The 71,621-nt window shown below is 40.3% G+C and overlaps 2 protein-coding genes across 2 annotated transcripts in view; both read left to right on the forward strand.

Annotated features, from left to right (window-relative positions):
- Positions 1-3,569: 3,569 nt before the first annotated feature.
- On the forward strand, positions 3,570-42,932 carry PTPN5 (protein tyrosine phosphatase non-receptor type 5). The gene is made up of 12 exons (XM_074148909.1): positions 3,570-3,743; positions 4,644-4,763; positions 6,618-6,701; positions 12,244-12,482; positions 15,777-15,966; positions 19,029-19,113; positions 23,898-23,977; positions 24,471-24,608; positions 27,910-28,020; positions 32,833-32,993; positions 36,984-37,097; positions 40,825-42,932. Exons 1-12 carry the CDS (start codon positions 3,582-3,584, stop codon positions 40,916-40,918), a joined length of 1,578 nt encoding a protein of 525 aa, XP_074005010.1. The 5' UTR covers positions 3,570-3,581; the 3' UTR covers positions 40,919-42,932.
- A 9,311-nt stretch (positions 42,933-52,243) lies between these two features.
- IGSF22 (immunoglobulin superfamily member 22) overlaps positions 52,244-71,621 on the forward strand; it is a 23,884-nt gene continuing 4,506 nt past the window's right edge. The window contains 27 exon segments of the mRNA XM_074148745.1: positions 52,244-52,286; positions 52,688-52,819; positions 53,540-53,608; positions 54,668-54,748; positions 56,339-56,348; positions 56,350-56,531; positions 56,950-56,993; positions 56,996-57,178; positions 57,180-57,240; positions 59,001-59,026; positions 59,654-59,795; positions 61,019-61,175; positions 61,250-61,319; positions 61,321-61,447; positions 61,450-61,485; positions 62,448-62,563; positions 62,566-62,623; positions 63,686-63,722; positions 63,724-63,786; positions 63,788-63,807; positions 65,713-65,865; positions 65,868-65,939; positions 66,843-66,993; positions 67,445-67,523; positions 68,512-68,666; positions 69,547-69,759; positions 69,761-69,854. Coding sequence (XP_074004846.1) covers positions 52,244-52,286; positions 52,688-52,819; positions 53,540-53,608; positions 54,668-54,748; positions 56,339-56,348; positions 56,350-56,531; positions 56,950-56,993; positions 56,996-57,178; positions 57,180-57,240; positions 59,001-59,026; positions 59,654-59,795; positions 61,019-61,175; positions 61,250-61,319; positions 61,321-61,447; positions 61,450-61,485; positions 62,448-62,563; positions 62,566-62,623; positions 63,686-63,722; positions 63,724-63,786; positions 63,788-63,807; positions 65,713-65,865; positions 65,868-65,939; positions 66,843-66,993; positions 67,445-67,523; positions 68,512-68,666; positions 69,547-69,759; positions 69,761-69,854 — 2,574 coding nt within the window.

Genomic DNA, 71,621 nt, shown 5'->3' on the forward strand with positions numbered 1-71,621 from the left:
TCTTTTTTCATCTCAAAAATACATCATTAAATTAAGTCTGCCAACAAAGCTGTGTCGATTCCTTGAGCATTAGCACCCATGCACAAGAGGGGACACAAGTTCCTTTTAAAGCACTAACTTCAGTAGGAAATACAACCAGGATATGTGGTCCTGGAGGGTTACTTCTTGCTTTTTTATTCTCTGAAGCTCTAAGTATGAATCACTTGAGTTACAGAGCTGCTGATGCCTCACCCGCAGCAGCATTCAATTGGATCATGGCGTGTTTGTTACTGCAAGGCATTGTTGACTTACTTATCATTACTAGAGTGCCTTTTAGTGTTTCGGTTAAGTCTGGTACTCTAAGTGCACGCTTTTCTGTGAGTTTATACAGGTATTCCTTTCTCGTTCTTCTGCCCTTTATGTGCCCACATATGAAGTTAGAAAAAGAAAGAGATGGAGACACAGGGGTTTTAAAATGGGCAGAGCTGGAATCCTGGGTTCCTAGGTCTGTACACCACCATCTCTACCTTGTACAGGGAAAATAATTGAAAGAAGCAGTCTATTGTCCTTCACATAGGGCAGTCATAAGAAGGAGAATGTATCCTACAATTGTACAGCTGTTGCTAGACAACACTGGAATACCAGGAATTGGGCTTCTGGGCTGTGGAGAGGCATAGATCCCCATGGTTACAGACACACAGCGATCCCCTAACTTTGTGACGTCTTTGTTCCAGAAGGCGTGTGGTTATGTGGCCTTCACGTTGCCCTGTTAGAATCAGGGTTCTGTTTCCAACCTAAACAGAAGAGACCTTGTAAAAATCTCAGGCTGTTATGAAACAAAGAAAATCTGTTTACCTGCTGCATAAGGCAGGGGAATGAGCTTTCAGTCAGTTAAAAAATGGTCTTCTGATATATGAAATATTATGACATAAAAAATAATTGAAAGCTGAGCTTGAAATCTGCATTCCCTGGCTCCTTGTTCTGGTTGTCTTCCCAAAGATATCCCAAAAATACACTGCTCGGTGTATTTTATCTTGAGCTTTGGGGAGGGGTATCTAATAAAGGAAATAATTAGGATTTGGAGAAACAGTGAATAACTTCATTAGTCATTCTTAGGAACAGAGGTGCATTATTTAATGCAGATAAAGGCAAAGTAGGATTTAAAATATGGTTAATGAAAATGGAAGGTTAGAGACTTTAGGAGCAAACCATAATATGTGAATAATTTTTTTTTTAAGGTTTATATCTCAGTCACAGGTGCATGTCTTTTTGTGTGGATAGCAACAATAATTTCTGATGTCAAGATTCTCTCCCTGCTAAATTTCAAATTCCTATTGCAAAACACAGTGCATAAACTTCCTGCAAAAATAATAGAAAAAGATGGGCAAACATTAACAAGCATTTTCCCCTCAGTTGTTTTCTGTATCCAGTGAGACATGAAGCAGTTTGGAAGCTTGAAAATTTGAAATTAAACCAAAGATCAGCATTGAAAGTATTTAGGCAGGCTTAACTGAGGCTGCTTAATGTGGCTGCTGTGTTGTCCTCTTAGAGAACTTTGGGTCCAGTTCTATGCAGCATGGTATCAGAAGTCAGGTGTTAATCGTATGGTCAGTGTTCCTGGGCACCAAGGACTGCATCTGGACTCTGTGTTTCCTGGGGCATGTTGTCATGAGCTGCAGACTACCAGATGGAGCCTGAAGGACAGAGAGGTAGAGCTCCCGTGATCTCTTGAGCTATATTCTAGAAACTGTCTGCTTTTCTTTGAAAAGTGCTATTTTCAAGCGGTTGTCTTCTAGCATTAAAGACATGTAGATGAAAGCGAAGGAAGTTTTACCACAGTGAGAAATACAGGCTGGCATTAACACTTCTGGTTTTACCTTTTTAGTTCCGTATTTTTCCATGTTTTACTGACCTGTATTTAATATGAAATTTTGACAGTGTTTATGAAAATTACTGTACTGAGTCCCTCCTGGGAAATAGTTAATTTCAGCATATACCTATGGTATGACATACATGTATGTATGTATGTCTGGGTGCACATTCTCTGTCCTTCCTGAGAAATACCTGTGTAAAGACAATGACAACAGCTACATATAACCAGTTATACTCAGCATATCCTGCTGAGGCTACCACCCATCATAAACTGACTGGAGATATTTTGAAAATGAGAAACCAGTAACCTGAGCTCCTGGGGAAGTACCTGGTAGTACCTTGCAGGTTCTCTTTCTTGTGTTACTTCTGGTTCTCCCCAGTCATTTACACAATGATGACACTCTTGTTGCTGGGCAGCTGTTGGAATGGAGAACCTTGTAGAGGAAGTTATCAGCATTTCCCAAACACCTTATTCTCTGGTGAAGGGATGGATGTCCTAAAGTCTGTTTCAGTGAGGGGAGGGCTAACAGTCACTGAGTGGGAATAAGCATCTCATGTTCATGTCCGCTGTCACATTTTTGTATTTTAGAAATCAAAAAGGGGTATTTTCATTAATTCTTACTGTACCAATAGCCAGACCCTGAACTGATACATGAATCATATGTTTCATTTGCCTAATTAAAGCTGTGGCTAGTTTATGGATGTTGTTTGACTTAGAGTTACTATAGTGAGACATTTAGAGAAATTTCACTGAATTTTTAGAGTTGGAAGGGGCCATAGAGATCATGTAGTCCAACTCCCCTGCTGAAGCAGGATGTCTAATCAAAGGAATGCAATGTCTAATCAAAGGAATGTTTTGTAGAAACTTGACCTCAACAAACCATGGAAGTGCCAATGATGTGGTCTTTCCCTGGGGCAAAGATGACTGGCTTAGGCTTAAGGCTATGGTGTTGTACCTAGGGCATCCTTGGGGCTTTTCTCATGTAGAAAGATGTAAATCAGTAGTATTTACATCAAACAGGTCTGATCTTTCACTCCTTTTAGTTTGTAAATTAATTTATATCTACACAGACTGTGTTCAAAGTACTGTTACTGAGGGACTAGCCACTCCAGTGATATTTCCACTGAATGGAATAGCGTTACAACATTATTAAATAGCTCTTGAGTATGAATTCATCCAAGAAGTAGGTTATTAGAATAAAGTCTATTTTATTAGTGCCTTAGGACACTCAGCCAAAATCCAGAGCCCTCGAGCACTATTCAGACACATAACATGAAACAGTCTCTACTTCAGAAATTTATAATCAAATTAGAGAAAGCAGACAAAAAGAGGAAATAGAGAAATTGAGGCAGGGAGGGACAAAATGGGTTCTCTGCTACCATGTAGCTAGGAAGTGTGGAGCTAGGAAATAGCACAGATGGTTCCTTTTAAAAAGTAAAAACGAAACGGTGCAGTGATGTAAATGAGAATTTATTAACAACACAGCCCAGAATCTGCACCTCCGGAAAGAAAGGGAAAATAATTTATCCACCCACACTCACTTTTTTCTGACGAAGGCAGGTGAATACAGCTGCTCTATTAGAGTGTGACGCTCACAATCCTGAGCCGCGCTTACTGATGCAGAACTGAGAGGTAACCATCGTCTCTAGGAAAACAATAGCCCTTGCAGGCTCTGTGGTGGCTGCAGGGTTACATACTATTCATTCCCTGCCTTTCCAATCCAGCTGTTATGGAGTCAATGGATGAAGCTGAAGGACAACAAGGACAGCTGAACAGGAAGCAGCAGTCCCTGAAAAACTTCCAGAAAACAACACTGCTTGGTTGGGCTGCCCGGTGGAATGGATTAATGCCTGGAGACAGCATGTATCTGTTTGTCCTCTCCCAGATACTGGTAAGGCAGCTTGTTGTCACTTTGGAATGCTGGGACCCTTCTTTTAAGCTTTGTTGGCTTGGAAGGTTTCCTCCTCATTCACTGTAGATGTAGCAATGGGCATAGCTGCAGTCCATTTCTGCAGCAAACTCTCAAAGCCCTGCTTAGCAAATAGCCCCTGCCTTTTGATGTCCCGGACTCCCATGCTATTCCGTGCCCCTCTGCAAATGCCTTCTTTGCCAAATGACCCATCTCCCAACACATCCATCTTCTTCTCTAGCTAGTAGTAATGGGGTAACAAGATAACCATCTTTTTAAAAAGTGGGTTGGAAGGTGTGTCCTTTAAAGTTGCAGTGTGCCCTTCATGGCTGGGAATGAAGGTATAACTCTCTGAGAGGGGATTAAAAATAGCATCGTTGCTCGTGTAGTTTTATGTTAACTGTGGTGTATGCAGCATATGTTTGTGTGTATCTGTTTATAGGGATACCTATGTGAACATGGCTATTTGTGAGAGCTTTGCATAGTATAAGATAGGCCTTAATAGTCTTTTTTATAACATACAAAGTTCATTGGAATACCAGTTTTCATCTAAAAGTAGTAATGCTGAAAGTTCAGAAGTCAGAGGCATCTGTTGCTCTTCAATGTACAGGCTACCCTGGGCAGTCCTCTTGCTAGCATAGATCAGAGTAAGCTTGTTTAACTTAGTGATATGCATCTAGTTAATGGTAGCTGAGCATTAGCGTTCAGTCTTTTTATTCCTGTTAAGCTGCAGCCTAGAAAATACCTGACTTCTTAAAGCAAAAATGATGATCAACGTGAAATCAATGAGAACTAAATTAGTTAATTATGCAGTCTTGAAATGAAAATGAATGTTTGTGTAATGAGAGATGCTCATTATGTATTTTCTGATTGATTACACAGCTTCTCTGCATGATGCTGTGGTACAGCACTTACGGGACCATCCCAGCAGCTCAGAATGCCTTTGACCTGCTGTCTTACTTGCTTACCCCATTTAAACAGTTTTTGTCAGACCAAGGGGAGGTAAGTCCCTGTAGTCCTCTCTGATTATATAGTTGATGTCAGTAGACTTGGGTGGTGCTTCTAATATCTCTTCTGATTAAAAGTATAATACACATGTACTTCCTATAATGTAGTGACTGATGCATTGTGTGTATGTCCGGAAACAGTGAAAAGAGTTTTCTGAAAACAGATGCATATTTTATCTTCAAGACACAGGGCTGAATTTTTGGCTATGATGTTAGATCAGCACAGCAGATTTTTCATAATGTGCAAATGATTACAAATGAAACAAAGCAATAAGAAATCAGCCCTCTAAGGTTTAGCCCACAGTAAAGGGAGAGCTGGAACTTAATTTATTAGGATGGATAGAATCTTAAATTCTGGAAGAATGGATCAACCCACATAAAGGGTAAAAACTGCAAGATACTCAATCGCAAAATTTTATTTTTGTTGAGTGTTTAGAGCATATCTATGTGCAGTAGAAGTATTTCAGGTGTACTAGATGTACAGCTGAAATTATATCTACAAAGATACCCCAGTAAAATTGCGTAACTTCTCACCATGACATAATGACACGTATACCAGTATGATTCATCTGATAAATTACTGGGGTAATTATACCCAGTGCAGATTTCTCTAGTGTGGACAGAACCTTAATTAAATGGTAAGCAGCTACTTTCATAAATCAGGCAAAATATATTTGCTATCAGAATGTTTAGATTCATTGTACATAATCTTTGTAGCAGAGGCTGTGCTGTACAAATAGGAAATCTGACTCAGTGCTTCTTGTGGCTGAAGTACAGTGGAGACTGTTTCCTGTGTTCGCTTAAAAATGTTTGAGCTGCATGCCACCTGCTCATTTGTTTATTTGAAAGAAGCACTTTTTCTTTGCCCTTTCTTAGTTGGGTTTATTATACACAATCAGAGCTCTTCAAAGAGCATTGCCTGTATCTTATTTGCAGCGGGTCAATCATTAACAAATTGTTCCTTACAGAAAATCTGCGATTTATAGGATTTTGACTTTAAGTGTTTGGCGTGGAGGAAACTGATTCCTAGAATGCACCACAAGAACACCCCGAGTATGACTCTGTGCAGATGTTCATGCATATCTTTGAGGACTGTTTATTATAGTACTATTTGCAGTGCAAATTTAGACTTGAAAACAGTAAAGGCAAAGAAATCTTCTGACATTTAAATAAGCAAATGAAAGCTCTTAACTGTGAGTTTCTCTTTAGCTGTACTGGTGATTCAGAAACAGAGTAAAATTCCTTGCCCACTGAAGTCCATAAGAATTGTATTTTGTACCTACTACTGAGAATAGGCTGGACTCTAAACTGCTTAAACATGACTAAGACATCAGAGGGAATTTCACTGCCAGTGCTGTGAATGAACTTGACACTATTTCAAAGAACGTGTAGAAAACGTAGAAAAGTCCTCTGTGGCTAGGTTTCATGTAAGCACCCACAAACACGGGGACAGTACTAAACTTTCCTAAAAGCTCTTTGCAACAGTATAAAATTACATTGGCTGTGGGAATGAAACATGGATCCAGGCTGCAAAATTGAATCATGGATCCAGATCTCAATTTTGGCAATGCATGAGGGTAGGAAGCAGATTTCCTGTTTGCCTTCACAGTGAAACCCAGTTTTGGGGATTCTGAGATGCTCGGGCTTAGAGATGGTTTCAATTTCAGTCTTCTCCAAAGCCTGGCATTTTTCTGCTGGTGGTGGTGGCTTTTCCATGGACAAGAATATGGTATAAATAAATCTACATGGGAAATCCAAGAATGAATGAGTTTGCCAGGAACATGCATTCAGATGCTATATGGTGCCCCTAAATACTTTATGAATCCTTGTCAATTCTGTTGTTTCACAGGACCTGACTAGAATCGGGAGCATTGTGGTATCATACATCCTGCTGTCTTTAGCTTCTCTAGGACTGTTATTTGTAGGATCTCTGGTAAGTTATGATACTGTGCAAATTGTATTCATGCCCTTTTTCAGTCAGTTTTTATAAGATGTCCGATTTACCTGAAGTTGTTGATGTTACGCCCAAGTTGATTGTAAAGCAACATGTTTGGGGCTATTTCTATGTAATTATCTCTTTGCTTTACATAGAGGAATCACAACTACACTTATCCTTACTCAATTTCTTGATGAATTGGGGATTACACTGATGGTTTTTATTCCTTCCATCCACAGATGGGCATGCTACTTTCATTTAAGTAGAAGGGTTATGGTCCAGTAACAGGATTGTCTAATATTGCTGCCTTATGAATTACCTGCAGAGCATCCATTGACTTAAGTAGCAGAAATAGCTGGTCCAGAGCACCAGTGTACTAGTGAATGTAATGCCTTTATAGATGTAGGCCAAGGCCCCAGCTGCAGAACAAGAGCAGCGGCATGACTACAATTCATCTAGTTAGCTCTCAGCTGTTTGGAACCAGGAGGAGCGTATTGTCTCTCCATTGGTTGTGTAATTGGCACAAAGGTGTGTCTAGATGGGAAAGCTAGGGAGAATTCTTTCTTTTTAGGTACCTCTAACTGAACAAGACTTTTCATACCTTTGTATACTGTTCTGTTAGTGGGAATGCAGTTACTGAAAATGCAGGTGGAACATCACCTCCTGTCCTTGCAGCAGTACACCTTCAGGCAGTTCAGAAAGCTGAAACTGTACCATGTATGTGTCTTTTGAGAGATACACAGTATAACGAATAGAATCACGGGACTGATGGTGGGAAAGGACTACTGGAAATGGCTAATCTGACATCCTGCTTGAAGCAAGGCTGTTGCCAACCCTCAATGAGGTCAGCCATGCGTTTTTGTACAGAGGTTTTGAAAATCTCCAGGGAAGGAGATGTATCATCTCTCACGGTACCTATGCCATGACTGCACAGTGCTCTTGGGGAAGAATTTTTTCCTAATGTCAGACCCAAATTTCCCAAAGCTGAATTTCTGCAATTTGTGGCCATTCTCCCTTGTGGTATCAGCTGCCTCTACTAGAAAGAGTTTGGCTGCATCATCTCTGGAGCTGCCCTTCAAGTAGTTGCAGTCTGCTGCAACCCCAGCCTCCTCTTTACCAGGCTGAACAAGCCCACTTCCTTCCACCATTTTCAAAGATCATGTTCTCCAGACCCCTGACCTCCTTTGTAGCCCTCCACTGGGCCCACTCCAGTTTTTCTTATCTGTCTTAAACTGGAGGGACTAAAATTGGACACAGTATTCAAGGTGCTGCTGCATCAGTGTCAAGGAGAGGGGAATAATACCCCCTTTGATTTGCTGGCCGCACTTGTTGGTAGAAAGTTTGTCATAGTATATACCATGGTTAAGTTCAGTCAGAGGCAGCATGGTGGCAAAATCTTCTGTTTAATGTATCGGGTGAATGTGATTTTTAGAACTAGTCACAGGGCAAAGTAATTTTTGTTAATGCCTCTATTATTGTGATTATTGATGTAGGCAAGGTAGTTAGCTGGCCTTATGCAATTTTCTGCTTTTTTGATGCTGCTGTTCCTTATCCAGATGAATTTTTCTCTTAAAAAATAAACGTTGGGTGATTTTTTAATTGCAAATATTAAAGAACAAAAATGAGACATCTGAGAATTGTGATAAACTGTGAATTCCAGGTAATTTTGCAGCAAAACATTCTGAGCTAGAAATCAAAATAGCAGGGGTGTGATTTCTCTGTATATCCAACCTAGTTGTTGCTGGATGGAAACATTTTATTGCTGACCCATTCTTAGCACAGCAAGTAACTTTAAATGAGAGCTCTCTGTGGCCAGAAATTCTGATATCAGTTTGAACTGCTTTGCATGTGTAGTAACTTCTTGCAAGTGAACACTTACACCAGTGTAGATGAGGGTGGACTTGGCCCATTTTTAAGTGTTGGTCAAAACTTTTGTACAGAAAACAGTGTTATAACAGTTTCCATATAGTGAAGCTTGCTCTCTTTTGTATTTCTGTGGTCTGTGCTAACAGTTTCCTAGCTAGAGTGGAGGCATGAATATCTCTGTGACAGTCTGTTCTCTGGACAAGTTGCAGAGAACCAGAACGTAAGAAATGTCCTGTGAGGTCAGGCCAATGGTCCATCTTGCCCAATATCTTCTCTTTAACAGTGGCATTAGGGAGGACAGGTTGTTTAGAGAGAGCATATGAGCCTTGTCCCTTCCTGCCTACCTGTTACCTTACCCTCAGACATAGAATGGTTTGAGTTGGAAGGGACCTTTAAACCCTCCCTGCAATGAGCAGGGGCATCTTCAACTAGAGAAGTTGCTCAGAGCCCTGTCTAACCTGGCCATGACTGTTTCCAGGGGTGGGGCACCTACATCTCTGGGCAACTGTTCCAGTGTTTCACCACTCTCAGCATAGGACATTTCTTCCTTATAACACATCTGAATCTACCCTTTTTCAGTTTACAGCCATTACCCTCTGTCTTATCACTACAGGCCCCACTAAAAAGTCTGTCCCCATCTTTCTTATAAAGGCCTCTTAAAGTATTGAAAGGCTGCAATTAAGTCTTCCTGGAGTCTTCTCTTCTCCATGCTGAACAATCCCAACTCTCTCAGCCTGTCCTCATAGGAGAGGCGCTCCAGCCCTCTGATCATCTTTGTGGCCCTCCTCTGGACTCACTCCAATAGGTCCATGTCTTTCTTGTACTGAGTACTCCAGACCTGGACACAGTACTCCAGGTGGGATCTCACGAGAGGGGAGCAGAGGGGCAGAATCACCTCCCACGACCTTGCTGGCCGTGCTTCTTTTGATGCAGCCCAGGTCTAGCTGCTTTGCAATTTGAATACATCTGCTTCTATCAGTATTTAGGGAATAAGGTGTAAAATAGTAGTCAGCAGAACGCTGAAAATAACGTAGTGATGGAGCTAAGCAGGGTTTCTAGAATAGTGGACAACAGATGGTTGCATGAAGACAGTTTTCTTCATTTTCCCTCTTTCTCAGCTGAGTGATATTTTTTTAATTTATTTTTTTTTTCCCACGGGTTTTAAGTGATGTGCTGCTAGAAGGCGTCTTTTCCATTAAGGAGTGCCTTTATGATGAAGTCTTTCTTTCCCAAATATACCGTTCTGTCTTTATAGATGGTCCTGATAGATTAGTCGCACTCTGATGGTAAATACTGAAAAGCAGCTTATGCAGATTTTTTTTTTTAATTCAGCAACTGTAGTAACTTACAGTAATGATTTCATAGTTCCCTGGGGAAGGGAGAAAATGTGTCTTTTTATACAGGTACTTTGTTGCTTTAATGTAGAGCAATAACTGCTGGGCCACCTAATGAGGCTGAGGAGTGGTGGTCAAGCGGATTCTCAGAAGTGACACCAAGAGAGCCCCTGTCTGGTCTGTGCACTTGCTAGAGTCCAGCTCGTTCCTGTATCAGGGGAAGTTGTGACTCTAATAATTGTAGAGCAAATTTTTCAGGAGAGTAGATCTCAGCTAAGCTTTGAGTCTCTTTTCAGAGAATATCCAGGTACCAGAATGTGTTGGGAGGTTAGCAATCACAGTGAAAATAAAAGGGTGGATAGAGCACTTGAGGCTTGTATTACTGATGCTGTCTGTTTTCTGCTTCATATAATGGTGTTTTAAGATTCAAGCAGCTGCAGAGAACCAGCATAGAGCTGTCTAGTCCTCCTGAACAGGTTTTCAGAGCTGACTATTTTTCCATTATTTAGTTTAACCCCATCACTTTTAAGTATAACTTAATTTCTTCCAATGTCTTGGGCAGCTCTTTATTTATCACTTCTTTCAGTCTAAAGAAAAGCTGCTTTGTTTCTAGGGTGAACTTTTTGTTCCTTTGGATTTACAGTGTGTTAAATCACCTGTAAAATCAATCCTGTGTCACCATACCAGCTCTAGAATCTGCAATACATAATTGGTACCAAGATCTTCAACTTGGCCCTTAGCACAAGTGTTGATTTTACTTCAGCAGTACAAAGTTGCTGAGCACATACTTTACACTATGAACTGCTCAGCTATTACAGTTGCAGTATGTGAAAGAACCATGGCTCGTACTGTGGGACTGCCAGGCTCCAGCAGTCATCTCGGGGAATGAAAATAGAATCAGATCTTCAACCTTCTTGCTTGTCATCCAGCAGCTCAAGCATGTAGGACAGACTAGAGTCAGATTAGGCCCCACATTTGCATAAAATAAGTCTGGTAATCATGTTCCTATGTTTACTTTTGTAATTACTGTGTACTCTGATTAACTGAAACAAAAAAAACACTTTTTGTGAAGTAACTGTAAAATTAATATTGCTGCTTTCTGAGAGTCTAACATTTGCTAAAGCTGACTATGGACAGAAATTAAATCTTGCTTCACTTTCATTCTTTCTCAGAGAAATGAGAGTACATAAGGACACACAGGCACAAGAAAAGAGCAGTTCAAAATCCTCTACAAGCTAATGTGCTTTAGTAGCATACGAAGAGAAATTTTTTAATGGCAAGTTTTCTAAATTCAGCTGCCCATTTAAAAGCCATATAAGGAAAGGACAGAAGAGACTTTACTTTGGAAAATAGGACCTGTTCTTCTTAGTCTCAAAAGGATGCATGGCAGTGCAATATAGTTTGTATAACATTTAGACTGAGTGATACTGGTCGTAGTTTAATTCTAGAGGGATGAAGTTGGCCTAAGGTTCCAGATCCTGGAATTCAGAGATGAACTTGACATTTTTAACTGAGACCTGTGTATAGGATTAAACAGTCTACTGATACAATCTCCAAATTATCTAGTCTGCCACAGCATCCATGCAAACCAATATGATACAGTAATTTTTTAGATTCATGCCATATCAAGCCCTTCATTAGTTTATAATATAAACTTAATTGCGTTTATGTCCTAGAACTTCACGAGATCCTTTATTTAATGTCTATACCATGTTTAAATCAGATAATTAGATTACAAAACAGGCTTTGCCACTGGCCAGAAACTGAAATGGGCATTCTGAACCTCAAAACCAGGTGCATCAAAATCAAGGCCTCTTTTAGAAATGATTCATTTATACATGAATTCAGGTTACAGTGCCAGATTATCAAAGATGTGCACTTCAGGAAAATTATGTTTATTTTTCTTAACCAGCTATATCTAAATTTTAGATTAAAAACCATTAAGTCAGGAGAGGTATGATTTGTAGAATAGTATAGTAGTTTCTTATTTTGTAAACAAGTCTAGGGATGGTAAGAAACTGAACAAAAGGACAGTGATATCATGTTGGCTTGCATATGACGGTCACAAGCACATTCCGCTTCCGCTGTATCCCTGAGTTAAGCCTGGCCAGCTCTGTGGAAACCTCTGTGGCTGAAAGCAGGTTTGAATGGGTAGATGTGAATCCTTGTAACATGCACCACAAAGCTACTCCTGCATGGAACATTCCTGTCCTCTTCAGTCCTCTCCGATTCTAATACATTATAGCCAGCTGGGATGCTGCCCTGAAGACCCACCCCCTAGGCTGTGTGGAAGGGCTGGCAAAAAGCAGAAAGCTTTTTTAAATGTTTGTTTCCTCCAGTTTTGGCATCTACTCAGAGCCCGTCCAGAGCCCCCCTTTCCACTACAAGAGGACAGACGCCAATCTGTGAGCCGGCAGCCTTCATTCACGTACTCAGAGTGGACAGAGGATAAAAATGAGGATGACTTCCTAGATTTGGATCCCGTACCGGAGACTCCGGTCTTTGACTGCGTAATGGACATTAAAGCGGAGACAGATCCAGCTACTCTAACGGTTAAATCCGTGGGCTTGCAAGAAAGGTAGGGTAGATGTCATTAAGAGGGGAAAGTTTGGTCCCAGATTTTGTGGATATAGGAGCTCTGTGCTTAGTAGGAAGCTTTATTGCCTTCATGAATGTCACTTTAAAACGTGGTTTTAAAACCAAGCACCTGCTTTATTTCCTGTCTTGTTTTCAGTCCAGTTATAAATATAAGCACATTAGCCAAAAACCATACAGTTTCTAGATGGCTGTCAACAAGTGTAACTCAAAAGTGTAATTTCTTTCCTTTGAAATACCCATTTGTATTTGATCATTCTCTTGCCATTCCCCAAGATGGCAACTGCATAGCATGAAATCCACTATAGGGCAGTGAAAGCTTTTACCTCTGAAAGAGGTGGATCTTGTTAATTTTTTTCTGTCACTTGTGCTGGAGGATTAGTCCTTTCTCCAAAAGCAAACCATAGGACAAATGGTAATCTGCAATAATTCACAGATAAATTAATTAGTCCAAAAGTAAATGAATTCCTTTGAAATTAACCAAGTAATGAAACTTTGGGGTTAGCTGTGTTCATTCCTTCAACCAGCAGGGACAATGAAGCTCCTCAGAGAGATTCACAGCTGGGAAAAGGCATTTTAAGATAAAAGGAAGATAGGAATGATGTAGTATTGATTTGTTTCATTCCTCCATCTTCACTCATACATCTCACAAAAATGTCACCTGTAATGGAAGAGCTTTGAAAGGCCCATCAGTGGGTGAATTCCAGAATGTGTGAGCTGGCACAGTTCACCAGAGTTACTGAGCATTCAGTTGGACTGAACTATCCTTATACTTTCATCTGTAAGATTATTTTATTTCACTTTGCGAGTGTGTCTCTGTGTGTGGGTGAATGGATGAGTGAAAATAAGCACACCATACTTGGCATCCTCATCTCTGAGGCTGAGCTTGGTTTAAGGTTCCTGTCCTTTGTTCTGTGGACCACAGGAAGCCAGAGTTTATATTGTGGGCAGCCTGCATCTTTTTCTGTTTTGTGTTCTTTCAGTTGTCTTGGTGAAAGAAAACAAAGATCTTGAGGATAGGAATTTCATTAAGAAATTATGCAAAGGTGATGATGTTATGAATAAGAATGAGGTTACTGAAGGGCCCAACATAGCAAAATATCACATTTCTTTATTTCCAGATTTTCAAGCTTAATTGGAGTTCTAACCATAGTTAATTCTTATATCTAAAACTTAAAGGGCAGAACTTAGATTTTTAAAAAGTATGATGCTGAGATTCCAAAGTGCCTCATGACACAGTAAAAGGTAATGTTACAGAAGCAGCTTTTAATTTCCACTGTGAGCCTAGAATTTTTTTTCTCACTTTATTCTTGATTACAACATTTGTCCTAAAATGTCCTACCTTTTATCATTATATTCTTCTACTTTAAATATGAGACTGCAGTAACCTCTGGGGCTTGTCCCTGAACCTGCTGCTACCAGTGAGTTTTGCCATTGTTTTTCATTATGGGCAAGATTGGGCTTCAAATGCATCACCATCCCTGATTTCATTTCATCTCTCTGATTTTAAAGACGCTGACATTTCTTCTCAGGTGACCGCTAGCCTGCAGGAAAGGTACTCACTGTTTCAAGACAATTGGGGAGTATCAGTTGATTCAAGTAACAAATTACAATTTAAAAACTATCAAAGAAATAGAGATGGGAAAAAGAAAGCAATTACTTGAAGTGCTCACACTATGTAGAATGTGTACACTTAAGATGTAAAAGAAACTTGTTTTCAACCTACATGTGTGCTTGAGAAGCCAGACATCATTTCAGGTTTGAGCTGTGCTCTCACAGATTTTGTTTACATCAAGCATTGGTCACTCCTTTGTTTGGTGTTGTGTTGAATTATCTACCTACCCTTCTTTCGCATCCATTCTGCTTCTCCATCTTATTTCCCTCTCATTCTTTAACCACCTACGCCATTAGAAGACTAGTCACTAGCTAAATTCAAACAGCACTGAATATTACTCTTAAGAAGAAACAATCTAATTTCCTCATGCTGAAGAACTATTAATATCTCTAGGTATATAGCCTCTTCTACATTAAAAGAACCAAAAGCATTTGTTATCAAATGCATCTATTTCTGGGAAGGAATGTGGTAGCGATCTAACAGCACACAGGGTAGGGTCAACATCTTTTGAAAGGTGTCACTAAAGATTCACTGTCTACCAGTAGTGGTCACATTTCATCAAAAATTCATTCCCCATGACCGTGAAGCATAGCAGGATGCTGGCTGCACATTCTTTTGGAGAAACTCCTGAATTCAGAAAAGGGCTGTGATCCAGATAACTTCTACTGTCTTCTTTGTGAGCTAGTCATTCCTGTATGTTTGCATGGTTTTTCAATAGCTCCTGCAAACACTTCCCAACTAGATTTTGCCAGTTAAGAGTCATCAAAAATAGGTTTACCCTGTGGATGTATAGAACAATACATCTAGTAACAATCATATTGTATAATTTTATTATTGAAGATAATTAAATGTAGATTCACTGATGGCATTTGAATCTTACTTCTGTCTGTGATATGTGAGGTTGACAGAAGCTCAGGAATGCTTTAAAACTGCATTCAATTAACAATGCAGACATTTTGGCTTTTTCATTTTATTGTGTGGCTAACTTAAATAAAAGCCACTAAAAATTCTGCACTTAACAGCATCTCTGTTTTTAATGTAACTTTTAAAATGTTGGGACATTCATTTTACCCTTCTTGTGATGTACTGTTGTGGAAAGAAAGCTTTCAGACAGAAAAGTTATTTGCTGTAATGGTTTGCATCTCATGTTTTTATTTATGTTGACTTGGTAATGTTTATCCCAAGATCTTACCCCACTGATGTTGTCTGTGCTACTGATAAATGGTTACTCAGTAGGATCTGGCCTGACGAAAATTGAGACCAATATTTTCACCTGTGGTGTCTAAAATGTCAATCCATATTCAGATATCAAAAAATATGATATTATTTACACAAGTATGAGAACTTTCCTGCAATTGCCTGCTCAGCACATTTGATAAGCAAGTTGCTTGTGTTTAGGCGACAAAGTATACGGTTACCTCACTACAGACACATTTTGAAAGTGCTGGCCTACATATTCAAGTGTACAAAATCATCTTCTGGTCTTGTCTACACAAGAAGCATCACCCATTGTTCGCAGTCAGTGACCAAAATGTACACAGCAGAACCAGCTGGGTGCTTTTCTAAATTGCTGTTTATCTGTCATTGGGACTGTACCCGTTGCTGACAATGATGGGTCAGTCTGTTCTGCTGTAAGCAAACTCTGATTGCTCTGCTTTGCAGGAGAGGTTCAAATGTTTCACTCACACTGGATATGTGTACCCCAGGCTGTTCTGAGCAAGGTTTTGGCTATGTCATGTCACCACGGGAACAGTCAGCTCAAGAATACCTCCAGACAGCATCAAACATCCTCACTGAAGAGGAACTGCACAAGAAAGCACTGGATCCTTTCATACTCCAGGCAGAGTTCTTTGTGAGTATCTGACCTCTGTCTTCTAGAAGCATCAGAAGAATAAGATGTTATCTCTCCTCTATAAACCTTGCTATTATTTTCTGAAAGTCTAAAGTTAGTACATACAAACTCCACTTCCATCAGTGAAACATTTAATGCAATTCCGAAATTCGTCATCCCTTGAAATGACAATGTCTGAAAGCTTTCAGTGATATTGTTATTTAAAAACCAGAGAATTGATTCTGGCAACAAAAAAAAAAAAAATCTCTATTTTCACAACTTTTTTTTTTTTTTCCTGTTGGCATGCTACTTTAACAAAAAAATTGAAGTTTTTCAGTAGAGTACAGAAGAAAAGCCAAGTTTTCTATACACATAACTTCTTTAAATGTGCCTGGAGTTGCCCTAGGGATTAAATTAGTCCAAGTACATGCTCTTTGCTGTTGAATGCTTGGCACGGAGCTACTTTCCAAGCCTGAATGTTCTCCAGATAACCAAAGCAGGCTATGTCACTCAGCAAGAACCATAGAAAGTATGTCTTACTGGGTTTTTTTCTGTGCAAAAATTATTTACTAGTTGCAAGCTGCTCTATCAGTTGCTTTTAGGATTCTGAAATACGTTTCTTTGGCTCACTGTAACCAGTGTTGCTTTGGGAGAAAGAATTCTTTGCCTCATTTGGGGAAAAAATACACACACACAGCTGAAGCAAGAAGTTGAAAATTTGATTTCTAAGTAGTTTAGGATAAAGGCCAGATACATTTTGGTGTAGTGAGTACACTGGCTTTTTAGATCTTTGCATTCTATGAGTCTCTTCCCTAGGTGCTTGAGTGTCCTTGTGATAGACATTGTCATGTTTATTATACCTGACAAAAAAAATACACAAAATGCTGCAGTGGCTAGGAGTATTATGTCTCCTAGGCAGGGTTGTAAATTCCTGCAAAAGATGAGAGGTAACCAGGGTTACAGAGGTAACAGTCTTTGCATGCTGGGGTATTTTAGAGTACATGATCAAGAGCTACTGAAGTTAATGCTGCCAATTCATATATCCTTTAAGCATGGAATCTCAGCAGAGCAGGAGGAAGATGATGTTTTGTAGCATAACAATCCTTTCAGCCTGTCCTCCTTATGACTTGCAGGGGTCTGAAAGGGCAGGTTAATACTTTGAGTATCACTTGCTATACCTCCTCATGCAGTTTCAGGAGTTGGGTTTTCTCCCACTTTACAAGTGCAGGGGGAGATGAAATTGTCTGGACTTCTGTTTTGAAACAGACCACCAGATATCTGTGGTTCTTCTTTCACTTAGCACTGTACAAGTTGAAGAAAAGCAGCTTTTGTGTAGGCAAGCCCTGATTCTTTTAAGGGAAAGCATCTATTGCTGTTCTAGGGAGGAAATGTTCACTTAACGAGTGTCTGAATTGACTGCTGAACAAGTCCACATACAGTTTCATCAGTCTCTGAGGTGCACTGTAGCATTCAAGCAAAGAAAATGATGTTAGAAGTAGGAAAAAATATGCTTCGTTTCTCTGAGAGACTTTGAATTAGTTTTCCTGGTGTTCAGAAAAATCATTCAACAGCCAAACTATCCCAAGTCATTTTCATTCTTTAATGAAAACTGAAAAAGCGTAGATAAAAATGCTGTGTAATCAGAATGTCATTTCTGTAATTAAAAATTTTAATCTAGTTTTTTTTTATGGAACGGTTATCACCAGCTGGTTTTGCATCACATATTTTCAGTCTGTCCAACCTACTAGGTTTTCAAAGTCCAGATCCACGATGAAGCAAGCAGCTGTGTTTCATTTTGGAAGAAAAGTCAGAGGGGATGTCACTTGCAGAGCTAAGTCCTGAAATTCTTACAAGACCTAAAAGTTTTGACTCAGGCGGAAGTCCTGTAGATTTCACCAAGACTTTGCTTGAGCAGTAAACGACTAAGTCCCAAAGACAGACCATGGAGCTTGGTTCAAGAAGAGTTTTAGGTGACTAAATACCAAGTAACAGTTGAAGAAAACATGAAGGTTTCATTCCTATGCAGTTCGTCAAATTGATAGGAAATTACTTCAACAAAATGTTTTTATCATTAATTGCCTCGGGTTAAGCCAAACAGTACACTCAGTGCTGTGTAAGAGACAGAATACAGATAGTCAGTCTTCTAAAGCTCCAGAATTTAACATAGTCCATAACTGCTCGTTTTAATTTCTTCCCAGAGTGAGGCTTGTCTTACTCAACCCTGACTCCTGTTAGCAGTATGTCTAGTACTGGCCTCTCAAATCCAGTGTGCAGCAGCTGGGATGATCAGCTGTGCTCCCAAGCTCCCATGAGCTCTTCCTCTCCTGAGCCTGGTTGACACATCCCATCTCATCACATGCCTACCGACTCCAGTCGGTAGAAGGTTCCTATTTGTTCCTGCATGGCATTGGCCACTTACTTGCAGGAGATGAGTAGTGGAGAATAGGAATGTTCTCCATCTTTGTGTGGTGTTTGGGTCAGTAGTGTAGAGAGCAGGTAATCCCTGAACATTTCTTTGCTGTCCTTGCCCATGGAGCTGTAAAGGGTGGTGAGCAAAGAGTGACACTTCCTCAGCTCCATAGAGTCAGATCAATACACCAGCCTGTCATCATGTAGGTTATAACTGGTTGCTGGTGAGAGTCACTAACAAATTATTTCCTTCCACCTTCAGAGAGGAAGGAGGAGTGTGAGTCAGAAAGGATGGTGTCTGAGGTCCATCGCTTTTGGAGCTGAGTATCTTACGTACCACCTTTTGCTTAGTTCTGTGCCTACACTTGCAATTCAGTTCTAATAATATTAGGAGCTAACATAATGCCATCGCACATGTTACTCAATGAATTAGTCACTACGAGCATTTTCATATTAAGGATTTCAGAAAAGAAAGCCAGTGACAGTAAAAGGAAACATCAATCATATTCCAGTGGGAAATTGCTGGAAGTACTGTACCATATGTCTCAGTTGACTTCATCACTTTGCTTCCCTCACAGGCAGGACGTGATGGGATTGGATTTTTTATTCCTCTTGTGAATCTAATAATACTACCTACTGTGTTTTGTGTTGGTTGTTTTGGTTTTTTTAAACAGGAAATTCCAATGAACTTTGTGGATCCAAAGGAATATGATATTCCAGGCTTAGTGCGTAAGAATCGCTACAAAACAATTCTCCCAAGTAAGTTTCCTTCTTTTTAAGTCACTGAGGCAGGGTATTTTATTCCCCATGCTTGAAGGGCTTTGCACTTTCCTTTCCAGAATGTGTCAAATGTGTTGTCACTACCATGTATTGTCCACAGGCCATATTTATGAGGCAGCAACATTGCTTCAAAGCATGAATGAAATTTCAAAAGAAGTACAGAGTATGAAGGACCTAAGATTCACTGAACATCAGCAGCACTTAGGTTTTTAAGTCATTAGAATTGCATCTTTTGGTGCTGATTAAAAATTCTGCCCAAGAACTTGGTGTGTTTATTCAGATGTTACTTAGTGGTTTCTTTGATTAAACACTTTAGAAGGACTAAATTCTAGCAATGTCGTTTTCCCAACTAATGCTTTTCTCAGAATCATGTCTCAAATGCGAACTGAGAATATTGGGAGCTGACCTGATGGCATTAAGATGATACAGAAAATAAAAATCTTTTTCTTTTCTATTACACTATTTTTATTTGTAGCCAGGAGTAGGAGTTTTGAGAAACATTTTGGTACAGGTTTTTACAAGTGTCATTGTTTTCCCCTATGTTGTACTTAAAGTTACTTTGAAAAGTGGTACAATTAGATGTCATGCCTCTTTTTTAGTCTTTGGAAAATGCCACCACTGGCCACAGTAGCTCTATTTGCAAAACCCAAAAGGTTCAGTGTCAGTTTGGCAAAGATAAGTGCAGAGAAGTCCAAAAAAATGTCCTTAGCTCTACCTATCATTTTAGTCAATGAACCTGGATTGGAAATGATTCCAGAAGAGATTTTTTTATCTAGATTTACCACTCCAGCAGCTGCAGCCAATGATCCAATGTGTGCAACCTTTCTGATGACTTTGTACTTCACCTTAGACCAGAAGTGTGAAAACATTCAGCCACGTTTCAAAATTTCTATGCTAATGACTGAGGTGAATCATTCAAGTATTAATTCACTGGTTTTGCTGGACAGGGAAGATTGCCCAAGTAGTGATAAGTAGTGATTTCAGATGCCCAGACTGCTAGATTTTAGTGATCTGTATTTTCTGAATTTGTTATCTAATGTGTACTTTGAGAACTGGATCCATTTTAAATATCTCATATTGGATGTTTTAACTGAAACATCAGAATTGCTGTGTGGTGGGTTGACTCTGGCTGGGTGCCAGGTGCCCATCAAAGCTGCTCTATCCCTTCCCCTCCTGAACTGGATGGAGGATAGAAAATATAACAAAGGGCTTGTGGATTGAGATAAGGACAGGGAGAGATTGGTCATTCAGCAATTATCGTCACTGGCAAAACAGACTTGACTTGGGGAAATTAATTTTATTTATTGCCAATTAGAAGTCAGAGTAAGGTAATGAGAAATAAAAACCAAATCTTTAAAACACCTTCCCCCCACCCCTCCCTTCTTCCTGGGCACAACTACGCTCCTGATTTCTCTACCTCCTTCCTCCCTGAGCGGCGCAGGGGGATGAGGAATGGGGGTTGTGGTCAGTTCTTCACATGCTGATGATCTTAAGGATCTTTTCCAACCTAAATCATTCCATGATTCTATGCCTCCAAGGATTAACAAGCTTATTCCAAGCTCATTGCATTCTGGATATTTTTTCTGAATGAATTCTAGAAGTAGTGACCTCTGTACAACTTTGTCCCTGGCTGTGGCCAAAGGATGTCTTGATATTGCTGAGGAAAGTAGAGGGCTGACTGTTCACTTTTATCCAACTACGTCCGTTTTGAAGGGCTTGGTGCTGGCAGTAAAGAGGCTAGCAAGGAGAGCTAAACATCCCCTTTGTGCTTCAAAGCTGAGGATCCCAGTAAGCTATCCATGCACAAAGTAGGAGAGGGAACTGGAGGCAACATGAGGGAGAGTCCAGTGCTTTTCAGGCTTTGAGCATCCACTGACTCTTTCGTTTCTGAGCTGACCGAATGTAGCCAACACTGCCTTGAAGTATCTACCTTGCATTCTTCCAAGTTCTAGCTGCAGAAAGCAGTAATGGCAGGAATTGCTGAACAAGCTGCAACAGAGCAGACACAGACAACTGATTATTATAGGGAACAGCAAATGCTTAATAGACAAACTGGAGTCAAACCCAAAATCTGAATTTAAAAAGTAACTAAAATTCCCTTACCAGCTTACGTTGCCAGAAGCCATCTAGGCAGTTATCATTAAAAGGTAAGCAGTCACTTTAACATAATGGTCAGTTACTTACAACCCTAGAGTTGATTGTAGTAAGTGAGAGACAGGATAATAGTCTGTAATTCATCTCATTTGGGTTTTTTTTGGTAGTAGCTTCTTTTTGAAGATTCTTCAATTTTACTGTTAGTAGTAAAATGGCTTAGAAAGTGGCTTTTTGATGGCAGAAGGGTGTTTTGGGGAAAATGCCAAGCTGAGGACATTGATTTGGATATTTCATAACTATGAATTTGTTTGTTTGCAGACAGTCCTTTTCTGGGGGTGAGTCCTATGGCATTTCCTGGAAAATGATAACTTTCTCTAAGATGTTTGGAGGTGCTTTTTGAATATACAGAAAAGGATGTTTTTGCTATAGAATTCCAGAGATGGCAAGAATTTATTTGAATACAATGTATATCAATCTTATTGAATTCTTTTCTCAAGCGTAACATCTGGACAGCCTTGTTAAATTTCTACATAGCTCTATTGCTTTTACACCATTTTAAGTTATGAAAAATACACAAGTTTAGCAAGTTCCTCTAAAATGTCAGACATGGTATCAACACAAAATGACCATAAAAGAGACTGGAAAAAATAGCTGGTGTATCATTTGATTTCTTAGAGATACAGACTACTACTGCTTTTTTAAAGGCTTGATGTCTTCCTGAATCTGGCCTGTGCACTGATTTTGTCCTGGGAGAAATATTTTCATTAAGAGTAGGATTTGATTTTGCTTAAATGCCTCTCTATTAAAAATTTCAAATTCATACTGCAAACTCTTGTATTAAAGTCTTGTTATTTTTATTTTATTTTTTAAAGGAGGAGTTATTCCTGTTTATATATTTCTAAGAGATGCAATTCAGTTTTGGTTAGGCTTTCTGCAAACCAGTGCATGTTCTTGTATTAACAGTGCATTGATAGGCCTTTCTTAAGGTTGGAACTGTTGGCTAACATACTACCTTAACAAATGTAAATACTACATTAACAGAAAAATCACAAGCCAAGTATTATAATTCAAAGTAAAAGTGTATTCTAAATATGTTTTAATATTTGTGGATGGAGCAATAAAAAAGTCCACAGTGAAAAGTAACTAGAACTCCGCTGTAGTTGAAGAATACTAAACGAAGTCTGTGCTTAAAAGTCTGTGGCACCTGTTGATAGAGGTCTTCATATCCGTTTTATTTCTCCCTGAAGACCCACCACAAAATAGATAACATAGTATTATTGCTATTATTAGTAAGGAAAAATCATGTAGTTGGTACTCAGACTTCAGCAGACTCTGTGAACGACTGTGTAAAACCCAGGCAAAGGGAGTTCATGCAAGGGGTCTAACTACCCAGTCCAGTAACATTTGAATAAACATGTGGCAACCAATGTTACCTTTCTAACGGTATGACATGTTATCAGAAATTACTGATTTAAAAGCATATTTTTTCTCTTGTCCCACCATCTCCCCAGCACTAGAGATATGAACAAGTTGAGCAGGAGAGAACTGTATTAGAGAAGAATTCGCTGGTTTCAGTACTTCTGTGCTATAAAACAATATCTTTGTTAATATCTTTGCTTTGTATATTGTGATTATATTATCACATGATAGATAACATGAATCCATTCTGAGGACACCTTTTCATGCTGTGTCTGTGTTTGCAGTACTGTAGAAATTACAGTGTGCTTAGTCCTTTCTGCTTTACCCAATATCACACTAGTTATGCGTATTTTTTTTATTTTGTTCTGGTTTCTAAGCAGACTGGATTTTTTTATGAAGAAGTAATCTGTGGTTTGTTTTTAATATTCTCCTGGTGATATACGGTGTTGCTCTTTGCTGAGACCTCTGTCAGGAGGATGTTTCTTGTCAATGATAACAGACTGTGTAGCGCTAGTGAAAGTGGATGAACGTGGGCCTGTGTCAATTTACATTGAAATCAGTGGAACAGCTCCCATTGACTTCAGTGGGAATTGGACTGAACTTCTCAGGTGGAATAATGTTTTCATTTGTCTTATTAAAAAAAGTAATGCTTTATAAACAGCTCCAGTGAGGGAGACACAAGTACTGAAGAGGCTTATGCAAAGTACAAGAGACTGTTAACATTCTTTAATTTCTCTTTAACCATTATATTTGTTAATAGCACATCTTGGAGTTGAGTCCATTGCAAGACAAAACAGGGAAATAGTTATTGTCATCTGGCATATTGTCATCTGCCTGTGTGCAAGGAATGTGTGTTTACGGTTTGGGAGAAAAGCTGTTTGCTGTCATTTCACAAACAATATTCTAATGTCTTACAAGCCAGAATGAGTCTGTTGACCTAACAAACTGAAAAATAATTTCCTGGAGCAGAAAACTGCCTTTCCAGAGTCACCTTGGGACACTGAGTCTGCAACAGGAACAATTAACCAGGCTTCAGAGAGTGGATGAAACTATCAGAAACCCAAATTACCCCAAACACCCTTTCCCTTTTTATGGTAACGTTTTGACATGGAAGCTCTCTAAGGCCGCTCACATCTGTTGTGATGGCCATGAATGCATGTAAATGTCTCGCTGTACAAAATGATCTTGTGTCTCTCTTTCTCTCCTCTGAGCAACTGATAAACTATTACTTACCTCTTTACACCTTTCAGATCCTCACAGCAGAGTGTGCCTTACCTCAGCTGATCAGGACGACCCCCTTAGCTCTTACATCAATGCTAACTACATCAGGGTAAGAGCTCAATAGTCCAATGTGTCTGTGTAGCCTCTATCAGCCACTGTTAATGTAAATAGAACTGCAACATCCACTGGCTTTTAAAGGCATTCTAGATGAACCAATTGCTCTTCTCTCCTGCTTATATTAACTGGAAACCAAATCTGAATGCAACTGTACAGGTTGAGACCAGACAAAAACACATTTCTGCACTTCTTGATGCAAATTGCTTGTCAGCTGGCCTGACTGAGGCACTGGATAATAAGCCTGAATAAGGCTCTTGACCTAGCGAGAGTCACCTCAAGGCTGTTGGACACTCATTGCTGGAATTACGTGAGTCTATATTGTGCCTTTGCTCCATGTACACATGTGCAGGAGCAAGACAGAGAGGAGAACTGATGCCATGGAGTCACCATTCCAACCAGTGGTAGCTCTCTGTTTTAAAGACTGAACCTTCAAGGTTGTGGTGGTCATCCCTGTTAAAATTGATCTCTTGTTGTTTTGTTGGCAGGGCTATGGAGGAGAGGAAAAGGTATATATTGCTACTCAGGGACCGATAGTTAATACTGTCAGTGATTTCTGGAGAATGGTGTGGCAGGAGCGTTCTCCCATCATTGTCATGATTACCAATATAGAAGAGATGAATGAGGTAATGGTGTTACATATAGTCTGTATTTTTATCTGTACTCTAGCAGATATTTTTGGCATAGATGCTAAACCAGTGAACAGAAGTTGGTTCAGTGGCCTGAGCAATCAGAGCCAGCATTAAATTCTTCAGGCTCAGAAAAGATGTGAGCTTCTCTTTCAGATCAGTTTAATGTAAGTCTTCTTTTGCTATCTGACTTAGCCTACTGCTGGTTTTGCCATTTTTCCTCTCCCAGCTGACCTGAAACCTCTCCAAAGCCAGCTCTATTTGGAGACAGTCTTTCAAGTTCTCTCTAAAGGAATCAAAAAACAATAGTACCCCATAACTACTAAGGTTGAATATCTTTAATCAACAGAGTTGGTGCTGCTTTATCTTGCATTTATTTTGATTCAGTGTCTATATCCACAGTTAATTGAGGCTGTCCCTGAATTATGAAAGATGCTAGTTACAATAATGAACAACTAAAGCTGACTTGGATATGGAGGACCTTTTCCTGAATGCTTTTGAATTATTGAAATTAAGATGTTGAAATTTTCTATTCACCCCCTACTTCCAGAAATTAAACTGTGATGGTGTTTCTGCTAATCCACCTAATGTGATTTCTGTTTGCAGTTTAAAATACTGCTGCCCTCCAGCTGTTCATTACTTACATGCTGAAATATTTGCCCCACAGCAGACTTGCAAGAACCATGTGCCTGGGCTTCAGTTCACAGACAGGTAGCTGAGCTTATGTCTGCTGTTATTGACAGTGCAAGACGTGAGAAAGTGGTCTGGGCATGTGTTGGGCTCTGCATCCCCCCTCACCACTGGCAGCAAGGTGTGATGGAGAGATCCAATAGGTGTTTCTTAAGCTGCAGCAGCAGTATTTGTCAAAGCTTGTCTCTGAGAACCCATTAGTGATTTAGGTGAGAGAGTTTCCTTTGGAGAAGAGGCTTTACAGACACTTAGAAGGCCAAGAATGAGTGTACTTCTGTCATACACACGGAGTTATAATGGCTTAACTGCTAGCAGGAAGCTTAGTCCTGTAATTATGCATGTGCACAGACCTTTAGCTTTCCCCAGTTGTGAAGTAAATAAATTTAACTTTGGATTTTAGTGAAAAAAGACATGAACAAGACAGTCGCAGAATTATCATGCTTTGCAAGTTAAAAATGGTCAGTTATTACAGCTGGCTGATTGGATGCATACTGTCAAGGCATTGGTGATGCAAAGTAAAAGTATGTTGCTTATCTAAATGTTTTGTTTGCACGAACATTTTAAACCATCTGAGAGGCAGCACTGAAGTAATAACTTGCTCATTGATCAGAGTTGCCAGTTCATGGCAAATAAGGTACTAAAATGTCATGGCATAATCTACCAGAATCATTTAAGGACTTTGAGGTTTAAAGATGATGCAGAGGAAACACTAGTCCTGAATGACTTTATCTGCTGATCAGTTCTTCCACTATAGTTTTCACAGCAAGAATGTATGACAGGAATGTAAAATAACCTTTATGTCTGAATTTCCTCCTATCCACACCGACCAAGTATTTCACCTGTCATATCAGTTTTGGGAAGCAGTGCACTGTAGTGCTGATGCACTATATAACTGGAGCTTGCTACAGCCTATATACCGTAATAGAGCTGCTGAGTCTTTTCTGATACCTTTTGTGTCAAAAATTAAATGGTGTCAGGAATCTCAGCCATAAATATAGGGTAAGTCCTTTCATGTAAATGTCTACCATATTCATTCCCTTTCTTCCATAACATATATTAATATATGAATAACAGGACTCGGAAGTACCTAGATTCAAACCCAAAACCTTTGTTCAACAATGATGCTAGTTACAGAGGCTTTGCATTCCTCCTCAGTGCAATGACTTTGCTAATGTGAGTATTAAAAGCTCTGTATCTCAGCCCTCTGTCACATCTAATCTGAACTGACAGACAGCCCACAGAAATGAGTGGGCAATCTTACTCCACTCCTTTAAGCAGAGCAACGTCTGTGCTATTGATAGCTGCTAGCGCTCTTGACAATTTTCACAATGGATTCTACAGTTTAAGAGAAGAGGAAGAGAAAATGCAATCTGCGTAAATAATTTTACAGAGACACAGTGGGCCCCATTCCCAGTGGGTTATTAACTGATGCACTATGCAGATGGAACAACACTCATTCTCCCACACAAAAATTTTGACTCAGTAACTTTGCAAGATACTTTTCTGTTGTTGGTCTTTCTCCTGAAGCAAAATGATTTTTGGTGGAGGAGAGCAAAATGATTTAACATGCTTCCTTCAAGATTGTATGCAGCTATGTAAAAGAAGATATTTACAAGTATCATCTTAAGTTGGGTTTGTACAGATTCTTACTCTCCTGTGATAATGAGATGGCTTCTTCCATTACCACAAGGGAGCCTTTTTCTCAGACCCTGCCTTGTTCATGTCATTTCTTGTCCATGAACTAGTTCATGCACCATGTTGAAGTGCTTGTCTCTTCCTTTGCATATTGATTAGTTTAAAGAGAAACTGCATACCAAAACCCACAGCCTTTTTCAGTCGTCCTTCTAGGATAGGAGTGCTTACAAATTCTCACTTATGTCTAGTGTATGAGTACCACAAGGTAGATTTGCAAATGGACTATAGTTTCCCTTCTTCTAATTATCAGGTTGTGCTGGTTGCATCTCTGACTGTTTTTTGGCAAAATCAAATGTAGTACTCTAATAGCTCTCATAGCTATTGCTTCCATTTAGTTCCTTAACTTTGAAAGATTCTCTTTAAAGAGGATTTTGGTACATAATCTAATTCCCAAAACATCCCCAGTCGTGTTCTTTTGTACAAAAACCTATGTAAATTACCATCTTATAAAGGGTCAGTGCTCTCTGAATATAAAAAATAGAAAATATTTATTTTGTGTTTCCATATCAGTGTACACACCACAGAAATATCGGTAATTAACACTAGTTATATTATACTAATCATTATTATCTTAAGAAAGGGATTAATCTAAAAACACAGGCACATGGCCACTGGCTTTTCTAATGAACCTTCAAAATGCATATCATTGCATAAAGATAAATAAGGATGTGTGTATTTAAAAGCATTAGTTAGTCATTACTTGATTTGTGTATTTTTCACGCAATCAGACTATTATGAATGCAGCAAAAATCACTTGAAATGTGGTCCCGGTTTAGAAAGTGAAACTTGCACTTATTATAGAAACAACGTTCATTCATATTCATCTATGCATGTGCTATATCCAATTTCAGAGGAGTAAAAATGAATCTCCCTTGATAGCTGCTTAACTGGATTTATTTTATATTTCACACAGAAATGCACAGAATATTGGCCAGAGGAACAGGTCACCTATGAAGGAATAGAAATCACAGTTAACCAAGTCATACAAGCAGACGATTACCGTTTGAGGCTCATCACCCTAAAGGTAGATCATTCCAACGTACTTACAGTAATGTAGCTGTCTTAACCCTTAAATGGAGATGTTCATGGAGAGTTGTGTAGAAATATTCTGCACAGTCTACTGCTGTATAAATATCACTTTTCATTACTGAAGTCATAATAGCTTTGCCCAGTTCACCAACATACAAAACCATAGAAAAAGTAAAATAAGCAGTCAGAGATTTAGACTGCTTATGTACAAAGCTAACAGGCCAATTGTAATAGTATGGGGTTCACTCAGTGGAAGAAACCAGTGACTCATTCTGTTCCTTTGTCTTCTGTGTTGACTGGTCATTTCGAGTGACATGTTAGCTCATGCGTAGTTTCTTACCAGCCTTTGCAAGTCAGACAGCACTGATGGAATAACCTGCTAAACTCTGTGATGATGTTCTGTAGAATTCAAAGGCTTGTTTATTCTTCCAGCCATGGACTTACAACAAGGGTTACTGATTACTAACAGGGAACTTTTACCTGCGTGGCATCTTGCATATTTTGTAGTATGGGAAAACCCCTAAGAAATATTTAGGTTGTGCTTCTTATCTTTTTACGATCGTTATTAGGATGCTGTCAGATTACTGGGTACTCACCAGCTGTTTATACCTAAGATGACTTGTACTGCTAACAAGAAGTGAGGGGGTTGAGAACTGAGCAAAAGGCTTTTTAATTTTGCTTACCTGTTTTCAGTTTCTCTCAGCAGTAGGAGTACTTGTCTGCTTGGCACTTGTCAGTGGTGCGGTGGCACCGCTTCTGTTCACCATGGCTGAACACCTTTTAACAGGTACCATGCTAATCTATTCTTTGAGCGATTTGGCTGACCCAACTTGGAAGGTGCTTTAAGGGATCGTTCCATTCCAAGACACTAAAAATCTTGGTGACCTTTAAAAGCACTTTCACCACAGCATTCTCCATGTTTACATTTCTAAACATTAGTATCTTTCCAACTGTGTATGTAGTTTTACATACCAGTAACCATTCTATCATCTTGTGGATGGAGAGTTTAAACACAGGTTTAATTTTTTAAGTACTTAGATGCTACTTAAAGTACCAGCATCCTATTTTACAATTGTTTTCATTGCTAGGTTCTAGAAGCTCAAGCTACATGTTTTAATAAGAACAGTTTATTTACATTAACTTTATACTTCTTTCATCTACCTGATCTACCCCTGACCTCTGTATAACACAACAATTTCTTTCCAAACTGAAAAAACTCCTCTTATCCAACCAGTTTCAAGTCTCTTTAGGCATATGCTAATAGGCAAAAAGCCAGCATATGAAATCCTGTGCCTGGATTGAGAGTGTGGAAAGTCTGTCACTCATGCTTTTGGCAAAGGTGGCAAAGAAGAAAATCACGCTTCCTGACGAGTGGGAAATAAAGAATATTTACAAGTATGTTGCAGACTTGCAGAGGTCTTAAATAGAATTTATCTAAAACACTACAGTGCGGCAGCAAGAATAAACATAGATTAATTCTGATGGAATGCTGATATCTAACAGAATCAGTCACTTTTTAGTTATGGTGACAAGACAAAATTTCCTCAATAAAAAACTACACTGAGTTTTTCATAGTTGTTTTAAATAGTTAAATACAACATTTTAATACTAGTATTGCAAATCTTTTTTTCAGCTTGACATTAACTTTAGAGATTTAGATTGAAATGTTCTTCCCTACACCCCTTTACCCCCAAAAAGACCCAAACATCACTTCCCTTCTATATTTCTGGAAGGAAACTTAATTCTTTTCCTGGGGAAGGATCATTCAAATTCTTCTCAGGAAGGTAATAGCCAGTTCCATTTTCAGATGGAATTGCAAGGGAGTGGTTTTTAGTATCAGTATTGCAGTAGCATATCCAAAACCCAATATCACTTTAATAGCTGTTGCACAAAACAAAGAAACAGTCCTGAAGATCTTATATATACAACAATTCAAGTGTAATAAGCCATACTCCCATATCACAAATATCTTTCAAGCTAATACTCATCCCTGTAGAATGTTTTCTTCCAACAGCAACCTCATAGGTTTTTCCCAAATTCTCTTGTCCCTGCTCAGTTCTTCCTTAGGTGAAGCTCTTCATGTTAGAGAAGAAGCTTCAGAATTTCGAGTTAGGATATATGAATATATCTTTTCTGTATATATAACCATGTATCCCGCAGTGGAAAAAAAACCCAACAGCCAGCAAACTGAAAGCTAGATTGTCGGGGCTGGCATATCCAGTAGGTTCAGACACTAACAGAAAGAAAAAAAAGAATGGCTAGGGTGGCAGAGTACAGCAAAGTCATAAGGAGAGAAGTATAGATACCACACATTTTTCCCAATAATAGCCAAGACAGACAAGTGCTTTCGTCTCACAAATGATGCGAAAGCCTTTATTGCATATACACATCTCCAAGGATGTAGTTCCTTCCCTACTCAAATGATTTGATCATTAGACTATTTTCTTTAAGCTCATGCTCGTTTGTTTTTCAGTTAAACAGTGCTTTTGTTTTCAGTACTAGTGGGGCAGTGACTCTTTCCTCCCACCCTCAAATATCAGGAATTAACTGCTGAGTTCTAGAACGGAAATAAAGTTTCAATTTGTCAGGTTACCGTTGCCTACTAGAGCTGTACATTTGTCATTTAATAGCAATAGTGGAGTAGTGGCTTTGGACTATATGTATGTTAAAAGACATGGTAGTGAAAACTAGAGAAATGAAGTGAAAATTTGACTCCTGTTTTCCCTTAAACAGGGAGTGGTCAGAAATATATGATACCACTACGAGCAATGTACAATTACTGCATGTGTTACAGGGTGGATTGTCATACTTTACTCAGAATAGGGGACTGGAATGGGCAAACTTTAGGAATTTAGAAAGTGCTCAGGCAATAGAGCTAGGCTTGTTTTCCTTTCTCAAAGGAGCCTGCCAGTGTCTAGCCACTGATTCATGATCTCAGATAAAGCATGTATGATGGTAGCCTTCAAACCATCAATTAAATCATGCTTCTTCCTACTTGTTCCCAAGTCTTCTCCGTCTCAAGGAAGCACCAATAGAGAATGTTTTGTTCAAGTCAAACCAGAAGTGTATGGAACTGCAGAAGTTGGGGTTCTCTAAGCAGAAGCATAAAACTGGTAACAGTGTAGTCAAAACTAAGGACATCCAGAGTTCATCGTTTGTACTTTGACTCTCTTTCTGTCCAATGAGTGACTTTATATAGTGATTCATGTTTTTCTTCAGATAACTTTTACTTTTCTCTGAGTATTATTGACAACATTTTTATTATAGTTTTTCACAACCCACTTAAGAATCCAGTGTTCATAACTTCTGTTGCTCACACATAGTCACACATTCAAAAGCAACTGTGTATGTTCATGTTTCACAGCAGTGTTGAAATTTGATCAGATTTACTGTAGCGAGCTCAAGTACTATTCATGACAACTAATTATGCTCTCTTAACCAGAGTATCTTCTTGTCAGAGCAAATAACCTAAAGCCAGGCTCTGTGCTACAATAGTAAGACTCTTTTCCTAAACTGAGCTAAACATACCCTTAAGGTTCCTGTGACTGTGCTTCAATGATCACTTTAAACTCAGTATAAGCTGGAACATCAAGTGAAAGAAGCCCAGCCTCCCTTTGTCCAGCTCTTTTGTTCTTACCCTTGTGACATCTCTCATGTGCCCACACAAGCATTTGTGTGACTGTGTGATAAGCAAAAGGGGGAAACTGATCTATCCATCTGAAAATTAATCCAGCATGAGAAAGAAAAAAGATTTAACTATATCACATTCCCAATCTGTTTCACTGCGAAGCTATGCAAAAGCTTTGTCAACCAAAGAGAAGGATGGAACAGCCCCAGACCACTTTTAACATCCCATGACTGACAGTCATAGGGACTTAGGAGTATAGATGACAAAAACTATTTCCAGACTTTTGTGCCTGGTTCTTTAGAAAGAGACAAATTAATTCTCTTTTCCCTCCCCTTTTATAACTTGGCAAGCCATCTGTTTAAGGGGAAGGTTGTGGAAGCTAACACTTCTGTTCCTGGACCTTTCGAAGATATTTGCTTAGCCTTATGCCAGCTGGCTTCTGTAATGACTGAAAGGTTCCCTGAGCTCCATGTTACTATTTGGCACCTTTAGAAATCAGGAAGAAGGATGTCACTTTGAACACACAAAATCAGAAGCATGTGGTGCTACTTGACACTCAGAAAAGGTAATAGCAGATTTGCTGTATTTATAGCCATGCTGAGACAGAGAGAGAATTATAATTTGTGTCTCAAAAAGCCCTGGACTGCAGCTAGATACAATTCCCACCTTCCGTAGTGTCTCTGAAATTCTCACCGTGTCTAAGAGAAGAGTAGAATTGACAGGAAACTGATGAGAGTCTGTCTGTCAGAAAAGATAGAAAAAAAAGCTCCCATCTCTCTCCCTCATCTATCTATCTAGCTATCAGAGACAGAGATAAGGCTTCTGGCTCTCTGTCTGTCAAATACGTTATGAAAGCAATTATGTCACAAGCACAGTTCTGGCTTTGCTGAGTGAATCTGTCAAGAGGGAGCAGACTGCCTGGAGTGTTTCGCACACAGCTCTTGGCACTAAAAGAGCAGCATACTTTTTTTTTTTTTTTTTTTAAGGCAGTTTACTGAAGTGCAGGCGTGATATTTGAAATCCAGATTTCTGTGTTGTATGGCTTGCCATTTGCATCTCCTGTTCCGTTTAGCATTGATTTACTCATCTCATTCTTAAAGGGAAGTCCAGGTTTCACTATCAATTTGCAACCAGAAGTTCTTTTAAAACTTTGTGGTGTTTGTCTTAACTGGATTGTAGAAAGGAGAAGAAGTAAGAAACCTGAAACATTACTGGTACACATCTTGGCCAGACCAGAAGACACCAGATCAAGCCCCGCCTCTGTTACAGCTAGTACTGGAAGTGGAAGAGGCAATGCAGAGTGCAGAAGAGAAGAATGCCCCAGTGATTGTTCACTGCAGGTAAATAAATGTTGTATCTGTCTTCTAAGAGCCGCTTTGCATACAGCGGCATAGTGCAGATACTGTCATGTTAACCATCAGTCAGACGTGGGGGAGATCTTGCCTAACTGCTTCTGAAATATGCTTGGAACTTTTAAAACTTAATGACAGTAATTTTCTATTACTAACTGTTACATTCAGATACAGACTGAACTGAACACAGAAGCTGGCAGTGGCTCAGTTACAAGTACCAACAGTTCTCATTTTATTTGCCTTACTGGTTACACACGCCAGGGCCGGGTTACCAAAAATGAACATAGTCTGAGTGAAACTGACTAGGGAGACGCAAGCAAGCAGAACATTCAACTTCAAGCCTCGAACCCCCCTGCTTTGTAGATTCCTTCTTTGATTTTTAAAAATCTTCATTATGCCAAAGACAATAGTTTAAGTGTAATACATAAAACAAAGTGGCAAAGCTGATTGAGCAAGTACTAATCAACAGACAGGAACTAAATGCAATTGATAGTAAAACTGAAATATCCATGGAAAGCCCCTGGCAAAGATGAAAACTTCTTATATGGAAGAAGCAAAATCCTTACAGTGGTTTGAAGCCTGATGAGAAAATGGTAATTATCAATCACAGAGCAGAAAAAATAGATTAAGATAGGTACTTCTGTTTTCAGAAATAAGTAGGATTATGTACTTATCACTCATAGACATGATGAAGTACATTCTTTTGCGCTGCTAACTAGGGAATGTGTTAAGCAACACTACTAACTATTATTAAATCAACTCTACTGGATGATTTTCACTCAAGAGTGTTTAAAAAAATTGGTCCACAGGCTCTAAATCATTAAAGTTCAGTATAGCTGAGTTCTAGTTCTTGGAAAATTTGAGAAGTTCCAGAGGTCTAAAAGCATGTCCTGTTTTGGCAGTGTTAAGAAAAGTTAAATGTGATTACTTGAAAACTACAAGTCAGTTCTCAAAACAATTATTCCAGGTAAATAGCGGAAAGCCTGATAAGCAATGCAGTAATCTTGCCAGGGTAATCTTGCATAATTTTGGTGAAGTACATTTTGCCAAATTGATCTTTGGGATTTTTGTAAGGAATTTTACCTAGTTTTGCATAACATTTTCTAGGAAATGGCAGATGGTTGCTATCCAGAAGCTGTAGTAAGTGAGGTATTATCATACAATGGGAGTGGTTTTAAAGAGACTCTTGGCATGAATGGCAGGTAGCCTAGTGTCATTAAAGATCCACCTATAAGCTAATGTGGAGTAATCACTGGTAATGTGTGGTTGTGGGTGTTTGTTTTGGTTTGGTTTTGGTGTTTCGTGTTCTGGGATTTTTTGGGTTTTGTTTGGGTTTTTTTGGGGTTTTTTTTTTTGGTGTGGGTGTTTTGTTTTTTTTTTTGTTGGTTGGACTCGATGATCTCAAAGGTCCCATCCAACCAAAAATATTCTGTGATTCTGTGAAAATGTTCGTATGATGCCACATATCCAGTTTTTCTGCCGGTGTTTTAAAACAGATTTTGACAAATTGAAGAGAGTTCAGAGAAAAATAACAAATGGTTTGTAAAAAGGTTCCCTTTGCTCTTGGAAATCTGTGACTTTCCAAGAGCTCCATGAAGTATTACGGTATTTGCTGCAGGTAAAGATTCTGGTTACCATGTCACTCTTTGCGTACTTGTTTTGTCCTCTTGTATGGTGTCATCCCCACGACACAGTAATAATCGGGGTAGAAATGGAGTATTTTCATATGAATTAACTGCTAAGAGACATGGTGATAGGTTTATGAAGTATTTTATGTGATAACTGTGGACCAGAGCCCTTTCAGATTATTATCAGTTGCAGTCGTATTATATGAAGAAGGAATTTAATACATTGCCTCTATTTGAGAGTGGTATATGCAGCAAGCTGTTAGTCAAGGCCTGTGTTATGCTGAGCACAGTAGCTCCTTTAGCCTTTGTGGAAGTTCCTCAGTAGTACATAAGCACTGTGGTTTTGGCCTTCAGTGATGTAAAATAAAGCACCTTTAAGAAAAATAGATACAAACCTAATAATGAAGTTATTAGAATCATAGAACTATAGAATAGTTTGGGTTGGAAGGGACCTTTAAAGGTCATCTAATCCAAACCACCCTGCAAAGAGCAGAGACATCTTCAACTAGATCAAGTTGCTCAAAGCCTCGTCCAGCCTGAACTTGACTATTTCCAGGGATGGGGCATCTACCACCGCTCTGGGCAACCTGTTCCAGTGTTTCACCACTCTCAGCATAGGACATTTCTTCCATGTATCTCATCTGAATCTACCCTCTTTCAGTTTAAAACTGTTACTCCCTGTCATATCGCTACAGGCCCTACTAATAAGTCTGTCCCCATCTTTCTTATAAGCCCCCTTTAAGTATTGAAAGGCTGCAATAAAGTCTCTCTGTAGCCTTCTATTCTCCAGGCTGAATAACCCAAACTCCCTCATCCTGTCTTCATAGGAGAGGTGTTCCAGCCCTCTGATCATTTTTGTAGCTCTGTTTTTAAAAGCAGCATCATGTTAAAGACAGGCTAGTGATCCTGTGGATAATGCTCCACTCTTGGGCAGCCTTGGAAGGATTATGACTTTGTCTCAGCCACTGAGAATACTGCAGCTTGTCCTGGGACAAGTGCTGTTTCATTGCTGTTTGCTTTATCTAAAAATTTGTGTCCTTCACTCCCTTTGCAAAACACACTGAGGTCTATGAATGGGAAACAGTATACAAGAGCTGTGTACTGGGAGCTTTTTGGTTATGACGTAAATTGGAAAACGAAGGGCTTTTTTTTTAACTATTGATAAACATCCATATGCAGCAAAGGGTCCTATGAAACACTGAAATACTTGAAGTATTGATGAACAAACTAGATATAGTAAAGAAAACAGAAGTCAGGGCATGAGGTACAAAGAGTTTCAGGGACAAAAATTTTAAGTCAGGTAGGCACTTCTGTCACAATTATTTGAAGACTGAGATGAGTTCTTAGTGTGTAAAGATCATCCCCCAAACTTTCATTGAGTTGCCTTGATCATTCTGTAATAGAAGTTAAAACAATTCTAATGTAGCTGTTTCCTTAACAAGCATAAATGCAGAGTGAAAAACCTGTCCATACAGTCAAAGAAACAGTATTAGGACTTTGCAAGCAGCAGCTAACTGCAAACTCCGTTGTTGCTTATACATTTGTTGCCAGTGTTTTTGTATTATGACTTTAGCGCAATTTAAATGGAAGCAGGATTTCTTGCAGTTGTGTCAAGTAATTTTCCTGAGGATGCTCCCTTAATTATTTAATGCATAAGAAGGGCTGTCAGCTTTTACTGCTAGCTTTTTATTAGGTGATAAGAAGAATTCACAGCTTTGATAGCACTATGCCTTTGAGAATAAAATCTATTCTGGTCATTAAGTAAGGACTGAATCAGATACAAAGATGTTCAGGAAAGACAAAGAAATTTCTTGACTAGTGAGTTTGCTGTATCCTGCACAGATTCAGAGAATTACTATATTGCAGATCTGATCAGCAAATGGCAATACACTTCCACATTGCTGTTGGCTCTAATTCTTTAAGCAAGGGGGTTGGTTTTGTTTTGCTTTTTACTGTGCCTGTGAATGAAAATAGCTTTCGAAGAAGCTATTAGGATTAAGAATCTCAAAGCAAAAATTGCCTTCAAAGCAAGTCTAACTAAGAAATACTGTTTAACTGCTTGTTTTCAATGGTTCAATGATATATTGGGTCAAACTGTACCCAACAGTCCTTTTTCAGTACTGTATGTGCCACGTCCATCCTTTGAGCAGCTCACAATTATGTTGTCCTATTGAAGTTAGTATCTTTTCCTAGTTACGGGTTTATATTCGCAAGCACCCACCTGGCAAAGGTTGGAGGGAGCAAAGGGATAATGGGGTTTGATTGCTGGTTTAATGGCACTCATTTAATGGGAAAGTTGCAAAGCCATTTTAACATCTCCACTGCCTCTCTCTGCTTTTCCATCCCTTAGTGCAGGCATCGGGAGGACTGGCTGCTTTATTGCAACTAGTGTCTGTTGTAAACAGCTGAAGAGCGAGGGCATAGTTGACATACTGCGAACAGCCTGCCAGTTGCGGTTAGACAGGTAAGAAAGCCTGTTTCCTTTCTGGGGGAAAAAAAAAAAAGCGATGGTAATTTTCCCCTTTACTTAAGGAGAAATAAATGAGAACAGGATAGGAACGAAGACAAATGGAGGCCAAGAAAAAACATTCCTGGAAGGAAGTTATCCTGTTCTAAGTAGTTTTGACTGCTTAATTAGCAGCCCCAGAACTGAGCTAGATTCATAGCAGGCATCAAAATCCGTGCAGCTGCACAGCTCAGTGCAGCAAGGGATGAGCTTTCACCAACTGAGGAGTTGCCCCCATATTCTTACAGAAGCAAAGCCTCAAAGGTCTGCTGTACTTAAGTTCAGAGCCACAGATCAGCACTTTGCTCCCAGGAGGAGTAAAGAAAGCCAGCCTTACATAGTTGGAGCTGTGAGCACTGTTGGGTCTGCTTGGGACTTTGTGGGGAGAGGGAGAGTATGCACTGTCTGGAGTGTTTGCAGATGTATGGGAGGAGCTGTGAAAATATCCAGAAATTCAATGGTTTCCAGTTAAGCATTTCTTAACACACCACCTTGAGTTTGATTATGAAGTAAACAGACTTGAATTTTGCATTAGAGATGTTATTTTTCCTCTCCCACTGGTTTCAAGTGCCATCAAAACATGTCTCAGCGCTCTCTCTAATGATAATGATAAATGTAGTCAGGGGAAGAGATGTCACGAAAAACATACCAAAGATTTTTCTGAGGAAAAAAAAAGAACCTCAACCTCACTCTGAACTTTATTTCTGAGGAGAAATTATGCTCCGTGGGAGGCAGAAAATTAAATGCTTGCTGCCCTGCTGAGGCTCTGATAGACAGGGACCTGCAGGGGCTCGGAGGTTTGGCTATTTCAGTGGATTTCAGGCCGGACAAGGAAAGGCTTCTTGAGAAAAAGAAAACCAGAATATGAGTAGTGAGTGCTGATTATCTATGGCCCAGTTGAAATATCTGGCTGGATCTGAAATATCTTGTCTCTGTGACTAATGTTACACAGGAAAATAGCCATACAAATGAAGGTTGAAAATGCCGGCTTACAAATATGCTTGATACAGGCCAATTAAAAATACTAGCTTTGCAGAAAGAGGGGAACAGGCAGTCATTTGCAGAGGCTGGAGAACGGAGACTACACTTAAAGGATGCCGTGGAGGAAAAGAAAGCTGCCATGTACCTCTCAGGGGTGGGATGGGATAAGAAAAGTCCACTTAAATGTCATAGGAGAAAATACTCAAGACGGAAAGCAGTCAAATCACCGTCCCTGCTACAGAAGAGCATGGTTTCTTCAAGGTGTGAAAAATGGGTCTCATGGTCTCTTGGAAGTCCTGCTGCCATCCACTGTTACTGTCACTAAAGTCTCACAAAAGCTCAATGTGACTTCAAAAGCAGCATAAGAGGATGGGACAGTGTCCAAGCATGTTATAGGAAGGAAGACCCTTTCTATCTCCTCTTCCTGCCTGACAATTACTGCTAGAGAAAATAGGGTGAATGGGAAGGAGTCACCAGGGACTTAGGGAAAGAGGGTTGGATGCAGGCCAGAGCACACAGGAATGCACCTCACTGCTTCACAGCAGTAGAGGGGTTGACATTAGCCCTGAGAACCACCTTTGAGGCTGCTGTGGGAATGAGTGAAGGGGACAAATGTTTCTTTCCCTTCATTCCCTTACAGATCCCTTGGAAGAATTTTGTCCATTGGGCTTTGCACCAGTGGCCAACAGTTGGTCCTAAAATAACCTAGTATGACTAAGGAGAGGAAGTGATCATTCCTGCGTCCTTCCCATGGTACTGAGAGACATTTGCTGTCATTTCCCACAATTCAACTAAGAATTGAAAGGTTTCTGTGGCAAATAGGGTGAAAACATAATTTCTCTATTCTATGCCAAAGCCTGGACAGCAAGCACATGTCATGGTATGCATGTGTGTGGGAAGGGGAGGAAGCCACTGCATAGCAGGGAACCAGATAAAAAAGGAAAATAATTTCCTGTGGTTTGAAACTTGATGGCCACCCTGGTGCTTCTGTTGCTATAACTTCAGGGTGCAACCTCACTGTTAATGGAATTGCATGGGGAGTAATTGCCAGATATGACTAAAGTTCCTTGTGTGTCATGAACTGACATAAATATATTTCAGTGCTGGGTGCAGCACAGAAGGGCTCAATAGGCCTGTATTGAGTAGAGCAGATAGGGAGGAGATGCTCAGCTAGGAAATAGGGGTTGTTTGGTTTTTTTTTAGAAATGCACCGTGTGTTTCCCACCTTTGCTTATTGATGAGAAGTTGAAGCATGAGTCCTTGTCCATCCCTGCTCATTGTTAAGTGTTATTTCAAACAGTCACTTAACAAAATGATTGCAAGAGGCTGAAGGAGGAGGTTGTCTTGCCCACTCATCTACCTCTTACTCGTATGGCTACTGTGTGATCTACAAATGTTAGGCTGAACTCCGTAGAAGAGGGCAGTCCCCAAGGAGGGTGCTAGCAGTCTGCTATCTATTTGGCTTAGAGGAAGCAACTTCTCATTAATTTCCTCCGGTGGAGATTTCTGAGGGACTGCACCACATACTGTCTTCCTTAGACTGACACAGTCTGGTTGGTGCTGGCCACCCATGGGTTCCTGTGTTCCTCAACACCGCTTGTCATTTCAGCCACCTTTTGGCACTGGGTTCCCGGGATCTGTGGACCAGCACCAATGCTGGCACAATTCTGCATACACCTTCTTTGAATTTGAGCCAGAGGGTTTAATTATTTTCATAATGGATTATCAAGAGATCATATCACTGTTGTTGAGGTACTCTTAGCAGAATTTTAAGTGTTAGTAAAATCTGCTTAAAATGAACAGCTTTATTCTTGTTCTTTCTGTTCACTTCTGTCTCCCACTGTAGTACTCATGTGTTGATTAATATGCTACTTGCAAAAATACACAAGCTAATGATACATGGAAAAGCAAACTGTTTCTTCTCCCACTTGCATTTCCTTTCAGGTTTGCAGTTTTAAAGAGAACAGCAAAGGCTGAAATAAAAGCTGAACCAAAACAGATTTCTGTGCTGGGAGTCTCACTGATCAAGGTGTACATGGCAGTCAATTCAGTTACAAATCTCAGTTGTCCTTTTTTAAAAGTTCCATTGTCTGTTCCAAACTCCTGCTCGACATCCCCTAGTTCTCTGGTGAACTTGCCAAAAGCACAGTGTGGGGTGGCATGGAGGGAAGAGCCCTCATTCCAGAATGGGGAAGTTGTGTGCTACATCAGTTGTCTGGGCTGGCCTGGCTTGGCCCCCTATAGTCCTGAATTCAGTCCCTAGTGCAGCTGTGAAGTCTTGGATAGGCCACTTCCCCTTTTTATTCCCCCTGCTCCCATTTGTCCGTCTAGAGCTTTGGGTAGGGGGTTGCTTTTCATGGTGTTTAAAATGGTGCTTGGAGTATAGGTGCTCCAGTAATATGAATGTAAATGGTGATAGTGTTGCCTTACTGGAGGAGGGCCTCTGTCTCAGAAAAGTGAAGCTAAAGGCTATTCCTGTTCTGACTACCTTCTATTCCTTGGTTAGCAGAGACTTTCAAAATGGATCTTGAGGTCAGACTGCAAGCTGGTTGTAATCAATGAGTACTTTTCGCTTGTTTCGAGAAGCTTTGGAATAGACCTTTTGTGTGTAACATCAGCCTCATGTTAGCTATGCCATTTCCTCATGTTATTTGCATGTAATGAGACTGTTGTTTCCCCTCCCCTTTTTTTCTTTCCTTTTCAGGGGAGGAATGATCCAGACTTGTGAACAGTATCAATTTGTCCATCATGTCATGAGCTTGTACGGAAAACAGCTTTCTAGAGCAGCAGAAGAATAACTGTTCATGATATTCCTAAAGGCTAAAACCAAGAGAACTTCTGACTGCATTCATATATATTTCAGATCTGTTAAGAGACACACGGTAACCTGGTTGTCTTAGCTGGAAGGAAAGATATATTATTTTACTTTGATATTGCTTTTATGCTCTTGTTTGCATTGACATTTAAGAGCTGAGGTAGGCCTTGTCTTAGACATGTGTGACAGGACATAATCTTCACCAAAAAAGGCTTATTTATACTGTAAATAAGAATAGTAGCTTCATTTGTTACAAAAGCAAGGAAAAAAATCATAAAAAAATCCACTGTCTTCAGTTTGCTATTTTTAAAAAATCATCGCTAATATATCCAAATACAGTGTGAAACTTTCTGAATTGTCATGCTGAAATGTGCTGTATGTTGACTAAGCTTGGAAGTAACTTTTTGCCTCTTTCTGATTGTTTTTACATATAAAATTACCGAATACTGTGTATATCGTAAACTTTCTGAGCCTCTGCGTTGAAAGATTCAAGTAGATTCACATTGAAATGATGTTTTGCACATCATGTTCGCTTGTTTATTTTTTCTAAAGCAGTCCACCATCAGTCTTATCAGAACTAAGGGGAAAAAATATTGCAATGGTTTGAGTCAAATTCTTACCTCCGATTCTTACCAGCACTGTACCCCAGTATCCTGACAGCTAGGTGAATCTGAGGTGAATAGTAGGAGTTAATCTGAACATAAATTCTTTACACTTTGCCTTTTCTTTGTCAACATTTTGGCATCTCAGTCTGTAATCAGATTTTATTTTTGCACAGCTTTTCTTTTTATGTAATCAAACCGCAATCCGAATATAATTTCCCCTAAAATTTGAGGTTTGAAATCAGGTGAGGAATTTTGTGGTTAAATTAATCTTTATTTTAAAAGTAATAGTAAAGTGACTTGTATTCTATGAATTTAAACTTGTTTCAAAGCTTTGAGGATGACCGGGTGCTCAGTGCTCATTAAAATTAACACAAATCCTTTAGGCAGCTTTTAAAAAAAAAATCAGTCTGAATGTGTTGGCTGCTTTTTGATAAATTTGCCCTGAAACCAAATTTAGACAATCATTATCCTATTCTAATCACTAGTCCAGGCAGCTGTGTTTCCTTTTCAATAGTACAGACTGCTGTCCATGCTTTTCTTTTTAAACCTCAGTCAGGCTGTGAAGACTGTACTTTATGTTTAATGCTTAGAGGTAAGGACACGTTTAAGTGCTTTATTGAGCAGAGAAGAATGAAGGTACACAGGACCGTTAACATAAAAGATGAGTGTTTTGTGAATAGAAGCTGTACTACTAAAAATATTTTTGCTTCTCTTTATTTGTAACGATAACCAAAACCCACCACTTTTATTAGTGCAGGAGATTCTGAGAATTTACTGCACTTCCTAATCAGGAGAAGGTAAAGCAGCTCTCAGAACAATAAGGGCTGATCCCGCTCCCACTGAGGTTTTGCCATTGACGTCAGTAGGGGCAGGGTGTAGGGCCTGAAATGTTATGCCTACAACTTCATCACTGTGGGGAGAGTTTCCCAATATTTCAGTACACATCCTTTGTGTTTATTCTGTGTCCATGAACCTGTAAAAATCCTGTCAGCAGGGTTTGCATGAATGTGTGGCAAAATGTGTTATCTTTAAACCACTTGATTTTATTGCTGTATTTAAAATATTTCCTTCAGTGAGAAGCTAGCAGGAAGAACTGGCATTCTTTTTAAAAATACTGGTGGTAGTCATTAAATAGAGCAATAAACTTAAGCTTTTGAGCATAACATGACTTTTAGTTTTATGTAAACCTTGCTAGCGATATTCTTCCCATTGCTACGGATTCTTTCAAAGGGGTAACACTATTCCATCTAAGCACTCCTTAGAAATAACAAAAGCGCCACTATGTTCTGAATAACATTGTAAGTGGAACTCCCTATAAATGATGTTTTCAACTGTCCAGTGCCCTTCAGTGTCAAAACTGACTTAGTGAATAAAATTACTTGTTCTGTCATCAGCTTCCTGTGCATCTGCTAAAGAATATTTGTTGATGATTGATAGGCGTGTGCATATAGGAGTGAAGTTCAGTGTTGCTTCCTGTACAAGGAGACTTTCTAGAGGACAAATGCTTTATGGCAAACAAGGTATAAAGGACTCTAAGATACTGACTGTGAGGTCCTTGTGCAGATCCTCAGCAGGTATTAGTTGACAGTGCTTGAGTAGAAGTGAACGATTTATACTGATGAAGGAAGTCTAGCCTGCTGTCCACTCCCGTTATACATATGTGGAATGTCCTGAGAAGGTGGTGACAGTTAAAATCAGGCTGCTTTGCATCAATGCGCTAGTACAAAGCAAACATCAGCCTAGTTGCACAGTCTGCTTATGAGGGCTGCACTGCTGCCATCTCATACCAGGCAAGAGCATGCCACTTATGCCACTTGGTCAGGATCAAAATATTCAAATACCTCTTGAGGCGTTATTTTATCTAACAGATTTGGAGCTAATCCTCCTATTTATTCTTTGACCTTACCATAACTAACATATTTATCTTTTTTTAAATACCATTTGAGACCTGAAGGACCTTATATCAGCTGTTCTGATCTCTTCTGACAGCAGAGGTAGTCCTAAGAAGTGCATAGGATTAGCAGAAAGAGCTCTGGCCTTGCAGAAGCACTTGAGATGAGTGGGGCTTCTGGTTCTGTAATCGGATTTGAAACTGAGCTTTCACTAGGAACTAAGCTAAGCTATGTGTCTTACTACACTTCTCGTTTTACTGGGCAGTCTTTCTGTATTAAAAGAAAATTCTTCACACTTCATCCACTCCCTCCAGCTCACTGCCCAGGCCTCTTTGTACCAGAGACTACAGCGTTATTACCTACAACACAGTAGTTCCCCGGAGGACTGAATTCCTTTCTTCAGGTTGGTTAGCATATAACAAATCTGAGATTATTTTATTTAGAACAAACTGTGATGTCTTCTGTTTCATAAGCTTTTTCACACTTCATGAATGGGGCAGAGCCTAGCTCAATGCCTCAGTTGTTCACTGGTCATTTGGTCATTGGCCATCGCACTTAAGCACTATTATCCTGTTTATGTTTTTGTCATGATAACAGACTAACGACACACTTTTTCCTTTTGTAGGTACTCTGAGAGCAGCAGATACACAGGTTTGTGTAAAAATAAAAACTAAGATTGCACTTGAGCAAGAGCTGTCCCCAGGTAAAGCACATGTCTGACTCTCTGAAGGATCAAGATAAAGATGACTTGGTCAAATTATTCTGAAATGTCAACTACCTAGCAGTCAAGTACGGTAGAGTGTCACATTTACTTGCAGGACTTTAAAAAGTAGCTAACAATTCTAGACACTTCCTCTACAGCTAGCATACCTTGGAAAGTCTTATCCTTAACCTGTGAATTTGGAGTTGCAAAAGTGCTTGAAACTGAAGAGATTGCCATCAGTTCCTGCTGTCTCTGCAGTGGAGGAACCATGAAGCTTGCACACAGGTGGTCTTAGAAAGTGTATGTCTATTGATTGGTGAGTTGGCAGATTTTAGAAGTGGACCTGCACTATTATTTTTGATGTGTTCTTTCCCTGGAAACCATTTTAAACAAAGGGAAATGGTAAATTCATAATTTGTTAGTCATACCTGTGTCTTTCTCTATTTTGACATGAAACATGCTTTATACATTTACTAGGGAGAAAAAACACTTTTTCTGAGATACATTGGGGATAACCTTGATTCTTCTGCCAAATCTGTATATTTGCTGTGTCTGTGAGAGTGACTGCCAACTTAGGATAATGTAGGGCAGCTCAGGAGTCCTACAAGAAAAAAAAATTACTCCATTCAAAAGCACAGAAGAAATAGGTGAATGAAAGTAGCATTTGCAGCTTTGTGCATAACGGGCAGGCAGTCAAAGAACTGCATGCTTTAGACAACACAAGCATTGATTTCTAATGTCTAAAAGCAAATTTCACATATTCACAAAGAGGTGAATTCCTTCTATTACACGCAAGGAAAGAGAAGAGTCTACTCTCCTCTAAGTGCTGATGCAGATCGGGCTCCAGGGCCAAATACAACAGATGCCACATTCTCATCGCATGGTGTGAAAGTCACAGAAGGGGGTACAATTAACTTTGGTGCAGAAGACCTGCCCAGGCCTGGGCACTGTGTAATCCCCAGCAGGGCAGCAGTGTTTGGATTATGCAATTGATAGCAAAGCTAAATGCAGAGAAAGGCTAAATTATTTATTCAGAATTAAAAGCTATGTTGGCACCAGAGCTGGCAATATGGCTCAGAGCATTTAAGAAGATAAAGCTTAAACAGTCTGGCAAAGGACTCAGGGGTTGCCATTCCCTCTTCGCTGGGCCATACTACTCAACTTCTGTGTTCCGTGTTGCATCTTTATCTCTTGTCTGCCTGTTCTTCTTAGGCTTAAAGTAGAGTTAAGTAAATCACTGTATTGCACGAGTTTTAATCCAATATGTTGATAGCCAGTGTTTTCCAGACAGCATTTCTTCCCTTGGAGAGAGCCTGTCATGCCAGACACTCTTCAGAGGCCTCTTCTGCCTACCTTTTGATCTCAATGTATCTCAAAATTTTGGGGGCAGAGAAATCTGTAGTACTGTGCACCATACTGAAGGTGTTTCTCCTTTGGGAAGAGTAGTGTTTGCCTGAGTCAGTTTTCTTATTGTCGTAGAATAGTTTGGGTTGGAAGGGACCTTTAAAGGTCATCTAGTCCAAACCCCCCTGCAGTAAGCAGGGACATCTTCAATTAGCTCAGAGCCCTGTCCAGCCTGACCTTGACCATTTCCAGGGATGGGGCATCTACAGCATCTCTAGGCAACCTGTTCCAGTGTTTCACCACCCTCATCATAAAGCACTTCTTCCTTGTATCTAGTCTGAATCTACCCTCTTTCAGTTTACAGCTATTACCCCCTGTCCAATTGCAACAGGCCCTACTAAAAAGTTTGTCCCCATCTTTCCTATAAAGGCCCCTTTAAGTGTTAAAGGCTGCAATAAGGTCTTCCCAGAGCCTTCTGTTCTCCAAACTGAACAATCCCAACTCTCTCAGCCTGTCCTCACAGGAGAAGTGCTCCAGCCCTCTGATCATTTTTGTGGCCCTCCTCTCAACCCACTCCACCAGCTTCTTGTCTTTCTTGTGCTGAGGGCTCCAGAACTGGACACAGGTTGGATCTCAGCAGAGTGGAGTAGAGGTGTAGAATCACCTCCTTTGACCTGCTGGCCATGCTTCTTTTGATGCAGCCCAGTATATGGTTGGCTTTCTGGGCTGCAAGCGCACATTGCCAGCTCATGTCCAACTTTTCATCCACAAGTACCCCCAAGTCCTTCTTGGCAGGGCTGCTCTCAATCCCTTCATCCCCCAGCCTGTTTTGATACTGGGGGTTACCCTAACCCAGGTAGAGGAGCCTGCACTTGGCCTTGTTGAAGCTCCTGAGGTTCTCATGGGCCTACTTCTCGAGCTGGTCCAGGTCCCTCTGGATGGCATCTCATCCCTCAGGCATCTCAACCACACACTCAGCTTAGTGGTGTCTGCAAACTTGCTTAGGGTGCACTCAATCCCACTATGTCGTTGATGAAGATATTAAACAGTACTGGTCCCAGTATGGGCCCCTGAGGGACACCGTTCGTCACTCATCTCCATCTGGACATTGAGCTGTTGACTACTACCCTCTGGATGCCACCATCCAACCAATTCCTCATCCACTGAATAGCCCATCCATCAAATCCACATCTCCAATTTAGAGAGAGGGATGTTGTGGGGGGCCTCATCAAAGACCTTACAGAAGTCCAGGTAGATGACATCCACAGCTCTTCCCTTGTCCACTGATGCAGTTATTCCACCGTAGAAGGCCACTAGGTTGGTCAGGCAAGACTTGCTCTTGGTGAAGCCATGCTGGCTGTCTCAGATCACCTCCCTGTCCTCCATGTGCCTATGTGCCTTAACATAGCTTCTAGGAGTGGTGAGGCTGACAGTTTGGTAGTTCCCAGAGTCCTCCTTTCTACCCTTTTTCAAAACAAGTGCAATGTTTCCCTTTTTCCAGTCACCAGGAACTTCACCTGACTGCCATGACTTTTCAAGTATCATGGAGAGTAACTTGGCAACTACATCAGCCAGTTCCCTTAGGACTCTGGGATGCATCTTGTCAGGTCCCATAGACTTATGTATGTTCAAGTTCCTCAGGTGGTCATGAACCTGATCTTCTCTTACAGCGAGAGGGACTTAGCTCCCCCAGTTTCTGCCTTGCTGTCCAAGGCATGTCTGACCTTAACTCCCCTAGTCCCAGTAGCAGCTGCAAGGTGTCTGCTTTCCTCTGAAAAGGCAAAAGCAACGTTTCTCTCCAGAGATCAGAGGGAAAACATCCTGCATAGATCCTTTTGCTCTTTCTCCTTTGTGTGCTTAGTTTTTTTGCCTCTGAAGTGGACGCAAGGAAGACTGTCAGGAATTAAGTCAAAACTAATATGGCACAACAGAAACCTCCTCTTGTAAATTACCTTTGACTCCTTTTGTCTCAAAATAAGGAAAACCAGATGTGATTGATTTCACTACATCTACTGTTGTCTTCTTGGTCTTTAGCTGCTGTGAGGAATATGGAGAGCAAACACTCAAGCATCACAAAGTTCAGGGTAGTGAAGAGATCATTCAGAGTCACTTTTCCCCTTTTTGAGCCCTGTGTCTGGCAGTATAGCCAGATATAGTGATCCAAACTGAAAGATCTCTGTTAAATGCATTGGTTTTCCCCCACAGCAGTGTGTGTGCCCGCTCAACGTGCCACAGTGGCTGGTGTAAGAACAGAAGCATGAGGGAGGATTCATAAGCGCTGTGAAATGAACGTGGAAAAGGACTGCCTGGTTTTTGAGTCAGTTTGGATAGGTGGGAGGAATTGGATTGGGTTGGCAATGTTTTGGTTTTATTCAGGAAAATATAACTTCCAGCCCAGATACCAGGTTTCTCTGTATCTAAGTTAGGCTCTTGTTCCTGAATTAGAATATTGAAGAGGTAAGTGAAGGTTGGTTCCTTGATAGATTTATTAAACAAGCAATAAATAATACCTTATCCACTTTACAGCATGGTAGATCCTTTTTCCACGCACTTCTGATTTGATAAATGCATCTGTGTTAGTAAGAAAACTTCTAGAGAGGGGAGCACAGACCCTCTGTCTTGCTGTAATCCTTCTTTAGCCTATGGACTACAGCATGTGTTTATTTTGTCTGTCTGTATATGGTATTTTTTGCTCACTGGAAAAGTTGACAATGTTTCAAGCTCTGCACATATTTATTTTTTTTGTGATTTTTATTAAATTTTTTACCTTCCTCTTTCTTTCCTAGACTAGCAGAAATCATCAGGAAAAAAATCAACAGGAAAGCTGGTATATGCCCAGGGGTGGGGAAGGGCTTCCGTTGCTTTTTCCAGAATTTACCCCTAGAATTATTCCTGTCAGCCTCTGGAAGTTGGCAGATTTTTGTTCTTTGGTTTTCTAAGTTTCTGTATTTTGCAAAGTATAACCCAGGTGCCTCCTGCACTAGACTCCATTTTGATTTTAATTTAACATAAATACAGAATAGATAACAGCAATCTGTTCCAAACAGAAATCAAACATGGTCAGTTAAGAAAGTAGTTTATTGCCACTAGTTCAGCCTTCATTGCAAGTGAGATAAGTAGTTTGTGTCATTCAGAATGGATAGACCCATATGCACGTAAAACAGCCTCTTGTACCTGCACTATTTCAGCACTACTGCTATTGACACTAGTGAAGTAATAGAGCTAAATACACAGGCTGAGATCTGTAATTCATTCTCTTCTTGAGAAGTACCTTACTTGTTGGGAATGAAGTCCTTCTCCATATGAAGAAGGATGATAGAATCTCAGATTTATTAAGGAGTAGAAGAGAACTGAATAAAGAATGATCTCTGTAATCTAAAGCTGTGAAGTGATTTTTCTAAAGAGCCTAGTCGCTGTTTGAGTAACTGAATGAACTGGCTGGGCTTGGAAATGGTGGAAACTGCTGCCTGCATCGCTTAAAAATAAACAAAGCCAAAGCCTGGCTGATTCACTGAAGTGTGAAAGGAACACTGGGGACTGACTTAAACACCAAAGCAGGATTTGTTGAATGTTTAAATGTTTGAAACCTGGACCCACATATTTTGGTTTTAACATGAAAAACAAAACTGGTAAATTGTCTAATATCTGCCTTTGATCAAAGTTTTGAAATGATGTAACAATCAATCATAAGAAAACCTGGGACTAGGGAGGTAATGTTTATTTTTAAATAAAAGGTTATCCTTTTGGCCTGCAGAAGGCTTACTCCTTTTAGTCTCATACTTGAAGTTTTATTGTCCTGTTATTCCAAGAATGAGAAACTGCTGAAGGCACTGTAAAGGATGTGACAACATAGCCCACAAGAGGCCAGTATGTATTTAAATTTTGAACCACTCAAAGCTGTATTTGTCCAGTGTAAATGGACCCAGGCATCTTCCTGGAAATGCAACAATCTACAGGACTTCGCGTGAGCTGAGTAATGGTCTTGAATGCTCCTGTCTCTTTAGTAGGAATAACTGGGGGAAAAAAAGATATTCTCAAGAATGTCCTAGCACATTGTATTCTGTGGCTGTGGGCAGGCAGGGTGGAAACTGGCTGTGTCAGATCAATAGCTTTATTCTCATATCTGCTTTGCTTTTCCTTTCCTTCCCTTTCGAAGAAAGGAACCTTGTGAAGTACCACTCAGAAGTGTAACTACTTGAGACACTTAAAGCCAGGAATAAATGAACTGCGAAAAGTATGGTGTAGGGAAGACTCAGTTACCTACAAAAGAATTAGTCAAACTTGTCCAACTCCGTCTTCTGTAACTGAAACTAAAATTACCATTCACTTGTACCAAGTCTTTGTGGTGTGTATTTCAGTGGTACTGGCAAGTCTTTTCTTGAGATCTGCTTTGCCTTGTAAATTTGTGCTGATTCTGTTAATAGCAGCCATCGTAAATACAATGTGATAGCCAGACTATATGTGACGAATTAAGTTAATCTCTCTGCAGAGTATCCACGGGTTGATTCATGGTGTATCTGTGTTCCTAAGCACAGAGGGTTGTCTGCTTTATCATTTTGTGATTTTTTCTTGCTTACAGTCAAGGTATGAGCAAGTTGAGTCATGGTGATGAGCAGTAACAGACAATGTCACATCCTTCAAGCGCAACCTTTTGGGGTCTGGAAGTCAGTTCCAGTCTCATCAAGAAACAGGAAATCTTGTAATCTGACGAGGCTCTTAAAAGCTCATCATTTACTATTAAGGGCAATGTTTTTGAACAAGAGTGCTTTCTCTCCTGACTGAAGGATAACAAAAGATAATAACCCGGGAACTTAGAAAAAATCTTTTTCTTACCAGCCATTTCTGCTCCTTAGCTGGCACAAGCTACTGGATCTTAACCTATAACATTTTCATGTTCAGAAAATCTGTGGCCAAGGATAAAAAATTTGATTACGAAAGGGAATTCTATTTTTAAGGTGAAAAGAGGAACTGTTAAAATGGTGGGTTGGCTTTTAAACCATGTCACCCTGCGAGCTTTGTAGGATCTGAAAATCCAAATAAATCTGACGGTAGGTAGAGAGTTGTGCAGTGAGGCAGGTGAGTAAAGCAGCATGCTATATGCCTTCTCATTTTAGCACTTGGTGCTACTGGTGTGAATTTGCCCTGTAATGACTGAGGGTAAAATACACTCTTTTCTAGGGCATTTGGGATTGTAGAGTAACAATCTTGTCTCTTCCTAACCAAGCCTAGTCATTGCTGTCAGCAGCACCAATGACCATTGGTATGCAAGAGTGAGAGGGTGAGAACAGAACAGTGAGAAAGGGTGGTATGGGGCCGGGGGAACACCTTTGGGCAGACCAGGCAAAAGCAAGAGTGGTCTCTTTCTCTTGCCTTCCTGGTTAGCAGGAAAGATTTAAAAATTGTGTCTCTGTGGAAAAATTTCTGAGCAGAAGAGGAAAGACATAACAGGGTCTAGAGATGCATGATATCCCTGCATAATTTTAAAGGGTATACAGAGATAGATAAGTGAAGATTCTCTATCCTAGACTGTCTTCTGTGCATAAGAGTCAGAGAACATTTGTCTCTTGTACAGGCAGGCTGGAGATAAGGGCCAGCTGAGCAAGGAGATCAGGGTATATATATTCTGATAAGGAAAAGGATTTCCTTGGGAGGGTGCCCGAAACAGAGCACTTTTGGCATAGCTATAATTTCTGCTGGCAACAAAGCAAAGTCTTAAGGTCAAATGGTCTTAACATTGTCTTCCCTGTGGACTGTATCTTCTACGTTGCAGTGCATAATTGTAGCTTTATCATTTTTGCCCCCAAATCTTGGAGAGGCTTGTGTTTGGGTTGATTTCCTTCAGCAGCACACAACCGTGTCAGAGACTACCATTCCTTACTGTATCTGTCTTGCTAGATAGAGAAACAGGGGGCTACAATTTCTAGATGAACAGTACTCATTCCTCAAGGACTAGAATTGAGTAGTCATCCCTTTTCTCCAGACTGCCTTCCGTACTGGGACCAGCCTTGGCATAGCTATAGGCAACAGTCCCTGCTGGAAACGGGCTATATGGTGACAGAATTTTTTCCCATATTACAGTCACATGGCCTGCTTGGTGATGCTGACAAAAGGTGGGCTGCATCCGTGGGGTGGGGTTTGCCTTCTGCTGAGGGGGAAGTGAATAGTTTTGTTCTTCTCAAAGGCCAGCACATTGTCTACCTGCTTGTGCAAGACAACAGGTATTGCTCCTGCATCACCCATATGCTTTGGTTAGAAACATTTTGTCTTGCTTTGATTACTTTGGATTAAAGTAACCTCCTTACCGGTTCTGTCTTGACACTTCAGCGAGGACAATGACACTGTTCCCAGCCACGTCTACCGAGAGCAGGGTGTGTGCCCATGTAGCATTCACATATCCCACTGTATGTGATATACTTAGGAGAGCTGAGGAGGTCCTTGATTAAGGAGAAGTGCAATGAAATAGTCTAAATGAATAAGCCATAATAATCCAAGTTGGTAGTAGAGTTTCTATTGATTTTCCTGGTGTAAAACTGAGACCTTTTGCTATTAAACACAGAAAAATGTCTCCGTTCCAGTGAGGCGTTTGTATGTAGCTTAGAAATAAGTATTCAGGGACAGCTCTTTACTGGTCAGTCTGGTTGGAAAAAAAAAAGAACAAACTCAATTGGTTCATTCTGATAGAAAAATCCAGCTCTTTGGAGCCTCCTGAAATGAACAGCTTAAAGGAGGAGCTTAAACTATGGGCATTTGTCTAAACACAGGGCATGAGCCGCACTCAGGAGATTGGTACAGTTTGTGCAGAACAGAGTAAGTCCCAGTGGGCCTTTTGATACTTCCAGTTTTGATACCTTTCTTGAATGACATCTAACATCAAAGCACCTTGCAGCACCCCTGTGCAGCAAGGCAGCCCAATTTTCCCATTGTGAAGATGACAAAACAAGTACAGAGAAAGAAAATTACTTGCCCAAAATCCTGCAGAAAGACTGGAAAGAAGCAAGGAATTGATCAACAGTCTCCTATGGACAGCTAGCACTCTTCCTACTGCACAAATCTTCCTCTCCAAAGAGTTTTTACTGACTGGGGCAATTTTCCGTGTAACTTCATGTTTTACGGCTTCTTGTTGTATCCACTCTTTCCACTCCTGGTAAATAAATACTTCAAAGAGTACCTCTCTGTTCTGCTTGATTAACATATTTTTTCCCCATCAGAAGATCTTATTTCTAGGAAATCTTCTGCCTTATTGGAGTCTTTTAGCATGTTGACGTGGTCCTTTGAGATCCTTGCTGGAGAAAGCATTCCTGAATTTGTGGAAAAACCTTGTCCACTGGTAACACCCGAGGGTGAGTAACAACAATTTCTGGTGACTGTTCTTTATGCAGCATATGCCAACAACTGCTGCATTTTTCAGGTACTTTTAGGTATATTCACCTACCTCATGCAAGTAAATATGCTCCGTCATCTTCTACAACCGGATGAGTGGTAAACAAAAACAGGTGCAAACTGCAGTTACCTATGCCCATCCTCACTGGTTTTAGAGATTTGTTGTGGATCAGTCATAATCAGTAGGAAAGCTGCTGTTCATTTTAGCTGCTGGAAACCTGTCCTTACTGATGTAAATACAGAAGTTCTTATTTATGCAAAACTCATGATCAAATGATTTGCCTGGGGCTGAAAGAATGTGACCTTTAATGCATAAGTAAATAAGCCTTTCCATCATGTATAATCTCTCCCGTATGACAGATCTGTGACTGTCTAAAGTGACAGAAAGATCATATGAGTCTTTATTATATATCACAAAAAAATCACAAATCATTCCTGTCAGTGTACAGAGCACTGCTATTGAACAAATTTAATTCCCAGAGTGGTATCTGTGATGGATGTAAAGTTGTAATAAGTACAGTAAGTAAAGTAAAGCAAGGTTAATCTAATCTTCTCCATAAAGCAGACAGGAAAAGCAATCATGCATTTAAAATAAACCCAAACAGAGAAAGTAGGTAACAGGCCCCTGTTCCATTTCACTCATTCATTCATTAATTCCAGTGTTTCTTCTTGAATTTTAGGAGACAGAGCAATATTCTGAGCTAAAGTTAAAAGTAAACCAAAGCCTAATATGACATGGAAAAGAGAGAGTGGGTACCAATAGAGGAAGAATCCAGAATGTTTTTGACAATCTTTTTAAGAAGTATGTGCTAAGGTAACACCTTTTTTCTCTCCATTAGCTCATTTATTTTATTATCTCCACAGTTAAAGCTGTAAAAAAGAAAAATTTAAGCACTACAGTATTCCTCAGCAGTAATAAAAACGTCCTCATTTGCCGCTGGCCTACTGCAATACTGCTACTTTCAAATGCTGTTGGGTGTTTATAGGGCAGTGCTTCCAATCAACAGAAAAAGAGCATCAGGGCAGGAACCATTATTTTTGTTACTTGATTTTGTGTTTAGCACAGTGAGGCCCTAATGCCTCTTGTGTGCCATTCAGGAAAAATCAACACTAAATCTTAATAATTCATAATATTCAAGACATGTCCCAGTTCAGCCCTGTTTAATTTGTGATGTCCCATGGCTGCAAAATTTATGCCTTTCTTCTTCACTTCCCTTGCTCTGTCTCTTTCTCTCCTTAATTCTTAGTTCACTATAACTCATCTCTTTTCTCAGGCATTCCTTTGCTTACAAGTCTGCCAGCTGGGGAAGGTCACACTCTTTTTCTTTTCCTACAGTACTCCAGAGTCCAACAGCTTCCATTCTCTCCTCTGGTCTCTGTATTGTTTATGCAGTTCAGGGGTGATACTCACTTTCAATATAGAGCACCAGAATAAAAGGATGTCTCTGAGAAGAAATGTGTCTTCATTTTGCGCCTTAGGCCAAGAATGGACCCGATCCAAAATATATCACTGTCAGTGGGAAGACTTCTGTCTGTCTTTGAGACTTTGGGAAGGTTGTGAGGGATCGTTAGGGAAGAAGGAGCATTGGATTTGGCCTCAAAATTTCTGCCTTCAGAGATCCTGGATTTTCAACAGCTCAATTCTGTTAATGATTTCAAAAATACTGACTTAGACACAAATAAAAAGAGGAATTCACTAATACATTTGTTGTATCTGCTCCCCACCACCCAATTTATGTGGAGTTTTCGCATAGTGCTTTCCCTATGTGTTTTTTTTTTTTCTTTCCAATATGAATGCTTCTCCTGAGATGATACAGATAACTATAAGTGTGTAGTTTCCAATACCCACACTGATGCCATCTACACAGTATCCTTGATCATGACCAAAGGTAAGCTCTCCAGGTCTGGCTTGATTAGTGACTAGACCAGTTACTAACGACTAGGCTTTGAAGAATTTGTAACTTAGACAAAATGGAGGGTCTTTGCACGACAGATTTGCTGCAAGTAGAGTGGGGTGAAGCAGGATGAGAGAATCTATCCCTAGCTGACTTTAAACTGAGCACTGTGTGTCTTTCCCTCTCTGCCCACTGCACAAAAAGAACGTGTTTTCAAAGGTGCAAGCATTGTGCTTGTTATGGGGAAGAGCCTTTGTGTTCTCCATATTCCTGGAGAAGAAAAAATGATATGATGCATATAGGTATGAAATGTATGCTGTGCATCACCAATGTGAATGGGAAAGACCTAGGCACCTACAGGCTTTTCGTGGCTCAGAAGTTCTCTGTTTTGCTGAGAGTGATAGGTAAGATTTGTTCCCGGATACATGAGGTTCTCTGTACAATGTCGACATCTACAGACAAAAATTTGAGGGTCAAAATTGGTGGGCCAAACTGTTACCTACTTTCTTTTATTATGGCTTTGCAACATTCATGATTTACTGGTCTTTTTAGGCTCAAACAGAAATCTAACATTGCACAAGTCATAAACCAACCCACAATTACCAGATCACCCATGTGAAAACACCTTTCATGAGACAGCAGATTTCAGTTTGAAGCCTAGTTATTACACATAATAAGCCAAATTCTCCACTGACCATCAGTGTGGCAAAGGTGTGAGTCACTACTGAATTTGGACCAGTTTTAGGGGAAAAGATGGGAATGACAAATTGCACCTTGGCACTATCCTCTTAGTGGAAGTGAACTTTCCTCAAACAGTGTTACAGGACTTAGGAGTGAGTGGATGGGCCTGGGCATAATGAGAACGATCTTTTTTCATCTGCATATGCGTCATACAACCAGCCAAATATGTGCCTGCTGTTTGAAAGAAAACCAACCACATTATATACAGCAAACTTGCTTTAAATCAATGCTAAGTAGAAGTGATGCTGCCCACCTGTCATACCTTTTAGTGGGACCATCTCTTAAAGATATGCTTTGTGATAAGTACCATTCTTTAAGTACAATACTTAACTTTTTGATAAAGCCCTTAGCAGAGCTCGGGCACAGGCTATTTGGTAGTGTGGTAAATTACCTTACTTAAGCCAAATAGTGATCCTGTGCCAGGCACTGCAGCACTCTTGACAGATAATGCAGGAAGATGTCAGTCCTCTTTCAGCTTGCCAAATGGTCCTAGGTATGCTTTTAGATGTCATCTGCAGTTGCCTGAAGCCATTTACTTTACAATGACCTGCAGTAAAGGAGAGGAGGGGAAAAAAAGCAGAGCTAAGACAGAAGAACTGAACAGAAAAGTAGTGTGTCTGTTGGTAACCAGCTTTGTAAAATTATATGCAACTTTTACTGAACATTATGAACTGTAGTTAGCTTAATTTCCACTGAAGTTGAAGGAATGAATTGATCTTTCTGCTGCCACTCAAGAAAGAAAACAAAATTACTTCACTGAAGTCTAACTATTTAGTGTGGGAAATCTGAGATTAGGAACTAAGCATAACAGAATGAATATTTGTCTTTTTGGTATTTTAACAGATGAGCCCCTAACTCCTGATAGAACTGAAACCACCAAAGGTGACTGAAAGACAGACAGCAGTGTTTGAAATCTGCCTGCCACAGAAAGTGCAAAAATTCCCCTAGAAGTTCAATGGGAAAGAGTTGAAGTGGGATGATAAGTATGAAATAATCACATCTGATGACAGATTGGCCCACACTATGAAAATTAAGGGTGTTCCATCCACTGACTTTAAAGAACTCCAGTGCTGAGACTGGAGTTATAGTGCAGAGCAGAACACTCCACTCTTCATTGATCATAAGTAATGCAAAGTAAGCATCTTTGGGCAGTGTGTGGATCAAACGCAAGATAACAGTGTTTAAGCTGCAAAATCCAGAAAGCTGAAACACAAAGCCCCAGAGCGTGGGCTGAAAAACATGGAAGCCACAGTCTCATAAAGTTAGTTTGTGGACAGGAAAACAGAGGAGCATCAAGACCTTATTTTCACACTGGAAGTAAAGTCCCAAGCCTGGAATCTCTCCTGCACAGGATCCCATGTTATATCCTGCAAAGGCAAAGCCTCCTGTTTTTATTTATAAGGTGCGTGTTGGTATGTGCCATTTTTTCTTGCCAACCCCTTCCACTTTCCCAGGGGTTCCAATTCAGTTCATCAGCAATCTCAAGAGCACCCAAGTTAAAAAAAAAAGAGAAAAGCCTGCCTGGAATGTGTGATGACTTCTGAAGATGTCATCCTGGAGGGGACACAGACTGGACGAGTGATTGAGAGGTCTCCTCAGTACATCATGAAGCATGAAGGGAAGAGAGCAGAGCTTAACATTAGTGCTGCTGAGCCGAGTGACTCAGGAGCTTGCACAGCAATTGTAGGCTACACAAGACAGTGACCCTAGTGAGCAGTACAGCAGTGCCAGTGTAACTCTGGAAGGTAAGTGTGAATGGCTCAAGAGAGGAAGAAGAGGAGGAATAGTTATCTTTACACTGTTCTTCAGTGAATTCTGCAGACGAGCAGTGCTGCTTTGCTATAACAGCCAGGAAACTGATGTGAAATAACATTGCTCTGCAGTCTATTTATTGTTTAGCATGGAATAAGCCATTAGTCTGTCCCCCTCTTGGTAGCATGCAGATAATAATTAAGGACTTCCCTTTGCTGTATAAAGTGGCAGAAACATAAAGCAGTAAATCTTCCATTTAAGTCCTTACGCGTCACCTAAACCAGCTTAGTAAAGCATACCGTGTTTTTTATTTCAATCAGAGTTGTCCTAAGGAATTCTTATCCTGATTCTTTAAAGCCACCCATGGGACTTTCGACTGCAGTCTGCTGAGGACCAGCAACACAACATGAGACTGGTAAATATTTAATATCACTTTTATTCTGTGAATTAATTTTGCAGTAGCATTATTGATACTGTAAACTTAAGTCTATGATCTTTAGAGAAAGACACAAGGCTGTTAAGAGCAGGGGAAAAAGTTGGAAAACTTTCAGCATGGGCTGGAGGAGAACTTCAAAGTTAGGGTGTGGATTTTAGTGGCTGTTAATATTTGAGATGACTTCTGTTAGAAGTGTACCAGCCTTGAACTATGCCCAGGTGCCTTCCATGAAAAGCGCAGCATTTGAAGACCATTTTAAAATGAACTGCATGGAAGGAGGATAAAATTATAGTAGTGTATCCTTCACAGGCTCAGTAACAACTGAATATTCAGTTGGTAAGATGATACGAAGGAAACTTCAGGGGCCAAAAGAAGCTCACCTGTGAGGTCAAGTAGATTTTCTCATATGGAAGATTGATCTGCCCTAGTGCCCATCCCTGACAGATATCTCTGTGAGGCTGGTCTCTTCCTAACAGTCCTATGTTTTCTGTGTCAGATGATGCCCCACAAACCCTGTTCTGGTTTATGGACTTGGATGGAGGTCACTCCGTTAGTTGTATTTTGGCCATGTATTTCTCATCTTGTTTTCCCAAAACGGGCCAGAAGGAAGCGGTTTCCCAATGGCATCCCCAGCCCTGGGCTTTCCAGGTGTGCCGCCTGACGAGGAGTCTGTGGCCAGGGTTGAGTGTGGCTGGCAGTGGGGAAGGAAGCCCTGGCTCCTGGAGGATGGGTGCCAGGCCTGGTATGTGAGTGCCTCTGTGGGCCATGGCCAGGGTGGCCTGAAGGGACAGTGTTGGGGCAGAGGCCTTCTCTGACCACTCCTCTGGCACAGGTAATCTGGAAAGCCATGGCTGAGCTGCCTCTGACTTCTGTGCACACTGCAATTGCAGACTGATGCCTTAGTTACAGATTCATCTTTCCCCATGTGGAGTTCAGGTTCAGATACAAATATTATGTAGGCAGTAGAGGAAGGGTTTGGCTGGTTTGGCTCCTCTGGACCAGCTAAGGTTCTGGAGCAGTGCCAAGAGGCTGTGTTTTGCTTCAGCTTTGGTGTCCTTATAGCTACGTTCCCTCTAGTGAACACCCACAATGAAAGGCAAAAAGTACTAAGGAACAGTCTTTCTCCATCCCCATTTCTTCCCATGATGTCCAATCTACTAAACCACTTTCATCCTGAGGGCCTGTACATTTTGTTATGAGGTCTCCCTGCCATTAAGTACCTCCTTGGTGTTTGAAGTGCTCAGTCAACAATCATTCTACACAGTTTTCCTGTTCACATGCTTCCATCGGGATTTCTTCCAGAGACATTTGCTTGAGCAATATGGCTCAATGATGGCAAAGAGGTAAAATGCCCATGGTATTGTCTGTATAATGAAAGGCTGCAAAACCCTAGTGGGAATTTTTCTCCAAATAGCTACTGTGTGGGGGACTTAGCCTGGTTTTGATAAAGGGCTTTTGACTCAGGACAACAGATGGACAGATCAGACAAGAATGAATCTAATCCTTCCTGGTCTACTACAGCCTCAGTTAAGTTTTGGCTTTGAATCTTGGCTCTTTCAACATATTCCTTCCCAGTCTCCTGTAAAGATGCTTTCACATTTTCTAACCCATTTTCTCAACCTGTAGACTCGCATTCTTTCCCACAAGGTTGGCTTCTCACCACCCACCCTTCTTTCTCTCCCAGGCTCTGATTTTCAGAGTAATCAGTACATGTATCCTTTGCATGCTGATGCACACCCTTTGTTACATGCCATGTGGCTCATCTATGCAGATGCAAAGATCACACTGTCCACGTAACACTGAATTCATTTTGTCCATAGATCACAGAGCTTTTTACCAGAGTAGGAGACAGAAATCCTGACCCCTTAGTCATCTTAGAACAGGAAACGTTGATCAGAGGATTCAGGGACAGGGCTGAAAGTGGTATTTGTTGCAATGTGTGTTGTTTCCTGCCTCAATCTTCTTGATAGATTACAGACATGAAAAGGATCTGGATAGAAAAGCAGGGAGCCATCCGCAGACTTGTCATTGACAGAATGGGAGAGGAGCTTGAAGGGAGGTAGATGTTCAGAGCCAAGGGGACAGAGAGTGGAGCAACAGTTGCTGTTGGAGGTAGCCACCCCATCTCCTTACTGCTCTTTAACAGGTGTACACAAACACTTGAAGAATCAGTGCTTCACCAGGTCTCCTTACCTCTGCCTGTACCATTTTACAGGCTTGTCTATGTGCTTGAGCAAAACCTCTTCTTCCTGCTTCTTTCTTCCCTGAGGGGAGAAAATTGAACAGTCATACTGGTTGATTTTAAGTGACTAAGAATAGGTTTCTGTGTTTATAAATCAGTAATCAAGAAATTTGGCCTGAGCCTTTACTTCAAACACTGTTGTCATGAGCAACAAGAAAAACACCTTTTCTGAAATTATATATAGAAATATATAAATATGCGTATTACTTGGCTCTTGGCAGCCAGATGGCGCCAGATGGACTTTCAGACTTGTCTGCAGCAGGGAAATAAGCCTCTTTCTGTCTGCTGAATCAAGGCAAAGTGGATAGATACCACTGCCTGGAGAGCGGGATAAACGCAGCTGTAAGGATGTTGTGGCTGCAGTACAGAATACTTACCATACCTGTGTTGCACTAAAAACCCATCCACAGCAAAGCTTTTGCATAGGGAGGCTTGGGTTTCCCGCATTCAAAAAAAATTTTTGATGCCTTTTTATAACTTCCAGCAGCAGATTATAGTTTTTAAACATACCCATTGTGTGACAAAAATAAAAGGAAAACCACCAAATATGTTTTGGAGCGTGGCTATTTTTTCTTTCTTGTGTGCAGGACACCCTTATTGTTTTCCCATATTACTCTTAACAAATGAGGGATCATTTTCTTTATAAGCAGTACCTAACTTTGATTCTACTACCTTTATCATGATCATAGATATCCCAGTGTGGCCTTAGGGAAGAACAGCACAAAGGGCTTCTTCTTGTGCCTTGCAAAACTTACAAACTACCTGGAATCAAATCTCCAGGCTCTAGGGAAGTGAGGAGCTTTGGGGCTTGCTGTCTCCCAGACGTCCCTCTTTTTCTGCTGAGCTGAACAACTAAAGGAGGTCAGCCAGCTCCCACTACAAGAAACAGAACTAAATTAACTGAATCAAAACATGCTGAATATTTTGAGTGTCCTCAAAGACTTTGACAAAATACAGGATTCTTATATTAAAAACATGAAGGAGTGTATGAAGGGCCCAGCTTTGGACCACCTTTTCTGGGAACTTGCAGACAAAGGAAAGATGTCAAGCTATATTTGCAGCTGCAGCCTTCAGATGTCTCTGTTCTTTCCAGATTCTCCTATTATTGAAGAATCCGTCCTCGAGCTTTTTGCTGCACACAGCGTTACTGTGAAGACTGAGCATACAGTGAGCATCAAGGTGCCTTTCAAGGCAAAGCCAATGCCCAAAGTCACATGGTTCAAAGATGGCATTGAGGTGACAGAGGAAGAGTGGTCAGCCACTCACACTGCAGACAAACTGAAAAGCAGAGTTCTTGTAACACATGGGGGAAATGAAAAATGAGATGGAAAGCACCCAAAGGCAATGGAGAAAAGCAGGTGACTTGCTTCATCGTCAAGAGGAGGATGGCTGGAGAAAAAATCATGGATCAAAGTAGGGGTGGTGGAAAGCAACTACACCACATTTCCTACAGACAAGGTGGAGGCAGGGAAAGCCTACTAATTCAGAATATGTGCCATCAACTCTGAGGGCCTCATCAAGCCCTTGAAACAGGAGAAATTTTTGCTGGAGACCCTATTAGTCAGCTGTTTCTAATGTGGTTTCACAGTTCTGCTTCCCATCATGTTTGTCCTCCTCCTCCTTGCCAGTCCCCAAAAGAACACTGTCCCCTGTGCTTCACAGGACAAATTCCAAGGACAGAGCTTAGAAGCTGCTTTGTGCTGATAGCCAGGATCAAACAAATACCCAGGTCCTTTCACTGCAAGGGTTTGTAGACTGAGAAAACCCTCAACATGGACTGGCCACAAGAGAGGACTGACTGACACTCTGTTCTAGTGACAGTTACGTAAGCTTAGTGGGATACAGCAGAAATGAAAAGTGGCTTTCTCTGGAAAATATTGTGGGGGAGGAGGGAAGATAATTTAAAAGGGAATGCTTAAAAACATTTTGTTTTGCAGCCAAAAAAGAAAATATGTCAGCCAAAATCTAACTTGGTTAGAAAACACTGCTGAACTATCTTCTGGGAGTTACAGCTCGGGTACCTCTTGTTCCCATTTTTCCTTTATGGACTGAGATCCCCAGTGAAAGGGGATTTGCAGTCACTTTTCCCCAAGGTCAGAGTGTATCACAGAAGATACAGTGCAAACAGCAAGTCTGGCCTATTGAAACATTTCAGAAAGAAAATTGCCAAATTGAAGTAAATATGTCAGTTCTCATCTAAAACTTTGTAATTTTGTCCAAACTTGGATTAGGGAAGGCATTTCTGAACCGCTCTGTAATGCATTGCAGAAAGAGCTCATTTTTGGAATAAGTGCAAGAATTGAAATGTTTCAACCTTTGCAATGACAAAGGGAAATAGATGGCAAAGAAAGAGTCTTTAGAAAAAGGTTGTAGCTATGAATAAACCTTAACATACAAGTTACCCTCCTTGACTTCTTGCTGTATGTACATATATATATTTATACGCACACATAGCACATACACACAACTTGGAGTCAATGAATTCTGATTGTACTGCACTAATTTGATTTTCTTCTGTGTAGAGCCTCTGAGACAGGTGTCTCAGCCTCAAGTTGTAGATGTCAGGAAAGAAGATGTCCCCATCACCTGGAACTTCCCAGCCCAGGATGGAGGCTCCCCAGTGCAAGGTTACATCATAAAAAAAAAAGGAAGAAAGGCAGCGATCTTTGTGTTCCAGTCACCAAGGAGCCAGTCCAAGGTCAGACCAAGATTATTATCTGGTTTATGTAGAAGGAAAGTTAGATAAGCTTTGAAAGCAAAGCTGAGTATTGATTAATCAAGGAAAATGTCATCATGGTATCTAGCAAGATACATGTTTTGATATATGCTGTTCAAAGTGAGATTTTCAGCCCTCAAATAGAAATGGCTTGATACCGACAGGCAACAATGAGAGGGCAGAACCTCTGAAAGTCACACCTACGGATTAGGCACCTATGGGTGCCTAATTTCAAACATCTGTATTTTACATTTCTTCCTACCTAAATTTGACTTCTTTTCCCTGTCTTAGACCCGAACTAAATTACACTAGTGACTGATTTTGTTGTATCCATCAGATAGCAACCATATGATCCATGTCTAGCACAGCTTGTAAAACACATGGGAGTGTTCCTATCAACAGCAGGATCTGACTAACGAGACTTTTGCTTTTTCTTTTCTGTTAATATTTTGGTTCTTTCTTGGATTCTTTCCTCCGTCTCTTTCAAAATGTTGGACTTTCATATTAATTAAGTTGCAATCAGTCACACTATCCAAAAATATCCTTAAAGTACCATTATTACTCATGGTAAATAATGGAAACACTTTTTAAGGCAAATTACTCAAATACCGAGGTTTTTTTCAAAACTGAATGGAGTTTTAACCTTGCTTGAAGTCTGGGTTGTGAAAGGCTTGGCCACTCTATTGAGTTTGTCACCTCATGGGCAATTCCACTGAAGTCAGTGGAGCAAGACATGAAGATTTTTTTCCCCAACATGTATGATTATACTAGGCTATAGACCATAATCTAGTGGAAAGCAAATTATGCATTTTTCCTCTTATATCCATCAACATTCCATCTCCTCCTTTGGGAGAGAGATACGAAAATGGAGCAGACCATGAGGCTCCCTGAACCCCTGAAATTTATATTGTTCTCCAGCAGTTCATGAGCTGAAATTTCTTCTTGGTTTATCTCAATCCAAAAGCAATTAAAAAAAATAGTGACCACTTGGGAACACTTTTATGGGTGATTAGAGAGTTGTGTAATTGTAACATGTGTCTCTAGATACCAGATTCAAAGAGGATGGTTTTCTGGAAGATACAGGAGTTCCATGTGATATCTGTGAACCCTGCAGTCCCTGGACTTCTCAGCATGCCCTCAGCCTCTCATTGCAAAGGATCCCCTCAGTATGTTTCTTTCACCATTTAATACCTAGTTTTCTTAAACATCTATGTGATGATCAGTTCTACGCATTTATGACTGAAATCTGAGGGACTGAGGCAAATTCCAGCTTGGCTTATCATGTTAACAGCTTAACTGAAGATTAAGGAAGGCCTTAATACTGTTGGCTGTAAATGTAATTGTATTATAATTGCCTGAAAGTGTGATATTATTCACTTAAAATGTGTAACTATTACAATAAGGACGTGGTAAGAGATTCCCTCATGAGGGGAATTGAGTATATGCAAACAACAGAGATCAACATGATAGAGATGCTCTAAGGCATCTTTAGTGCTTAATGTTCACATATAGGTTGCCAAAGGCCCTAACATATGACAAAGAAAATAATTTCTCATACATGTTACTATGCTCCTTTCATCAGTCCCCCAATCAACTCTTTTAAAAGAAAAGAAAGCTCTTGTGGAATTCATGGAAGTTGCTTATATTCTTTTATTTTAATTTTTAATTGGATTTTTAGTAGTAAAGAATTTGTGCCTAATTCTGGACAGATCAAAATCACAGACAAACTCCAGAGGAATTACAATAGCCTCAAAACTGCTGAAATGGGCAGATTTTATTTTGTGCCAGTTACAGTGAGTTCTTACTCTATATGACCATATAACTAAAGCGTTTTAAAAACAAAAGACTGTCAGAGGCCATCAGTAAATAGCTTAACCTATTGATGGAATCTTGTAATAGATACAGGAGTGGGACTCAGTAGGTGCACATAATTTAGAAAGAAAAAACTGGCCAAATGTGGAAGTGGCTATAGCTACAAAATGAGATAATTCTGTGTAGTAGACAAGAGCCTTGAGGTTAAATAGTTACTCAGATGGGAAAGCATTCAGGTTCATTTACATCAGAAGACAACACAAAAACAGTTTAAAGCCTGAAGCTATGATTCTTCTCCTATTTGAAGACTTGCATTATTTCACATTAGGCCTAGGAGAATATGTACTGTCCATATGTACCATATTCCTTATGACCCTGCGTGCTCATATGAGTGTTCTGTATAAAAGCCATTAGCATCAAGTTTGTCATGGCTTCCTGCACTGGTTGACTTCTTTGAGTTGGGGACAGCAGTGGGAGGTCACTCCATTTTTAGCTGAGACTTTCAGAGCAGAATGTGAATTCGGATACAAGACTCTCTTCATTTGATTAAAAACATACAGATATATTTTGATGTTCCATCTTTTGCTCTTCTTACATATTATGGAGATCTAACTAGACTGCTGCAAGGTGGACTGAAGAGCAAAAAGCAAGATCTGTATTTTTAAAAATGACTATTAATTAGAGGTACTGTAATCTTTAGCAAAAGAACTTGAAAAAATGTTATCAGGATCTTGGAAGCCAGAAAGCAAATTCACTAATCCAGGCAGTCCAGATAACACCTGTCCACTTTACACAGGACTGTAAGAGGGATTTATTAAACAAGAAGAGACACCAGGCACTCAAAGCGATACAAGACTGATTATTGGAATACTACAGAGTACTGCAGAACTCACCAGCCAGCTAGGAAGAGAGAGAAGCAAATCTTTAATGCTACACACCTCTCCCAAACATGTATGGAGAGTGAGTGGTGGTCAGTGTTCTTAGAAGGTGCCCTTTCGAAGCTGAATTCAGATGGTCTCATGTCAAAAGTTGTGAGTTTTTTTCTTAAATGGCCAACCTTAGAAGAGGGTCTACATTCATGCGTTGTTTTAGGAACTGCATTGTTTTGATGGGCAGAATTTGCACTGTGTTTATTAAGGCTCCTTTTACCCTAAAACCTTGCAGGTTTGGCATCTTGAAATAGGAGCAGCTCTTTATTCACATATGCAAGCATAGACCTGCAGGTACAGTAGTGTGTCACAGCTCTCCTGCTGTCACAGACCCTCCAGGACTGCTGAAGGTGGTGGATTTTTCCAACTCCAGCATTTCCTTAGCCTGGCAGGAGCCAGACCAGGAAGATGTGCTGTCAGGATACATATTAGAGATGTGAGCTGAGGACACCAAGAAATGGACCAACATGCACCAGAATGAATGGTGAATGTGAATGAAGCTGGTATGGGAGAATCAGTGGAGCTACAGGAAGGAATTCTAGCAATGCCACCTTCAGGTAAGACCTGCAGTATCTGTCCATCTGGAACTCCCATCCATCAGCTGTTACTTTCTTTTGTTTTTAAAATACAAGTAATTTTGTAAAGGGCTACATTCATCTTGCACACTTAGAAAAGCTAAAAAGCTCTGCTTTTTGCTGAGTTTTCAGAGATGCTGAGAGGAGATGGAGAATAGCACAAACTGGGCAATCCTTGAGCCAAATTAAAATCATTCTGCCATCCTTCTTGCTGAGCTGTCCCCTGAATGAGTATGTCAGGTATAATGGCAGTTGTTTCTTCCACCATCTGATCTCTCTCATATAATCTCACATGTAATTACAGAGGTCACTGTTGGAAGATTCTCCAGTTCCTGTTGTGGATACTGTTGTCTGAGTATGGGTCAGGGGCGTAGGTACTACAGCAAATAAACCATTATGTTTGAAATACCATATTTACAACAAATGGGTGATACTGAGACTGGATTATAATTCTTTCAGGTGCTTTGAATGGGATGAACAGTCAGGTGCCAGCATGCTAAAGTTTAAATAATACTATCAGAGGTCATGCTTCAAAGACAGTAGTTATGTCTTGAGAATGAAAGTATCATGACCTGCCATGAAATCCCCAGATAACTTACTATTTGAGGTAGCAAAGTATTTAAATCTTTATTGGTTAGGATTTACAAATGCTTAATTATTAATTAGGAAATTCAGACTTTTTATGTCTAAGATACTGCCAGGTAACAAAGCATGGTGCTGACTGCCCTCAGTAGCAGTAGTGCCAGCAAGAAAAGATGCATGATTCATGAGTCATGTTATATAGCACTGATTCCTGTAGAGTAGGGGGACATGCAGGCTTGACTGAGGAAGTCTCAGAAGAAACATCCAGGTGACCAATACAAAAATAGTTGTTTCTCTTCTCAGTCTCCACTTTGGAACTACACAACCAGTTTGTGCAGGACAGCTTTGTGACCACATCTCCAAATAGAGAAACCCCCCAAAATCCCAGAGAGGCTGCAGGCTCCAAGCAAACTTCTTTGGTGTCAAATGGCAACCTGCAGTACTGTACGGAAGAGTATAGAAGTCCTGTAAGAACAGACATTATACAAAATTGTTTGTGGCAGAAGGTAGACAGTAAAATCATCTAATGAGGCATTAAAGCTGCCTCTTCTTTTTCTTTGTTCTCATTCACATTTTACATTAACTATTTTTAAATGTTCCTGTTCCACCTTCCTCACCTGAAATTCTCCTGAATAGATGTTCATCACTAAGCTGTTGAATGCTGAGGCATTAATATTTCTTTTCTGGTGGTAGAGGTGTTTGGAAAAGAGCTGGCAACATTGCAACCCGTACACGTAACTGTCTGCTGAAATAGTTTGGAGGTTTCTTCTTCCAGTCTCAGTCATTCATTCACGTTTCCATGCATGACCCAACAGTCTGAAGAATGGCTTTACTTTTCGGTGCAATCTCTCACTCTTTTAATTTTTAAATTTCTTTTCTCTGTTTTTCTTCTATCCCCCCCATAGATTTGATCTGACTGTGAGCCTGAAGAGCCACATGGTGGTTTGTGGTGGGACAGCACCATGCATTCATACATCTTCCCCTGTCAGAGGAAAAATCCTGCAATTAGAGTTTTCTTGGACATCTGATGAAATGCAGCTGCAGGGCTATGGAGGCTGTAGTTGTCCTTTGGCCTTTATCACATGAGCTGTCACTTTGGTTGAAAATAAGTTGACTATTGGAGAAAACTTATGCGGTGCTTTTGCTTCATGAAATCCTGCAGAACTGCTCACTATTTTTATGGCTGGTCTTTTTATAAGCCTCCCTTTGGTGGTGAGGGTAGAGAACTTCTGTGCACGCAAGTTTGTCAGCTGCACAATCCAGCCTCCTGCAGCTGGAGCAACAGTGTTCAGCAAACCATAAGATATTGGGGAAGCTCTCTGATTCATCACGAGAAGCAGAATTTTTCAAGCATGCAACTGCAGTTCATGCTAACTGAAGTGAAATCATTCTTTATTAAGCCTTGAGTGACCTAGGGGAGTGATCAGGTTGTAAAGACAACACTTGAGGTCCCAACACTGTCCTTTCTGAGGTACAATTTCTATTAACATGGAAGTTGAGCTCATTTCTGTGGAGGCTAAGGGCAATTTCTGTGCTTTGGTTTTTTTTTAAGCCTAGACTTCTGCAGGAGCTGAGGCTCTACAGTACCTTGCAGAATCAGCCCCGGTGTATGAATGTATCTCTCAGTCTAAATTGTACAAGTTTATCTGTATGACACCACCTGTTTTCTCTCAGCTTTCAAGATGATCAAACTAATGAACGTAAGGTTTATGTGGCATCTCCCAAGCCATGCCAGTTCTAGGCACTTTGCTGTGGACAAAGCCTGTCATTGCCTTTACAGCTTGAAGAAATCACTAGGATTGCTGTCCTTGAAATCTTTTTCTGTCAGGCTGATCATGTACAAGTGGTTCCTGTAGACACAGATATCCCTTCTGTGCTCAAAGACATGGTTTGTTTCTGTTGCCACTCAAGTCAGGAAGCAGAATGTCATAGCTGCACGTTTGTCTTGGCCAGCGCTCCCCACCACCACTAGCGATGTGGCAAAAAGAAGGCATATCAAGAAGAGGAAGGACAAGAACTATTCCCAGTCCTTATCCACAGCACCAAGCCATTTATTTGTGATCTGTACCAGATCATCATCAAAAATAGTTACAGAGAAGCCCTTTATGACACTCAAATGCAAGTTGCAGGGACAGCCTAGAGCCAACTTGAGCATCTCAGTCACTGCTGGGTATCGACAGAAGGTATTCCTCTGCTGATGGAAATTTCACACAATTTCTGCATCAATACTAGAGTTGGGAAGGTTGTTTTTTCTTGAAAAAAAAGAAATGATCCCGATCATACACACCCCTTATCCAAAAAAAATGCCACAGGAGGGATCCAAAATGTTGTTTCCACTCAAGGGGCAAAAGACTCCCTAGTCAGAAAGGATTTTCCTACCTCTTTTCCTACCGCTTGTCACTGCGTTTCCCAGTTAGCTGAGCCAAGCAAGGCTAACCAAGCAAGGCAACCAGCAGCATGGTTCAGAGCTGAGGACTAAGGAAGGCTTTGCTCACTCTGTCCAATGGGGAGGGAAAAGGGGAAGCAGTTATTGCTCTAGACATCCCCTAGAAATGCTGCCTGGTTTTTCATGCCATTATTTAACCAGGCAAATCCTCACAACAGCATTAACAAACACAACAGTGTCCCCTCAGCAGTCTGGTGACATCATTTCCGTTGCAAGTGGGTCTATGACAGCCAAGTGGAGGCAGGCTGGCTTGCTCCTTAGACAGATTCATATTGCTATAATGATCTGCTGGGGGTTAGGGACCTTTGCAGTATATTTTGTACTTGTCATCTCTTTAGAGAGTGCTGTTTAAAACTAACAGCCTTATTTTTTCATCAGGAGGGAATTACTTGCACATGGCAAATTGGTCTTCATGTTCCTCGGGGTAGGAAAATCAAGGAAAGAAGTACTCCTAGAAACACAATAATTTTGGAAGGGAGGAACTGAAGTGAAAAATTTTGCCCCAGAAAAGGACAAAGAAAGGGTCCCAAACAATACTTAAATGTGCTCAGAGTGATTCTTAGATTTCCCCTGACCACCCACTTATCTGCAGCTGGTTGAGGAAGTCCCAGACACTGTGACCCTAAATCACAGCTCCAATGTAGAAGACTACTAGCAGACTGATCATGGTACCCTGAAATGTGATGTCAGTACTGCCTTGTGGTTCACAACCTCAGAGAAGGTCTACAGCAATAAGTACACTGTCACAGGTCTGCTCCCAGGGAGGAAATACTTGAGTCATTCCCTGCAATGATACTGGGGACACTGACCTTCTGGATTCACAGGAGCAGCAGTACATCTCCAAAGGCAGAGGTAAGGATAAAAACTCATGACAGTGCTGGAGGAAGGTGGGTGCTCTTGCATGCAAGACTATGGGCTACGCTCAGGCTCCCTTTGTGGCCTTGGGTATATCACTAACCTGTTTGGCACCTCAGGTCCCCACCTGGGGAATAGACACAAAAACACCTTCTGTGCTATTCCATCCTTTTGATGGCAATCTCTTCAGGACCAGGCTTCCTTTTACTACACACATGTGTAGCCCATTACATAGCAGTTCATACAGATGCTGTTTAAATTAAAATTCAAGGGGCCATCCATTCGCAGGGAGGGTGATATTATCGTAACAAAAGATTGGCATTACAAGTCATTTGTCTTGTAGCATATTTCCAGTCTGACTGGGATTTGTTTCCTAAATGAAAAGCAAAAAAATCTTGTCACATGTGGGAGACTGTGTGACATCTTTCTGGGCCAGAAGCTGTAAGCTGTCCCTAAAAACACATTAAATTAAACACTCAGAAGTCAGCCTATCAGGTAAATGCCTTCTCCTTTGTTCAGTTGCTCCCTGCTCAGACCTAATCAGTAACAAGGGTGTCTCATTAGCAGTTCCTCCCAAACAAAACTGTACACGCCCCAGCTTATCAAATCAAAATTGTAAGTGATCCTTCTGCCCAGTCTGGGGCAAAGCAGAATGCAGTTACTCTAAATAGTGAGATACAAGCCTTTTTTTTTTTTTTTTTGGCTTGACCTATACCTGTTGTAATAAACAATATAGTAATATAAAACAAACTCTATATTCATATATATTACCAGACTATGCATATATTTCTTCAGAAGCCTATCCACATGCTGCTACAAGTCTTCTAATTCCATTAAGAGTAATGAGCAATACATTAAAACAACAGAATAGTACACTAAAATGAGTAATCAAGTGTCACACTTCATATTTGTATTTAACAATCAGCCTTCCTTGATCTCCCAAGTGAATAATGGCAGGACCAGAGGAAATGGTGTAAAGTTGTGGCAGGGGAGGTTTAGATTAGGTATTAGGAAGAATTACTTTACTGAGAGGGTGGTCAGGCACTGGAGCAGCCTGCCCAGGGAGGTAGTGGAGTCACCATCCCTGGAGGTACTTAAGAAACGTGTAGACATGGCACTTCAGGGCATGCTCTAGTGCCTGAGATTGTTGGTTTGCGTCTGTTTGTGGGTGGGTGGGTGTGGTGTGTGGTTGTGGGTGTTTGTTTTGTTTTTGTTTTGGTGTTTGGTTTTGGTTTTTGGTTTTTTGGGTTTTTTTGTCATTTTTTTTGTTGGTTGGACTTGATGATCTCAAAGGTCCCTTCCAACCAAGAAGATTCTGTGATTCTGTGACTCTGTAATGTAACTAGACCATAGGCATGTTACTTTGGTTACATGTGCAGCTGAGAAAGAGCACTTCCATTTACATGGCTGTATCCATGTTCTTGTATGGAAGTACTCTAGGCCTGGACCTTACAGAGTCTAAAATAACTACAGTAACTTCTGTGTATGTAGGTGAGTATAAGAGAGTAGGAAATGGAGGAAAAGCTAGGTTGGTTGTGCCTTGATGACAGCCTGCCTGTCTTCAGGCAGGACAGCAGGACATAAGCAGATGTGAATTTTCTTCATTATAAATGGCAAGTCACAAGGTTTATTTGCAAACCTGAGAAATGGTAGAAAAATTCTGAAGGATAAGGAGGAGATACAGCAGTTTTCTGAGTATGTGATCTCATAAGAGAATTTTGCCATACAGTGCTACTTCTGGGATCCAGTGGATTTACCTGATAGGACCCCATGCCAATGCA

This window comes from Numenius arquata, chromosome 6 (assembly GCF_964106895.1).
Source record: "Numenius arquata chromosome 6, bNumArq3.hap1.1, whole genome shotgun sequence".
NCBI classification, from domain to species: Eukaryota; Metazoa; Chordata; class Aves; order Charadriiformes; family Scolopacidae; genus Numenius; species Numenius arquata.

What these genes read in the sequence shown, in the direction of transcription:
- PTPN5 (XM_074148909.1), top strand. Translation starts at nt 3,582, where the DNA reads ATGGAGTCAATGGATGAAGCTGAAGGACAACAAGGACAGCTGAACAGG. An exon ending in TCCGTGGGCTTGCAAGAAAG is followed by an intron (nt 12,483 to 15,776) that starts GTAGGGTAGATG and finishes TCTGCTTTGCAG; the next exon opens with GAGAGGTTCAAATGTTTCAC. An exon ending in TGCCAGTTGCGGTTAGACAG is followed by an intron (nt 37,098 to 40,824) that starts GTAAGAAAGCCT and finishes TTTCCTTTTCAG; the next exon opens with GGGAGGAATGATCCAGACTT.